At 42.4% G+C, this 70887-nt stretch overlaps 4 protein-coding genes and 1 long non-coding RNA gene across 13 annotated transcripts; 2 read left to right on the top strand and 3 right to left on the bottom strand.

Annotated features, from left to right (window-relative positions):
- Positions 1-23865: 23865 nt before the first annotated feature.
- LOC145657373 (uncharacterized) lies at positions 23866-27584 on the bottom strand. Of its 2 annotated transcripts, XR_014122997.1 has the most exons (4): positions 25330-27584; positions 25130-25212; positions 24109-24637; positions 23866-24003 (listed from the first exon to the last, which is right to left on the bottom strand). It is a non-coding gene; the product is annotated as an uncharacterized LOC145657373 (long non-coding RNA). The 2 variants fall into 2 exon arrangements; XR_014122996.1 differs by having other exon boundaries at positions 24109-25212.
- Positions 27585-27713: 129 nt separating this feature from the next.
- Positions 27714-33199, top strand: glmp (glycosylated lysosomal membrane protein). Its single transcript, XM_027020397.3, has 6 exons — positions 27714-27883; positions 28477-28749; positions 29453-29647; positions 29851-30069; positions 31587-31855; positions 32093-33199. Exons 1-6 carry the CDS (start codon positions 27791-27793, stop codon positions 32262-32264), a joined length of 1221 nt encoding a protein of 406 aa, XP_026876198.1. The 5' UTR covers positions 27714-27790; the 3' UTR covers positions 32265-33199.
- tmem79a (transmembrane protein 79a) lies at positions 32872-37316 on the bottom strand. 3 transcript variants are annotated; one of them, XM_081711749.1, is made up of 6 exons: positions 37209-37316; positions 36822-37103; positions 35308-36166; positions 34704-34898; positions 34306-34528; positions 32872-33022 (listed from the first exon to the last, which is right to left on the bottom strand). In XM_081711749.1, exons 3-6 carry the CDS (start codon positions 35870-35872, stop codon positions 32872-32874), a joined length of 1134 nt encoding a protein of 377 aa, XP_081567875.1. In that variant the 5' UTR covers positions 35873-36166; positions 36822-37103; positions 37209-37316. The 3 variants fall into 3 exon arrangements, with proteins under 3 accessions (XP_081567875.1, XP_026876199.3, XP_081567874.1); XM_027020398.3 differs by lacking the exon at positions 32872-33022 and adding an exon at positions 33292-33937; XM_081711748.1 differs by lacking the exon at positions 32872-33022 and adding an exon at positions 33292-33937 and having other exon boundaries at positions 35308-36162.
- Positions 37317-37462: 146 nt separating this feature from the next.
- msto1 (misato mitochondrial distribution and morphology regulator 1) lies at positions 37463-44993 on the top strand. Of its 6 annotated transcripts, none has more exons than XR_014122995.1 (14): positions 37463-37667; positions 38375-38504; positions 39045-39114; positions 39442-39517; positions 39655-39718; positions 39912-40065; positions 40207-40321; positions 41569-41703; positions 41879-42031; positions 42187-42417; positions 42593-42772; positions 43273-43377; positions 43598-43707; positions 43990-44129. XR_014122995.1 is itself a non-coding variant. In XM_081711747.1 (14 exons), the coding sequence occupies exons 1-14, from the start codon at positions 37587-37589 to the stop codon at positions 44256-44258; spliced, it is 1878 nt and encodes a 625-aa protein (XP_081567873.1). In that variant the 5' UTR covers positions 37463-37586; the 3' UTR covers positions 44259-44993. The 6 variants fall into 6 exon arrangements, 4 of the variants coding, with proteins under 4 accessions (XP_081567873.1, XP_081567872.1, XP_026876236.1 ...); XR_014122994.1 differs by having other exon boundaries at positions 43987-44126; XM_081711747.1 differs by having other exon boundaries at positions 42593-42777; positions 43990-44993.
- A 2840-nt stretch (positions 44994-47833) lies between these two features.
- Positions 47834-60565, bottom strand: LOC113583857 (4-galactosyl-N-acetylglucosaminide 3-alpha-L-fucosyltransferase 9-like). The gene is made up of 2 exons (XM_027020436.3): positions 60183-60565; positions 47834-49762 (listed from the first exon to the last, which is right to left on the bottom strand). The coding sequence occupies exon 2, from the start codon at positions 49752-49754 to the stop codon at positions 48633-48635; it is 1122 nt and encodes a 373-aa protein (XP_026876237.1). The 5' UTR covers positions 49755-49762; positions 60183-60565; the 3' UTR covers positions 47834-48632.
- Positions 60566-70887: the final 10322 nt, after the last annotated feature.

Below are 70887 nucleotides of genomic sequence, written 5' to 3'. Positions count from 1 at the left end.
TACTGCTGGAACACCTGGCTGTCATTTCAGATAACGACCTACCAGATAACATCCAGTGTGATTTTGATGAAAATCTGTAGCCAAATGCAGTGGACAGGATGGATGGACCAGGACAACTGTAGACTTCACGTACTGAGAGGCAGACAAATATGTGTGAATTACTGTATATAGTGAAAATATTAATTTGGTATCACTATAATGTATTTGCTATTGTTTATATATATATATATATATATATATTCTGACCTACAGTATTGTACTGAAAACACATGTTAAAATACAGTAAACCCCCTGAAGAATACTGTTTTTTTAATTTGTTTCTTTATCATATATTATTTTATGTTATACAGTAAATATTGTTTTGTCTGGGTTTCTGATACAGGAAAAGATTCATTTATTTACAGATTAATGTAAATTGAATACAGTCATGACATCTATTGTGAGAGGTAAGCCAACAGATCAAAAGTTTCTGTGGCTGGCTTGAAATTATTTTTGTGGAGGTAAAATAAAGGAAAGGCAAACACTTAGTATATGTATTTGCAGTGTTACAAGCTGTTTGTGTTTTGAAGTTCATTGCTCACTGAGTGACACAGCAGTCTTGTGGGAGAAAGCAAATGTTACACTAACCCTTTCTCTCTCAGCAACTCCGTAGTGGAGCTCTGCGTTATGTTTGATGGAATAAAGGAAACCAGGGAACTACTGCATTAGCTGGTGGCGCTGATTTATTGGCAAGCTTCTCTCGCTCTCTCAGTCCTTAACAGTCAGCAGTTTCTCTCTTGAAAAAATAAAAACTGCAATGAACTTACGGAAGCAATGTCACAGCAAAGAATATGCGTTCGCCACCTAGCGGCTATAACTGTTAATAACACTACCGTACAGTACTAATGCTAACCCTAACCCTAGCATTGCAGTTACAAGGTCAGTGATATAAACATTTAAAATTATGATGTAAATCGTTTGTGAGCTTTTATCAATTCTACATTGCACTTAATGTCAATTAATTTATTCTAATTCTACTCTAATTATAATGAAAACACAGATTGTAATATGAGGGTCATGTTACCTGGTGCTGGAGTCAAGGAGTGAGGTGTGAGTGGAGCAGCAGGCAGTAGTTTATTTAACAAAACAAAAGCAGGTAAATACAAAGCAAAGAATCTAACAGGAACCAGGACAACACTGGAGGTGAGAAGCAGAATACAGGCTTGGAGACATGATGAGCTCAGATTGGAGCAGGACAGACCCTGGTAGAGAATAATGGAAAGTTGATAGTGGACAGTACCTGTGGATTATAATAACTCAAAAGAAAACAAGAGACAGGTAAACACAATGGAGTAATAAGTGTGTGATTGGGATAACGAAATGATTGGGACTGTTGATTGGCATGTGCAGGGTGGTTGTAACGGTGAGAGGTAAGGAGGCGGACGCATGTACGGAGAAGAGTGAGCTTTATTAAGGGCAAATTGAGAGTCATAATCAGTTTAGTACAGGGTCATAGAACCAATACGGAGAGTTTTAGAATACATAACAAAAACAAGGGCTAGGATTAACGAACCAAAGGCACACGAAGGCAAACTGGGGAAGCAGGCTATAACAAAAGATGCTAGGAAGAACTAAGAATAAACATGAAGGCTAGAAGAAACACATAGGCATGGAGTACAAACCTTATAAACAGGCAAATACAGGCTCTCAGGTATTAAGACATTCACATTCAGACATGCACAACCAATGAACAGCAAAAATACAGGAAACATGACCGGGTTTAAATACATGAACTTAATAAGGCTAGAAAGGAGGGACAGGTGTGGAAAATCAAATGAGGGGCAGAGAAAACAAAACTTTGGCATGGAACTAAAATACACAAGACAGGGAAAACATGGAACATGGAACCTGGGAGGGACTAATCGTGACAGTGGTGATCAGTGTGTGCAGTGTGTGAGGTAGGCTGGATGCCAACCGGAGTGTGACATTACCCCCCCCCCCCCCACACACAAAGGATCTACCTAAGACCAGGAGCAGGAGTGACCCAGATGATGAGGGGTGGGTCCAGAGGGGTGAGTGTGATGGAAGGACCTGACTAGCTCTGGGTCTGAAATCAAGCTGGCCAGCACCCAGTTCCTCTCCTCAACTCCACTCTCCTCCTAGTGCACTAGGTAATGGAGCAAGAGTCTGCACCCCTGGAGGGCAGCAGCGTGTTGACATGGTAGGCAGCATCTCCTTCAGCATCCAGGGACATTTTAGTTTACTAGTCGCTTGACTCTCAGGTTCAGTCTAGCCTAGTTGTAATAATTAGCAATTGTTTGGTCTAGGATCACTTTGAAATTAAGAGCATCACTGTGTGAGTAGGATAATGTCTTGTACATCGAAGGCAAATTTTGTACTTAGTAAGTCCTAGTGAGTCAAAGTGAAATGCAATGTATTCTCACTGTATCAGTGCAAAAACATATTTTTATTTATATAGTGCTTTATACAATAGTCACTGTCACAATGCAGCTTTACATGTCTGAGTCCAAGCCCCCAGTGAACAAGCCAAGGGTGACAGTGGCAAGGAAAAACTCCCTAGAGCATGAGGAAGAAACCTTGAGAGGAACCAAGACTCAAAGTGGGGGCCATCTTCCTCTGGCTGACAACAAACACTAAAGTAGCAACAATATAAACAATAAGGATCAGAATAAGTAGTGATAGAATAAATAATAATAAACATTTTTAAAATGAGCGATGAATGTCTATTCCAGTTTTCTAGCCCTAGTCTGGGTTAGAAGGTGTATGTGTGTCCAAAAGCCATCTGTCAGGGGCGTCAGAGAAGTAGTTGTTTGGGGTAGAACTGTGGTGGGCTACAGCAAGGGGGTATCGGGGGTAGTGGGAGGAGCCATGCCCGCTGAAATGGGTTGAGGCTCAGTAACATCATGACATCATGGGTAGGTGAACCTTGGCAGAAAGACAGACTAGATTATTAGGCATTCCAGATATGAGGGTGTAAAAAATGGGGAACTATGATATACAAAGATAGACTCCAGCAGATCTAGCTATGGCAGCACAGCTAAAAGGAAAGAGCCAGAAAGAACCACAGGCATGAGCGCACCCTGGAACATCAGCACTCCACCACTCTCAGTCAACAAACTTGAGTGACTAAAGAGAGGTGAAGTGACAGCATCATAACATCCCAGTTTACCATAACTCTCAATGCCCATGGACCCCAGATTGGTTTTCAGCCTAGCCTTAAATATTGAGACTTTGTCTGAGTCTGTAACATTTACTGGAAAGTTATTCCATGTTGTGGAATCTTTATAGGAAAAGGCTCTGCCCCCTGCAATAGATTTTCTTGTTACTAGTAAAGAGCCAGCACCTTTTGGCTAAGCAGACATGGTGGGTCTTAATGCACTATGTATTCTCTTAGGTACTGTGGGGCCAGACCATTCAGTGCTTTGTAGGTCATAAGAAGTATTTTATAATCAATACAAAAATGGAATGGAAAAACTCCGGCTGCTGCATTGTGAACTAGCTGGAGCTTGTTTAGACACTTAGTGGTACAGCCAGATGTCACGCTTGGCTGGTCTCCCAGCAGGAGGGACATGCCCAGTCTGATTGGAATCATAACAAACACCTGCCTCACTCCAAATCACCCATGTACTGATTATACTCACCTGTTCCTTGTGTGTTTCCCACTATTTCAACACAGAGAACTCTGTGGACAGTGCTGTGCATTAGTGGACTAAACCTGAACATATTGTTATGGAATACCATGATACATCCTACTATCTTTATTGTTTTCATTTCTGCATCATGTGAGGAGAACATGTTCCTAATATTTGCAATGTTCCTGAGGTAGAGAAAAGTGGTCCTAGAAATAATATTTACATGAGTATTTCATGAGAGACTGGGATCCGTAATCATGCCAAGATCTTTAACTGTTAAGGAAGATGTGATTAGAAGACCACTGAGGTTCATTAAGTTATTAGAAAGTGAGCTCTTAGCTGTCTGTGGGACTAATAGAAGACCTTCTGTTTTGTCAAGATTAAGTGAGAAAAAATTTCTTAACATCTGGTGTCTGATGTCCTTTATGTATTCCTCAATAATATTAAGCAGATATATGTCCTCTGGTTTTGCTGAGACATATAACTGGCTATCATCAATGTAGCAGTGGAAACTATGACAGTGTTTATGTATAATTCCACCTAGAGATAGCCTATATAAAGAAAAAGGCAGAGGCCCTAGAACAGATCCTTGTGGGACACCCTAGCTAATCTTGTTGTATGCTGAAAAGTCTCCATTTATGTTGACAAACTAGTAGTGATATCTTATAAGATTGAAACCAGGAAAGGGCAATTCACATAATCCCAACAACAGCCTAAACCCTGACTGAAAGACTTCATGTATCTGGTTCTGATTCAGATATGATCTAAACTGCTGAGCTACATCTTTTTCTAGGATCTTGGAATTAAATGGAAGGTTTGAGATCGGCCTGTAGTTGACAGCTGACATGGGTTGAGGTTAGATTTTTTGATGTGTTCTAATTACTGCTAATTTGAATGATTTAGGTAGCTAACCAATGTTCAAGAAGGGGTTTATTAAATTTAGTAAATGTTCAATTACTTCTTGTAGGATTTCCTTAAGAAAGTGTGTGGGCAGTGAATCTAGTAAGCAAGTGGAGGCTTTTCAGTGTGAGATCAGAGATGTAAGTTCGGACTCTTGGATAGGTGTAAAGGATTCTAGAGTCGTTTTTGGCTTGGTTGTTCAGATCTCTATGTAGCTGCCTGATGTCACGTTAATATTCTGAATTATGTATAATGTGCTTAATTTTCTCATTGTAGAAATTCATGAACTCATTACTGCTGTGTGATGTAATCTGAGTATTGGTGTCAGTTTCATTCCTAGTTAGATGTGCAATTGTACTAAATGGAAATTTAGGATTATTTTTGTTATTTTCTATTAGGGTCAAGAGATAAGATGAGATACTTAAGAAGGCATGCCTTCCATGCAAGATGGAAAACTACAAATTTAGTGTGGCACCATTTATATTTTTGAGTGTTCTGTTTTAAATGTCAAATGTGGCCATTATACCAAGGTACAAATTTTTGCCCCTAATTTCTTTTTATTCTTAAGTAGCACAGCATCACTGAGTGTGCAGCGGAATACTGATTCTAAGCATTCAGTCATTTGATCAAGTTTGAGGGTATCCCAGTCACACAAGTCTGGAAGATTCACACTAAATCTAGATGCAATGGCTGACGTGATCATGTGTCTGGTGTGGTTGCAAGGCAAGGTTACTATATTGAAGCCCATATGTTGTTCACATGAAATGAGGGTAGTATGACTATGTTCTTTATGTCTAGAGATTTCCTTCTTGGACAAGAAAGAATGTCAATGATCAGATTGAAACTCTTCCAGAAAATTAATAAATGATTTATGTAATAATTTTTAGATATGATATAACCATCAGTATGAAACACTGTTATAATGTAGTTGAACTTGAAGGAGTTTCCATGGTTACAATGATGGCTTTTCCAGAGGAGTAATTTTTTTGTGTATCAAATTTGTATGATGATGTTACGAGGTTATGGTTCTTAAACAGTAGTGAGTGAGTGTGGTGTTTCCTCTCCTCCACAGAGTGTGTTATTGTGCTGTATCACATCCTCCCCCTCAACACCTGCAGTAGGTCCCAGCTGCAGCAGTGCAGTCTCTGTGCAGTCTGACTGAGGGAGGTTTTTGTACGACTCTCTAACACTGTGTGAACACCCAGCTACTACTAATGATGTGTGCACTCTGACAGTAATAATCTCCTGCATCTTCAGTCTGGACTCCTCTGATGGTCAGAGTGAAGTCAGATCCAGATCCACTACCACTGAAACGAGCTGGAATGCCTGACTGTAAGCTAGTAGCCCTGTAGATCAGGAGTTTAGGAGCTTTGCCAGGTTTCTGTAGGTACCAGGATACACAAGGTGGGGAACAGTCTGTGGGTGCAGGACTGATTCTACAGTTGATTGTGACAGAGTTTGCTGGAAGAACAGATTTCACTGCAGGAGTCTGAGTCACAATCACCTGACCTCTAGAACCTGAAAATAATAGACCAAAACATCATGGTGATTTAATTCAGATTCATTTATTATTAAGATATGGTGATGTGATATTTGATATAAATGACCACAGACTGACATTAGCTAGATCAGTTGTTCAATATGGAGCAGTGAGTTACCTTGAGTCCAGAGGAGCAGTGTGCAGATGAAGATGGGGATCAAAGTCATGGTTGCTGTGGGTGAAGTTGCTGGGGCAGGCAGCTCTCAGTCATGAAGTGTTAAACTCACAGGACTATAAACACTCCCAGAGCACTGAAGCAGGTGCTGCACATGCAAAGTGACCTCTCTCTATGGAAATAACTCTAATACCTCCTCTCTTAGCTGACATGACAATATGTGTTTGTGTTTGTGTTTGTTTGTGTGTGTGTGTGTGTGTGTGTGTGTGTGTGTGTGTGTGTGTGTGTGTGTGTGTGTGTGTGTGTGTGTGTGTGTGTGTGTGTGTGTGTGTGTGTGTGTGTGTGTGTTTTTATTACATGGTGGGGGCCATAACACGTTAGCACACTCATGCAGTGGGGACTGAAAACACTGTGGGGACCGGTTTGCTGGTCCCCACGATGTTGTGTGTGTGTACATGTGTGTGTGCCTGAGAGTGTGTGCATATTTAATCGTATCTGTCTGCTGTGTCTCCTCTCCAGACAGTCCCACGGTGAAGCCCTCCATCCTCTCTGCAGCTGTCTGAGGGATCAGCCTTGCTGCTCTGCCTGCTGTCTGTCTACTCTCCACAGGGGGCACTGGTGAGCTGGACAGTGGATGGCTCAGAGGTGAAGGAGGGGGATCTGACCAGTGTAGAAGAAGAGAAGAACGGCCGTTACAGCCACAGCAGCACCCTGACCCTCAGCAAAGCACTCTGGGAAAATGGGGAGGAGTCTGACTGTACAGTCTCCCATGACAACGACAATCATCCGGTCACATTCCCAAAGAGCCACTGTGAAATCCAACAGCTCCAAGATAGAACTTAACATAGAGCTGCTTACACAGACATCTAAAATGGAGTTTAAATTCTACATTGTCTTAGATTACCTTTCCTCTATTCAATGTCCTGTTGATATGCCTTTGTCTTTATTGCAGTGAAATAAAGCTTAATTTTGGACATTGTCTGTTTTATTATAGTTAATTGCTATTGTCAGTATTATGAGAGAGTTTCTTTAGTTGTAGATTCAGTGCAGTTTTGTTGTGGATTAGTGAGTTTGCCTGAAGAAGCTAAACATCTGCTGCTCTATTCTGGGAGAAAGAGAACCACTCAACCCTGTTCATGTAAATCTGAATTCCACCTTCTCTCGCTGCCTGGTTTACTGGTTCAGACTGGCTGTTTGTGTAGTAGGTTGAAGGTGCTGGTTTCACTTCATGTTTTACTCAGGTCAGAATTTATTCAATAATAAAAGACAGGAGTGATAACAACTGTAATATTATATATAATATTATATACAGTTTTTTTTACAGTTGTTTCAGACTCGTCTCTGTACCATGTCCAAGTTTTCAAAACATAATACATTTACAATATCAATAGACTGTGTCAACTATACTGTCTGTACCTTTGCAGTGCTTTGATACAAAAGGCCTTCAATCAGCACTTCTTCCAACATTAATGAATCTCAGTCAGTGTTCACCACCAACATAAGTCTGTACAACTACAGCAAATTTTGCAGACATTTAGATTCTCTTGTTCAGAACAGTTCATTTTCAGTTCAAAGCCCAATAAAATTCTGATCACTGATTTTAGCAGAAAGATAATTCCCTTTATTCAGTTTTTTGTTTGCATCCTTGTTACTGTCACGGTAGGCCAGTCATCTAGCAGGAGGGACACACCCACTGCTGCACAGAACCACACCAAGCACCTGCCTCTGTCCCAATCACCTGTTTATTAATCATTCTCTCCTGTTCCTTGTTTCCTCTGTCTTGTTGAAGGCTACAGGTTCCTGAAGTCTTTCTCGCTGCACTGCAGCTTGTTACTCTGTTTTTTGATATGGAAGTTAAAGTCTCCTCCATCTTATCCCCTCCCTCCCTCTGTGTGTCCCCTGTCAAAGCTATTATACTGTAAATACAGAAGCCAGTACTATCTATAATATCAATGCTTGCATTGAAATGTGCATGTATGTAGGGAAAAGGTGGAGATGTAGTTGTCACTGAAGAGATGTTTCCACTATTGGAGTACAATTGTGGTCAAAATGTTTGAGAATGACACACATTTTGGTTTTCACAAAGTTTACTGCCTCCGTTTTTTTAGATCCCTTTATCAGATGTTTATATGGTATAGTGAAGTACAATTAATTATGAGCATGTTTTTGTTTGTCCACCCTCTTTTTGAGGATTGACTACAGGTTCTCAATGGGATTGAGTTTCCTGGCCATGGACCCAAAATTTTAATGTTTTGTTCACTGCACCAGTGACATAGTGCTCTGTCATGCTGGAAAAAGGATTGTTCATCACCAAACTGCTCCTGGATTCAAGTATTTAACTTGGCCTGTTCCAAGACATCTTGTCTCAAGATAGATTTTTTTAGCTTTGCTCGAATCTAAACAATGCTAACAGGTCTCCAGAAATCAAAGGTGTGTCATATAAAGTTAGATGTCAGAAGGACTGCCCAGAAGCAGGATTTTTCAGAATCCATTGAAGCATTGATGAACAAATTGTACAATTCAGAAGGAATCTTTGATGGCCCAGCACAATGGGCCATCAAACTATGCTTTCTTTGAGGAAGACCTGGCCCAGCAGGTTCTCTTATATATCAAGGTGACATCACAGAGCTCTCTGAGAGAGTAAAGGCCATCTTAGTCCATGGAGCACTGCACAGCCCAAATAAGCTGGATCAATTGATAAATCTGAACAGGACAGACATCAAGTCCAGAAAATAGACCCTTAGAATGATTACACATGTCTTTGACCAGATACTTTGATTCACTACTGCGAACACCTGGCTTGAACACAGAAGAGATAAAGAACATCAGGGCGTTCCCCAGCAGTGCATACTGGATATCCTGCACTTCAGACTGAATATAGCAGAAGCCCATGAGTGAGCAGGGAAACCACAATCATTCAGAAACAGAGGAAGACCAAGGTCATCACAAAGCCCAGAAATGTGAAAGCAACCATTATGGAAAGCCTCTGAATGATGGTCAACTGAAGAGGTCCACAATGACCCTCCTGGCTTCCATGTTTCCATGGTCTGTTTTCCTTGCCTACTTGTTGTTCCTTTCTTTAGTTTCCTTTTCTCCGCCCCTTGTCTGGTTTTCTGCAGCTGTCATTGCTTTCTCCTGTTACCCTTTCCAATCCTTGTTTTGGTTTTTGCTGTTCACCTATGTCAGGTTATTCTTTAATTATCTTGGTTATTTAAGCTCTGTGTTTTGTTCACCAGCTTGTCGGTTATTTTGGTAAGTTAGGTTTGTTCCGTCGTGTTTAGATTATGCTCATTATACTGTCATTGTTGCCCATGCCTTTCCATTTGCTTAATTCATATGTTATTTTGCCTCAGTGTTTTCCTCTTGTCTTTGTTTATTTGCCTTATGTAACATTGAGCGTTAAGGAGGCGGACGCATGTGCAGAGAAGAGCGAGATTTATTATGGGCAAATCCAAAATCAGAGTTGTTTAGGCAGTCCAGGGTCATAGAGCCAACATGGAGAGTATGAGGATACATGACTTAACAAAACACACACACACACACACACAGGCAAATGGGGAAGCAGGCTATAACTAAGGCTAGGAAACACAAAGGCACAGAGTACAAAGAAACAACCATAACAAAACCCAGTCAAACAATGAAAAGCCACGTACAAGGCACACAACAGGGTTTAAATACATGAACTAGAAACAAGGGACAGCTGTACGCAATCAAAAGATGTGAGGACAAAACGAAACTATGTACCGGAACTAAACACATGACATGGAAAACACGGAACATGGAAGGGACTGATCGTGACACCTTACTTGTTTTTGTTGCCCTCACTCATTAAATAGCCTCCTGTAATTGCATTTTGCCTCTTGTCTCTTTCCTGCTGGAAATGTAAAACACATGTACTGTGAAAACATGTAAAAACAAGTGGAAACAAGTGTACTATGATAACGTGAAAACACGTATACTGTGATAACATGTTAAAACAACAATTAATAACTAATAATTAAACAATTAATGAACACATTAATTAATATTTGCTGCTCAGTTTGTTACTTAACTCACAATGTCACTTCATTGAGAGAAAGAAATACATTAAAGTCTAAGAGTACACATGTGAAATGTTGCACAGTGAGTGTTCTAGTCCTGCTGTAGCTCTATTCTTCTGGACTTTTTTCCAAATTCCAGTAGTATTATTAAGCACACTCAAATAGAAAAATAAAGATGCAAACTCAAGAATTAATTGAAGAGGGAGGGACTTTCTTCAAGGACAGTTATATAACCACTTTCTGTTTTTACAAAGTTACTTTTCAAGGTTTCCATCATGTCCAAATTATGCATTATTTAACATGTAATCTTCAGAGTGTTCTAGTCCTGTTATCAGTGGGATATGACTACATAAAGAAAAAGTTCTTCACACAAAGAACATTTGTGAGCTTTCTCCACTGAAATTGGCTTGTCCGGACAATTGATGTTTGGTTTCTCCGGACGACTGATGTATGTCAGCACAGAGGAACTTCCACTATGTGGCAAAGTAATGTCATCATCATAATTTTTACTAACACAAGAACTTTGAGTTTTAAAGGACACTCAGCTAATCTGCTGCTTTACATGTATAGCATGTAAAACATGCAGTGGGAGTTGGGGTATATATTACATTTCTTTAAAGAATTTACAGTTGTGACCAAAATATATTTTTAGATCATTTTGTCAGATGTTGTGACGGTAGCGACGGCACTGAGGAAGTGAGAGGCAAGATTGAGTACTTGATTAAAACTCCGGTGATTGAGAACAAGGCAGGGGTATAGGACGGACCCTGTCTAAAGTGGTTGTGTCCTTTCTGGTGGATGACCAGCCAACCATGACAGATATTTAAATGGTTTAGTGCAAGTACAATTATAAGCATTTCATAAATTTTTAAAACTTTTTATTGACAAATACATCCAGTTTAAACAAAAACATTATATTTACAGTGTCCTTGGTATCACCATCCGAAGCTGCCTGTAGCCTGAGCATAAATTTGGATAACCAGTTGTTATTCTCAAATCATGTTTCAAATCTAACCCGGTCTTGCAGATTTTTCCTTTGTAGAACATAGAAAGGATTCAGCCCATTCTCTCGCAGGAAACTGCCCAGGTGCTTGTGCAGTCTTTTGTGATCTCAAAGCTAGCCTACTGCTCGCCACTTGCTGGTCTTCCTCTAAGAGCCATCAGACCTCTACAACTTGTCCAGAATGCAGCAGCATGACTGGTCTTGAATCTTCCAAAGTTCACACATGTTACTCCACTGCTGCATACCTTCATTGGCTTCCAGTAGCAGCATGCATCAGATTTAAAATCTTGATGCTTGCCTACAAAGCCAAAAATGGACCAGCCCCTGCATATATGCGGTCAAAGGTCAAAGACTGAGCCATACCTCGAGTACTTTGAACCGCAAGTATGGCTTGAAATAACATGCTTCAAGTCTCATGGAAAACAAGAATGGAGACTATTCTCTGTCCTGACCCTCCTCATCATATGCTGACTCCCGACCATCCCTCATCATGTACTGACTCCCGACCATCCCTCATCATGTACTGACTCCCGACCATCCCTCATCATGTACTGACTCCCGACCATCCCTCATCATGTACTGACTCCCGACCATCCCTCATCATGTACTGACTCCCGACCATCCCTCATCATGTACTGACTCCTGAGCATCCCTCATCATGTAATGACTCCTGACCCTCCCTCATCAGGTACTGACTCCTGACCCTTCCTCATAATGTACTGACTCCTGAACCACCCTTATCATGTACTGACGCCTGACCCTTCCTATTCATGTATTGACTCCTGACCCTTCTTCATCATGTACTGACATCTGATTCTTCCTCATCATGTACTGTCTCAACAACAACCTCTTGCTCTATCAATTATACTTCCTCATCCCTCATATCTGGAATTGATATTGGCTATATATCTATAATTTTATTTTACAAAATATTTAAGGTCAAACTTAATAATCTTTCACAGATGGGTATACTAGCCTACTCTTGAGAGTCCAGCACTCTACAACTTCATCACTGGACAAGATTTCATTTTCTGAGAAGCTACAATTGTCAATTAACTGAAGCACTTCAAGTGCTGTGTACTCTGTAGAATAAATATTTTTCATCTTACTATGCACCATAATTAATTGATTGTTTATCTCTATACACTGTAATCTGGCAGAGTTGCTTTTTTGAGTGGATTTTAGCTACCGGATTCATGTTTTTTTAATGACTGAATATACCACTGTTGTTTTAGGGGTCTCAGATTGTAGTAGACGGTAGTAGTAGGAGTTCTCAGCTGTAAGTAATGAATGAATGTATTTGGTAGTATATAAAGGCTAGTGGGCTGTGCTTGGTTCGAGTTTCTCTTTCAGCTGTTCACATTTAATCAGCTCCTGTTGTGTCTTGCTGATGGTGAATTGCTGGGCAGTATGAGCACTGGACTTGTGTAAAAGATGGATGCTGGTGGATGAGTTTCGTGATCAGTATCTGGTGGAAAAGGCCAAGTGTGAGTCCTGACAGAGGTTGATCAGAGTTGGCGCTAGTGTTTTTCGGCTTTATTTACTTTTTTGTTTTACTGTTTTGAATGTTTTTGTTCCCCTTGTGGGTTTTGTGGGTTTTGTTACATATGCAGAAGTTGTACTGACTAGTTTTAATTTTGAATGTTTGCATAATTCAGTTTTAATCTTTTGACAGATGTACTGGCCAGGATGAGGTAATCTGTTCCACACCATTGTTTGGCTGTTGGTCACAAGGGATTTGTCCTCGTATGGTAGGAGAAACTCCTATTTTATGGTTTGCTTGATGTTTATTGAAGGTGACTAATCATTTGTCCCATTCTTTTTCATGTTTATCAGGTGTGTAGAGTGCAGTGATTGACAGCCATGTCCCAATATTGTGGCGATATTATATCAGTAAACTCCTGGTTCTTATTAGTTCTTTCAAATTTAATGGGAAAACAATTAAATATTTTATATCCAAGGTGAAGTATATACATGAGCCTCTATTACACATTTGTTCTGAGGGGTTTACATTTCTCTAACTTTATGTGTCTGGTTGGTGTTGCTAAATTAAACTCCAGGGAAAACAAACAATTTTATGTCCTAGGATGTAAAGTCCTAGGTGGTGTTGTCAACTTACTCACTGGTACCAACAAATTAAAATTGTGTTCAACCACTACAAACACAAAGTAATATTTTAGTAGCAGCACTAAAATATTTAGCCTGAAAAATACACATCAAGATCCACTGTAATACGTAATAAGATTTAGAAAAATCTTGTATATAACATTGTTTTATGATTGATATTGAACTTATTATTTCACAACCCAACACTTAACATATTCTCTGTGTTGATTTGTGTTTTAGGATGCATATCCTAAACATGATTACCACTACCCAGAATGCAATGCACCATTATGTAGGTGCTTATTCTCTATAGGAGGTGTTAAACTTCTTTTGATTGGCTGGTAAACGTCTATTCTGATAGACAACAAGTCCCGATGTTAAGTATAACAAACCATTAAAAAAAGTAAACAATTGATGTCCATTGCAATAGATGCAGTCTGAAAGGGTTAATATAGTTATCTAATGAAAGAAAGTCAATAACTGGAACATTCATTACTATAAACCCTATAACAGGAACCTTCTTGTGTGTGTCCCTGTTCAGTTTAATCAGTGTTTCATTCTTCAGGTTAATTGGTATGTGTACTTGTTCAGGTTAGTCAGGGTGTGTGCCTGTTTAACTTGGTTGGTGTGTATCTATGCGTATGTGTTCTATTTCTATTTTTTGGAACTACTGTACAGTTCTTCCTAATCAGTGTCCCTGTTCAGGTTAATCAGGGTGCGTGTGTTTGGTAAGGTTAGTTGGTGTGGCCCTGTCAGTGTCCAGGTTCCTCAGTGGTCTACAGTAGCACCATTAGCTGTCTGAATAACATTTACATTTATGTCATTTAGCTGATGCTTTTATCCAAAACAACTTAGAATTATGACTGAGTACAACTTGAGGGTTAAGGGTCTTGCTCAGGGGCCCAACAGTGGCAACTTGGTAGTTGTGGGGACTGAACCAGCAACCTTCTCACTACTAGTCCAGTACCTTAACCATTAAGCTCACCTGCATCTGTGCTCTTACTGCCTCTGCGCTACATCTGATTGACATCACGGTCTCTCTGTCCTTGTTACTTCACACACACTCACACACACACTTTTAGAGCTCTTTAACCAGGTGCTGTACACACACACTGAAGGATCAAACTGACTACAGTGTAATCATGGGGTCTCCTGTGTCTCCTGCTCTCATTTAGAACAGACATGTTACTGTCACCTCTTAGGCCATTCCAGCACAGTGGACAGAGAGAAGCTCTACTGCACAGATCTTGGACTGGGCCACAGTGTTAAGACACTGGTGGTGTTAATAGTGTGACTCTTGGACTGGACCAGAGTGTTCAGACACTGGGGGTGATGTTAGAGGGACTCTAGTGTTGGCTATGAACTGCTGGAGGAGACAGTTACTGTGTATTTCTGAGATGAGGAGAGCTGATGTGCTGATGTGTCTTCCTCCTGTGGTCAGAGTGTGTAATGACAGGCTAGACCAGTGTTGTTCACTGCTGGAGTTCCAGCATGACATAGTTTAGTGTTTTCAGTCTTCCAGGACATGGAATGAGGAACACTGCACTAAGGAAAGAGGAAACACACACACCCACACACTCTTACGCACTCATCTCTACTTACATATGCACACTTCATTAATACCTACACTTAGAATAACTGTACAAATACACATTAACATAACAATATGTTACCAATAAACCTTGCTCTTATCTTACAATAGAGCACAGCTCTTCTCACAGAAGTGGACCTGCAGTTCTGTGTGTTTTGTCTTTATGGTTGTTCATAGACGTGTGTGTTCAATAGTGTGTGAGTGTGTTGTGGTTCCTCTCCTCCACAGAGTGTGTAATTGTTCTGTATCACATCCTCCCCCTCCACACCTGCAGTAGGTCCCAGCTGCAGCAGTGCAGTCTCTGTGCAGTCTAACTGAGGGAGGTTTTTGTACGACTCTCTAACACTGTGTGAACACAGGACCACTATGGTAACTCTGACAGTAATAATCTCCTGCATCTTCAGTCTGGACTCCTCTGATGGTCAGAGTGAAGTCAGATCCAGATCCACTACCACTGAAACGAGCTGGAGTTCCTGACTGTAAGCTAGTAGCCCTGTAGATCAGGAGTTTAGGAGCTTTGCCAGGTTTCTGTAGGTACCAGGATACACAAGGTGGGGAACAGTCTGTGGGTGCAGGACTGATTCTACAGTTGATTGTGACAGAGTTTGCTGGAAGAACAGATTTCACTGCAGGAGTCTGAGTCACAATCACCTGACCTCTAGAACCTGAAAATAATAGACCAAAACATCATGGTGATTTAATTCAGATTCATTTATTATTAAGATATGGTGATGTGATATTTGATATAAATGACCACAGACTGACATTAGCTAGATCAGTTGTTCAATATGGAGCAGTGAGTTACCTTGAGTCCAGAGGAGCAGTGTGCAGATGAAGATGGGGATCAAAGTCATGGTTGCTGTGGGTGAAGTTGCTGGGGCAGGCAGCTCTCAGTCATGAAGTGTTAAACTCACAGGACTATAAACACTCCCAGAGCACTGAAGCAGGTGCTGCACATGCAAAGTGACCTCTCTCTATGGAAATAACTCTAATACCTCCTCTCTTAGCTGACATGACAATATGTGTTTGTGTTTGTGTGTGTGTGTGTGTGTGTGTGTGTGTGTGTGTGTGTGTGTGTGTGTGTGTGTGTGTGTGTGTGTGTGTGAGTGTGTGTTTGTTTTTATTACATGGTGGGGGCCATAACACGTTAGCACACTCATGCAGTGGGGACTGAAAACACTGTGGGGACCGGTTTGCTGGTCCCCACGATGTTGTGTGTGTGTACATGTGTGTGTGCCTGAGAGTGTGTGCATATTTAATGCTCTCAGTCATAAAGTGTTAAACTCACAGAACTATAAACACTCCCAGAGCACTGAAGCAGGTGCTGACAATGCAAAGTGGCCTCTCTCTATGTAAATAATCTAATATCTCTGCTGTGTGTGTGTGTGTGTGTGTGTGTGTGTTTAATCGTATCTGTCTGGTGTGTCTCCTCTCCAGACGGTGAAGCCCTCCATGTCTCTGCTCCCTCCCTCCTCTCTGCAGCTGTTTGAGGGATCGGCCTCGCTGCTCTGCCTGCTGTCTGTCAACTCTCCGCAGGGGGCGCTGGTGAGCTGGACAGTAGATGGCTCAGAGGTGAAGGAGGGGGTTCTGACCATTGTAGAAGAAGAGAAGAACGGCAGTTACAGCCACAGTAGCACCTTGACCCTCAGCAAAGCACTCTGGGAAAAGGTGGAGGAGTTTCGCTGTACGGTCTCCCATGACAACGACAATCATCCAGTCACATTCCAAAAGAGCCACTGTGAAATCTAGCAGCTCCAAGATAGAATTTAATATAGAGCTGCTTACATAGACATCTACAATGGAGTTTAAATTCTATATAATCTTAGATTACTAGACAGTGTCCTGTTGATGTACCTTTGTTTTTATTGTACTAAAATACAGCTTAATTTTGGACATTGTTTTATTAAAGTTAATTACCATTGTCAGTATTATGAGAGAGTTTCTTTAGTTGTAGATTCAGTGCAGTTTTGTTGTGGATGAGTGAATTTGGCTATAGAAGTTAAACATCTGCTGCTCTATTCTGAGAGAAAGAGAACCACTCAGCTCTCTTCATGTAAATCTGAGTTTCACTCACCTTGTCTTTCTGACTGGTTTACTGGTTCAGACTGACTGATTTTGTAGTAAGTGGAAGGTGCTGGTTTCACTTCATTTTTTGCAAAAATTTACCCAGTAAAGAAAGACAAGTGCTATCAAATGCTATTTTTAATATTGTAATTGTAATTAAATAATTTAAGTATTACATATTCTACAGTTACAAGGTCAATGAAATAAACATTTAAACAAATTATGATATAAAATATTTTTATGAGCTTTTATCAGTTATACATTGCACTTAATGTCAATAAATATATTCTATTTCTGTTCTAATGAAAACCAAACAGATTGTACTTTGAGGGTCATGTGACCTGGTGCTGGAGTCAGTGAGGTGTTAGTGGAGTAGCAGGCAGTTGTTTATTTAACAACAAAATAATTTATTAATAAGTTATTTTTTAGCAAAAGCAGCTCAACTGGGAGATGAGCGGCAGAACACAGGCTTGGAGACACGATGAGCTCAGAATGGAGCAGCACAGACTCTGGTAGAGGAAAATGGAAAGCTGATAGTGGACAATACAGTCATGGCCAAAAGTTTGAGACTGACACACATTTTGGTTTTCACAAAGTTTACTGCTGCCGTTTTTTTTAGATCCTTTTGTCAGATATTTATATGGCATAGTGAAGTACAATTCTAACAAATACATCGAGTTTAATGCGGACGCATGGGCGGAGATGAGCGAGATTTGTTAGGGGCAAATCCATAATCAGAGTCGGTATAACGGTCCAGGGTCAAATTACCAATGCGGAGAGTACGGGGATACATGACTAACAAACAAAACACACGAAGGCAAATGGGAAGCAGCCTATAAAAAAGACTAGGGAATACTCGGGGCTAGGATAACATGGAGCACAAACCAACATTCAATTAAACACAAAAATGCAACCATCAAATAAACATGCAATGAACAGCAACCACACGGAGCTGAAGACAGGGTTTAAATACATAAACTTAACAACGAGGGACAGGTGTGCAAAATCAAACGAGGGTTGGAGAAAACGAAACTACGGAATGGAACTAAGGTACACAAAACAGGGAAAACACAGAACACGGAAGATGGGAGGAACTAATCATGACATTGAGTTTCAGCCCACAAAAATTAACTACAGAAATAACAGCAAAAACAAATACACACAACCCCTAACCCTCACTCATGAATGAGAAAACAAATAGGTTTGTGAATAAACAGCTGAAAATATGAATGAATATTATCATAATGGTCATTTCATAGCTAAATGTTGTGTTCTCAAATTCCCAGTGTAATGCTAGAACTTACATCATGTGGTTGAATTGATGACTTATTAATTTCACTGTAATAATACAAGGATACTTTGTTTGGTAGATGAGCAACACTATAATAATAAAATTAAAATATAATAGATATAGAAACAGATAAAGATACATGTCTATACAGTATACTTGGATAGTGCAAACAATGGTCAATGGCTGTACATGGGTATTTCACATTACTCAGTAACATTAGGTATTGCCCATGTAGTAACACTTGTATTTACAGTCCTGGGAGTAAAGTGTTCAGTGTGTTAGCCAGTAAGGGGGTACGGTGAGACAGGCTGGTTTGTTTCTTGTCATCAATATTTAGGAGCTTTGTGTGTATCTGGTGTGTGGACACATAATCTGGATTTGGGTGCTTGGTTCCCACAATTCTCTATGCAGTCTTAACAAGTCTCTCTGGTTTTGTACAGTGCAGCTGGTGTAATGCATTGTGACACGGTAGCTGAGAATTCTCTGTATTGTGCTCCTGTAGAAATTCTCAAAGAGCTGAGATGGGAGTCTGGCTTTTAGAAGGTTCCTCAAGAAGAAAAGTCTCTGCTGAGCTTTCTTCACCAGGAGATTTTAATGGTCCATGTAAGATCCTTTATGATGTGGATTCCCAGGAATCTTATGTTGTTCACTCACTGTATCGCCCCACCATTAATGTGGAGGGGGATATGTAATTTTCCTGGTTTTCCACAACGATCTCTGTTTTAGTGGTGTTTAGGACCACGTTACTGTCCAAATACAACCCGGTGAACCTCCTCAGTTTAATTAACAATACCCTACAATAAGTACTAGTTTTTTTAGTCAGTATAGGAGAATGGTCTGGGGTCATTTAAGTATTCCACGAATTGATGGGCCTTCAGTCTGCAAGGGACTCTGCTGTCCTGACAGCAATTAGAAGTTCATTCCACCATCTGGGAGCGAGGACAGAAAATGCTCCCTGCTTATCTTTCATGAGACCTGAAGCATGGTATTTCAAGTCAAGCCATACTTGAAGTACTCGAGGTACGGATCAGGCTTTGACCATTGACATTCCATTCATGTATGAATTCATCCATTTTTAAATCTGATGCATGCAACTACTGGAAGCCAATGAAGGAATTGCAGCAGCGGAATAACATGTGAACTTTGGAAGATTAAAGACCAGTCGTGCTGCTGCACCAGTTGTAGAGGTCTGATGGCTCTTATAGGAAGACCAGCAAGTAGAGAGCTGCAGTAGTCTAGCTTTGAGATCACAAGAGACTGCACAAGCACCTGGATATATTCCTGCGAGAGAAAGAGCCAACTCCTTCGTATGTTACAAAGGAGAAATCTGCAAGACCGGATTAGATTTGAAACATGCGTTGAGACGACAACTGGTTGTCCTGGCTACAGGCAGCTTCAGGTGGTGATACTAGGGAGTTCTTGAAGGAAACTGTGAGGTCATGGTAATGGATGGGAGTACCTGTAGTCTGGAGACCTGTGTGTCAGAGGGTGGAAAAGAAAGAAATAATTGAGTGTCATCAGCATAGCAGTGGTAGGAGAAACCATGAGAAGATATTACATCACAAAGAGAATGAGTATACAAAGAGAAGAGAAGGGGACATAATACTGAGCCTTGTGGAACTCCAGTGGAGAGTCTATATGGTTTGGATGTGGATCCTCTCCATGTCACCTGATAGGACTGTCCCTCCAGATAGGATTGAAACCATTTCCATGCTGAGGCAGTTACACCAAGCCTGAAGAGAACAGAGAAGAGAATGTTGTGGTTTACTTTGTCAAAGGCTGCTGATAGGTCTAAAAGAATCAAAACAGTTTGACAGCTTTAGAAAATTCTCTGTCACTGCTATGAGGGCTGTTTCTGTAGAATGTGCTGCTTTGTAGTGAGACTGATTGGGATCATGCAGCTGGTTCTGGGTGATGAAAAAAGAGACAATTGATTGTAAACTGCTCGTTCGAGGGCTTTTGAGAGGAGAGAGCAATGATACCAGTCTGTAGTTGGTAACGGAGCCATAGAGTGTGGCCTTCTTGAAGATTGGTACCACCCTGGTGGTTTTGAATGCAGTTGGCACATATCCAGAAGATAAGGAGTTGTTGATGATGACAGAGATGAAAGGAAATAAATCTCTTGAGATTTTCTGGAACAGAGTGGAAGGAATTGGATCCAGGGGACAATAATCGGATTGCTGGAAGTCAGGAGCTGAAGAATTTTGTCTGAGGTGAGAGGAGAAAAAGAAGTCAGATTTGGGAGCTGGGGAATGCATACTGGTTGGAAGAGTGATAACAGAGGAAAAGGATTGGCAGACTGCTGCAACCTTCTCTTCAAAGAAGGTGATGAAATCCTCAGGAGTAAGAGAAGGAAGGAGGAAGGAGGGGTCGGATTGCACAGACAAGAAAAAATAGTGAAGATCTTGCATGGATCAGATGCTAATGATTCGAATTTTGCTCTGTAGAAGGATCACTCCGTAGATGTTACTTCCAGTGTGAACTTAGAAAGGAGAGACTGGTATGAGCTGAGGTCTGAATCTAGGTGAGTATTCCTCCACCACCTCTCTGCAGTCCTTAGTTCTCTCCTGTGGCAGTGGAGGGTTTCTGTTAGCCAGGGGGCAGGTGGGGAGGACTTTGTAGGTCTACAGGAGAGGGGGCACAAAAGATTCTTTGTTGAGGAGAGTGTAGAAGTGAAATAATTTGTAACTGTATCCAAAGAGAGAGAAGACAGAGAGTCAGGGTGAGGAAGGGTGGACAAAATAGTAGAAGTAAAGGAAGAGGGAGTGATGGCGTACAGATTGTGATGGAAGGAGGAGGAACACATTGGGGAGGACTGGATAGAAAGAGAAGGAAGGGAGAGAGAGAAGGATAGAAGGAAGGGAGAGAGAGAAGAATCGGCCTCGCTGCTCTGTGTGCTGTCTGGCTACTCTCCCCAGGGGGGCGCTGGTGAGCTGGACAGTGGATGGCTCAGAGGTGAAGGAGGGGGTCTGACCAGTGTAGAAGAAGAAGAGAAGAACGGCTATTTCGGCCGCAGCAGCACCCTGACCCTCAGCAAAGCACTCTGGGAAAATGGGGAGGAGTTTGGCAGAGTTCGGTCTCCCATGACAACGACAATCATCCAGTCACATTGCCAAAGAGCCACTGTGAAATTTAGCAGCTCCAAGACATCTACAATTAAAGTTTAAATTCTACAGAAAGCTTGGTGTGTTATATTAGTGTTCACTTTGTAATAATGGAGTGCTTAGTGTCTCAGTGGAACACAAGCAGACAAGGTGTACTAGGAACAAGCAAGGGTATACTGGGACAAGCGGAGGTATACTGGGAAGAGAAAAAATATAAAGCATGTGACATTATGCTGTATCACATCCTCCCCCTCAATAGCTGCAGTAGGTCCCAGCTGCAGCAGTGCAGTCTCTGTGCAGTCTGACTGAGGGAGGTTTTTGTACGGCTCTCTAACACTGTGTGGACACCCCACAGAGAGGGCAGAGAGGGCAGGCCTCCAGGAGCCACTGAGCAGGTCAGGTTCAGCGTGTCCTCAACACTGTAGGTCATACTCTTCTGCAGAGTAACCATCAGAGACTGGGCTGAAGTAGAGGAGAGAGGCCATTAGACACAGCCAAGATAAAGATGAGAATAACAGAACCACATGGATGAGACCTGAACCCTGAGCTCCTGTTAGAACATCAGCGATATCTCAGAGAGCCCTGGACTATGGTCTTAACTCCCACCTAAACTGAGCAGAAGTCATTAACCTACCTAAGAGAGCACAGTATGGAGAACATCTACACAGGGGTGATTTAAGAAGATACCACAAAAAAGGACACAGCACAACGTAGTGTTCCAGCGCACCTAGCTATCATTGTTCTTGGTGCTTCATCATTACAGATAGGATTTACAGAGAACTCATTTCCTGCTCTCTTTTGTATATTGATCATTTTCTCTTCTCATAAGCTCTCTTTCAGCAAGCATCCCAGCTTTCATCATAAGGGGATTTGTACACCATAAAAAAAATAAACAATTAGTTACCTATAAAAGGATCTGTTCATGCACATTACTGAATTAAAAACCAGTGCCAGTTGGTATGATTTAATTTAAATCATAGTATCTAAATTCTGCTGGTCTCTGCTCATGATAAGCATTTTTGCTCTTTTAATAAGAAGCAACTCCTGAATGTCTTCAGATTTACAGTTATCCAGCTTCATTCTTTGTAGAGTGATTCAGTTTCTGTGGTTAATATGTGTAACAATTCCTATAGGAACAGGCGAGAAGCAGAATGCATATGCAGGGAGGCAGTTTATTAAATGAGGGAATTACAAACACGGTGGTTAGAACAAACCAAGGCGAGGAGAAGACACTGAAAATGATACACAAACTAAGTAAACAGAAAAGCAACGGCGATCCAACGAGCATAATTTAAACATGATAGAACTAATGTAGCTTACCAAAATAACCAATGAACTAGAAGACAAAACACAGGGTACAAATAACCAAGACAATTAGGCAGTAAAACAGGGAGAACCAAAACACGGACCGAAACAAAAGATCAGACGAGGGGCAGCAAAAACAAAACCAAGGAACAGAGCAGGGATGCAAAGGAAAACAGACACGACCGGGAAACTATGTAAACAGGGACGCCAGGATGGTAGCCATTCCTGACAATACCAAAAGCACTTATACTACAAGTGTTATTGTCATGGAACGCTCCTCTTCCCACTGTTCATGTGGTACGGCCCACCACGTGCAGTGGGAGATCACAGACTGTCTCATTTGTAACCATGCCTATGGTGTTTGCAGACACCCGTTTGTTTCACCCTGCATGTTATACGTGAGTGGCATTATGTTTACCGTCTGTGTTGTTAATAAACATCTGTCCATGTCAAGGGAGTCTCTGCGTCCTGCTCCTTGCCCTGAGGCACTCAGGCCATTACAGTTATAGTCCATCTACTAATGAAAATACTTCTTCCACTGTGGGAAAAACTCTTGGAAGAAAGAGAAATGTTCATTACTGCAGTGTTTAAGAGTTTACCAGCTTTACCAGCTCTGCAGCTGATCTCAGATCAGTCTGTGTTTCTGAGTCAGTTCCTCTACAGCTGAGGGAAGATAGTACTTTTGTCCGCTTTTTGATATTTCATTGCTGGGATTTGTGTGTATGACTTCAATTGACTCTTGAACACTGTGAGGACAGATGTGTGCTACTGATATAATGGTAACTCTGACAGTAGTAATCTCCTGCATCTTCAGTCTGCACTCCATTGTGTTGTTCAGTAGTAATTTAATGCAATTTGGTTCCTCTCCTCCACAGAGTGTGTAATTGTTCTGTATCACATCCTCCCCCTCCACACCTGCAGGAGGTCCCAGCTGCAGCAGTGCAGTCTCTGTGTAGTCTAACTGAGGGAGGTTTTTGTACGACTCTCTAACACTGTGTGAACACAGGACCACTATGGTAACTCTGACAGTAATAATCTCCTGCATCTTCAGTCTGGACTCCTCTGATGGTCAGAGTGAAGTCAGATCCAGATCCACTACCACTGAAACGAGCTGGAATGCCTGACTGTAAGCTAGTAGCCCTGTAGATCAGGAGTTTAAGAGCTTTGCCAGGTTTCTGTAGGTACCAGGATACACAAGGTGGGGAACAGTCTGTGGGTGCAGGACTGATTCTACAGTTGATTGTGACAGAGTTTGCTGGAAGAACAGATTTCACTGCAGGAGTCTGAGTCACAATCACCTCACCTCTAGAACCTGAAAATAATAGACCAAAACATCATGGTGATTTAATTCAGATTCATTTATTACTCAGATATGGTGATGTGATATTTGATATAAATGACCACAGACTGACATTACCTGGATCAGTTGTTCAATATAAAGCAGTGAGTTTCCTTGAGTCCAGAGGAGCAGTGTGCAGATGAAGATGGGGATCAAAGTCATGGTTGCTGTGGGTGAAGTTGCTGGGACAGGCAGCTCTCAGTCATGAAGTGTTAAACTCACAGGACTAAAAACACTCCCAGAGCACTGAAGCAGGTGCTGCACATGCAAAGTGACCTCTCTCTATGGAAATAACTCTAATACCACCTCTCTTAGCTTACATGATAACGTGTGTGTGTGTGTGTGTGTGTGTGTGTGTGTGTGTGTGTGTGTGTGTGTGTGTGTGTGTGTGTGTGTGTGTGTGTATATGTGTGTGTGTGTATGTGTAATTGTATCTGTCTGGTGTGTCTCCTCTCCAGACGGTGAAGCCCTCCATGTCTCTGCTCCCTCCCTCCTCTCTGCAGCTGTCTGAGGGATCGGCCTTGCTGCTGTGCCTGCTGTCTGTCTACTCTCCACAGGGGGCGCTGGTGAGCTGGACAGTGGATGGCTCAGAGGTGAAGGAGGGGGTCTGACCAGTGTAGAAGAAGAGAAGAACGGCCGTTACAGCCACAGCAGCACCTTGACCCTCAGCAAAGCACTCTGGGAAAAGGTGGAGGAGTTTGGCTGTACGGTCTCCCATGACAACGACAATCATCCAGTCACATTCCAAAAGAGCCACTGTGAAATCTAGCAGCTCCAAGATAGAATTTAATATAGAGCTCCTTACATAGACATCTACAATGGAGTTTAAATTCTATATAATCTTAGATTACTATACAGTGTCCTGTTGATGTACCTTTGTTTTTATTGTACTAAAATACAGCTTAATTTTGGACATTGTTTTATTATAGTTAATTACCATTGTCAGTATTATGCGAGAGTTTCTTTAGTTGTAGATTCAGTGCAGTTTTCTTGTGGATGAGTGAGTTTGTCTGTAGAAGTTAAACATCTGCTGCTCTATTCTTGGAGAAAGAACCACTCAGTCCTGTTCATTTAAATCTGAGTTTCACCCACCACTCACCTTCTCTATCTGACTGGCTTACTGGTTCAGACTGGCTGTTTGTGTAATAGGTTTAGGGTGCTGGTTTCACTTCTTGCTTTAATCTATAAACAGAATTCCCATGACAATAAAGGACATTATTAGTAATTGTATTAAAATAATTAAACCAATGATAAAACAATGAGATGCCAAAGTTAAAAAATAATTTCATAATCTTATACCTCACTGTTTGGGCTGACCTTTGACCTTCCATTTTAATCAATCTGCTTCAAAGGAGAAGTAGAACCACATGTATATTGCCCCTCATAATCTGGGTCAATATGAAACTATGAAGCCATGAGGTACCTTGAGTCCAGAGATCTAGTGTGCAGATGAAGATGGGGATCAGAGTCATGGTAAAGGTAGTCAATATCAGACCTTTTCATTATATGTATTTTTTAATTCGTTTATGAAAAACATCTGAAAAAATAATCTGTGTATTATAGACACTCCCTTTTTTTTGTGATTTAAGACTAGTCCAGTGATAAAATCAAATTTAAAAGGTAGTTCCCAAATATTTGATTTGTTGTTCGCTGTGACACAGTGTTCTTCACTCCTGTAGGGAGACCGTTACTGTGTGTTTCTGGGATGAGGAGACCTGATTTGATGATGTGTCTCCCTCCTCTGGTCAGAGTGTGTAATGACAGGCTAGACCAGTGTTGTTCACACCTGGAGTACCAGAATGACGTTTAGTGTTCCAGGACTAGGAATAAGGAACACTGCACTACACAGACACTAGAGGAAGAGGAAACACACCCACACACACACACAGTGACTGAGACCATCAGAAGATTAGTGGATGCTCTGTCTGCTGTGCCAGGGTGCTGCTCTTTATTCTGGTGGCCAGAGCTCATGTTTACCTCCTGTCAAACCTGCGTTTGAGTCCTGGGTACCGTGGCTACCTTCAGTGTTCACTGCACATGGTGTCAGAAGTGGGATTGCAGTGAGGCCATCAGTAATGTGACCCAGGTTGATGAACCCACCCCTGCTGTGAGGGGACATGTGGACAGTGTCACCTACAGGATCACTCCCTGGAGGTGAAGGTATTGTGTTGGAGACTATCACTCTCCAAAGGGAAGGATGGTATGATGGAGACTGGGAGAATGGCTCCAGCAGATCCCAGGAACAACAGACAAGATCTCCATCAAGAAGAAGCTGTTCCTGGGAACAGCTAAGATACTCATGAACCATAAGCTCCCAGGCCTCTGACCTGAGCTTGAAGGGAAAAGAGAGGGGGGGATATACAAATTAATCCAAAGAAAATTCCATCTGAGTAACTGCAGTGTACCGTAGTAACAGTTGTAAAGATATTCAAAATTGTAACGAAGCACACAAGATTTCCAGAGAGCTGAGCAAAGTATGTGCTTCTGATAACATTAATCAAATCACTCATGGGACTTTAGCTCTCCATGGAATGAAAGCTACGCTTTAAACATTTACTTTTTCCATTATTAATTGGTTACTGCTCCTCCTATATAGACTAGTATTTTTAACTTTTTTTTTTTGCGCTGGCTTTTCAAACCAAGTTTTTCTGTCTTTAAAAATCAAGTTCATTCCAGCACATTTATTTATTCTGACAGAACAGCGTCTACTTTAGTCAGCGATGTCAGCTGACTAAAATCAGATGACTTCTCTGTAGCGCCGTGAAATGAGCGACAGTTATTGAAAAGTCATATGACTGTTCCATCAAAATAAAAGACAGCATAGGAAACCTATAAATGGTTGCACATAAAAAGAAGGAAAGAAAATAAAATAAATCGAATTAAGCGCTGTGATTTTTAAGCAAGGTAAAGTATGCTGTTGTGCCATTTTACTGGAATGGACTAACTAGTTTGTTCACAGTAAACTAGTTAGTTAAAAGTAACCTATTTCTGCTAAATATGCAAAAATTGAGTTGACTATATATGATATTAATACAACATATAAGAACAACATATAAGAATTTTGACAATATAGAACCTTTACTCAAATTAGAGGGGTTTTTTTTACTTGAGGTTTTGAAGTGGAATGTTATTATCTACATAATTTTTTAAAAATACATTTAAAAATGGCTTAAAGATTGTTTGCTTGTTTTCAAACAGGCTGAGACACTGAGACATCATCAAATCTAGCAGGGTTCAGTGTGTCAAAAAGAACACCCATTTTGGGTGTTTAGTCTGTAGGTTGAACTAGTGTGGCTGGGAAATATAATTTTGTGCTGTCACTTGAAATTTAAAGAATAATGCAATTTGGAAGTCAAATATACATCTTTGGACAACTGAGGCCACATCTGGTACTAGGCGATGAGTCACAAACAAAGGACTCTCGTGACTTTTGGTATATAGCCAGTAATTCAACTAGTGTGGCTCTGAAAAACATTTGGGGCTAGAGGTTTTGATTTACACAATTCCTTCTTACTATTTAATCATGATGCATTTTTGGTCAATGTATAATTTTGTTACATTTGAAATAAATCATATTAATTATAATGCTGTTTTATTTATTTGTTTATTTATTTATTTAATGTTTCCTGTTTTTAAAATGTACTTTAAAATGTTCAACTGAGACTTTTATTTTGACAAATTGATTCGCTAACGTGGCAAGTGTTGCTAGAATCACAATGTTCAAAACAATTTTTCATTCTGCGCTTGTTTGTCGGAGGGGATGTCGACCTCTAAAGCTCGGTGTTGTGTAGCATTGTTGCTTATTTTTGGTTGTGCGAATGCATTAATGGGGAATGGAAATTTCCGTCGAAAGGTTAATTCATTGTACTCATCAAAAACTAAATGGGCTAACCCCTGAAATGTGCTCTGCTTGCAGATTTAGAGTTCGCTATCAAACTTTGTTTTAGCTAAAGGGGAAATGTCCGGATATCTAAATAGACGAATCTAAATTAATCTAAATAAATAAGAACGGGTAGAGCTGTTTTAGGTTAACTTAATGTAGCTAAGATGGCTAGATATATTTAACTTGGGATTGTTAACTACCGGATGAAAGAGTGCGTTGGTTGGTTGGTTGGTTTGTTAATCTCGTTAACTCTACCCCTATACTGTCTACATGGGCGTGTTCCTGTTCGCCTGCTTCACTTCCTCCTCCTCCTCGTACTCTTGGTTAACTGAATCTTCATGTTGCTGCAGAACTGGGATTTACTGCAGTCCGACAGTCTTACCTACTTTACATTTACTTGGTTTTTATTATTGTTGTTGTTGTTTAAGTTTAGTAATCATATGGTGAGGCACTGTGGAAATCAATAATTCCTCAGATTCAATCATGAACAGTTATCTGTTTTTTGGACTTGCTCACTCTGAAATGTCAATTTATTTTGTTTATTTGCTTATTTAATCCCTCAGGTATCCCTAGAGTTAAACCCTGGACTGAAGCCTCCCTCCACAGCGCCCCCTGGAGTCAGTCTGCTGCATGTGCGAGCGGTGGGTGGTGATGACACCCTGCACGTCCTCCTTTGCAGCCTGGAGGCTCCTGCAGTGCTGCTGGTGCACACCAACTCCACAGAGTCCTCGCTCCGGGTGGACTGGGCTGCCTTCCTCAGGGGCAATTACACGGGCAGCGTCCAGGTGGCGCCAAAGAGCAGTGTGCAGTATAGCAGTGCGCTAGTGTTCACCAGGGTACGTCTCACTTTTGTCCACTAGGGGGTGCTAGGGTTCGAAATGTTCACCATATGATAACCCAGCCTAAGAATATCGAGTCATAAGTGTTGACCATTTAAAAACACGCATCCGTGTTTATATTAATGGAACAATTTATGATGGAAAAATTTTTACGAAACTAAGTTGGAATGGAACATCCTAGGTTGTTGTTTTTTTTAATTATTGTTGTTGTTGTTGTTGTTACTATTATTGCATATAAATAGTCAATGCCTTGTGCAGCTAACGTTAACTCTTAGCCCAGAACAGATGGCTGTTTCACTTGGCTGTGGTCAGCAGTGCCATGTTCTTCTGTGTGTTTGTAACTTTATCATAAATGATGACTAACACAGCAGAGGTATTGGGAGCCGTGTAACATGTTTATGCAGTGCACTGCTGAGCCTCAGGGTCTCCACGCACTCTGTGTTCGAGTCTGCTTTAGAGTGGATCTGGAGGGAGGGGGCACAAACTCCGTTTTTGGGGTCGTCACTAGACACCACTGATGCCAACAACAGCAACAAAAGAAAGAGAACGGTGCAATGCAGAAATGTTTGAATCTGTATTTTGGAAAAGTTGACTCGGAGGTCATCCAGTCATACAGTAGTTTGAGTGCTTTTTGTAGTAACTCACTAAGTGTCTGTGAGTAGGTTTCTAAAGGTTTTGGCGTCTTTCTCCTCTTTCTCAGGTGTGGGAGTACGACGATGTAAACAACACCGCCGACATGCAGGACCTGCCTGTGTCCAGCTTCCTCCCACCCTACGAGCTGCGGGACTTCACCTGGGATAACCTGAACGAGACTGTGGACTACACACACCACACTGCCCTGCTCTGTGGGAGGCACAACACCTCAAGCTTCAGCAACGGCTCCCTCTGTCTGCGTGTGGGTGCAACTACACTCAAACATTCATTCTATCCCAAAGTTTTATATCGCATCACTTGCATGGTGTGTATGATGAGTGACTCACCAGATCATCGTGCTAACTCCCTACCACTTGGTTTCCAGCATTGCTGGTGAGCTCACCACTCGTGTACTGTTTAAGTCTTTCATTCAGTCTCTTATTGACATTTGAGATGTTCTCTCAGTTTTCAGCTTTTGACTCAGAGGGTCGTGAGGAGGAATGGCCAAGCCTTCTCCACAATGCTGACTCCTGTCAGCTGCGTCTGTGTTTGGACCGCGTGACGCCGCGGGCCAACCAGTCACGTTTCGGTCTGGAGCTCCAGGCAGTAAGTGAAGAGGGGTTCCAGGCTAGCGTAGACGTTCACAGATCCATCGATGATGAGTACACGCCCTCGATATTCCAGGTATGACAAAGCCTTCTACTGAGTGTGACAGAAGAGTGATGGGTAGCTTTGTACTAGGGAGGGGCATGTCCATCATTCAGAAGCAACAGTGACCTCGTTTGGTTGTGTGGTGATGGGATCTGTTTTCCATGCCAGTCCTGGGGGGAGGAGTCTGAGGTGATGGGCGTTGCACCCAGGAGTAACTGATTCAGGCCAGCAGCTGGGCTCTGGACAGGAGCTCAGCTGTCTGCCACTGCTCAGACCTGAGCTTGAGGGGCAGGGCTTAGGGGCAAAACATTATCGTTAATCTTAAACCCTGCCAGATCCACACAAGTATAGACCCATCTGGAGAGGTGTCCCTGTGACGGCAAAAAACCACAGAAACGTGTAATGAGATGGCCGCCATCCAGGAGATAATGACAAACTCTTCTTGTGCTGCCTGCTGGATGCCAGAATATGACTGAAGGACAAATTCATTATACTTTTTTATAGGATGCCATTGTCAAAGACAGCCTGTGAGGCAAAAAGCAGAGGGCTATGGTTGCAAGCGGTTTAAATACAGACTGATCTCTGCAGTAGCCTTACAGCAGGAAATACTGTTTATACCTGTTACCAGAAATAACCGTGTTACATACACCTTGTTGGCAGCAGCTGTATTTCTAGTGATTCATGTTGTTCTAATGTGCATTAAATTGAAAATGTTAACACTAACCCAGCTAAGGACCATTCACCAGTAGTATACACTACAGTTGTTTAATTAGTTTATAATAGACTTTGTATAGCCACGTTTTTACATGCCTGCCGCTGACTAGACAGTGTGTTAGTCCATAATATGCAAAAACCATATGACGGGTCTCTGTATTTAAAGTCCTGGATGTTACCACAAAGTACAAATTTATCAAGAGTTTTTCCTTAGATATATGGCTACTGTAAGCTACTGGTAAGCTACTGAGGTGAAAAACGCGCTGGTTGTAACAGCTCTACCCATCTATCCAGCTGACTAATAAACACGAGTGTAGAGGGACACAACTATAGTGACTGATATTTAGAACACTCATATTACTCATACAATCGACACGGGAGATCGACCTGATTGAACATCAGCAGTCGCCATCCAGACTTCTGCTAGCAAACCGGTAAAGGTTTCCATAGAAACAGGATGTTTCAGACAGAGGTCCTTGATCAGCTGTGCAAGCAAAGTGCTTCTGAAGTTCTAGGAGGAGGAACCAGCTTGTAGTAGTAAAAGATGTTTAACTCATAACATTCATTCCATTGGGTTGTTACTTTGCCAACTTCAAAAGCACTTTGCTTGCACAGGTGATGGACCTCTGTCCACATCTTCGTGTGTCACTGGTTCTTGTGAACTTCACAGTAAGGGATTCCCATGTTTGGTTGGTGAGATCAAAGGGTCTTTAAAGTAGATGAGTAGATCTTCTTATGAGCTGGTATCTCCAGGAGTCTAACTAGCTACAGAGTGGTGGAGTCACGGAGGTGTTGGCAGTGTTGACTGTGTGTGCGCGTGTCTGTCTCTCTCCCAGGTATCCCAGTGGCTGTCCCCCCCTGCCAACTCCACCCCCTCCTCCACCCAGGGCTACATTCAGTGGAAGGCTGTGGCATACCGCAAGTCCAAGCCTGTCCTGGAGGATGCTACGCCCTGCCGGCACTCCCAGCCGCTGGATCTCCCGCAGGCACCACCTTCGGGGCTTGTGCTGGCCTACTTCTCCAAGCAGGCCTCCACCCGCGGCCTGAACCTCAGCTTCAGCATGGCTGGAGACGCCTCCTACAGCTCCACCAACTTCCTCAGCTGGTGGGTGACCGGCGATGCCACGGTGGGCGGCTCCAGCAGGGGGAGCTCTAGGCTTAATGTGGTGTTACTGGACTGGCAGTAAATGTAAACGAAGTTTCTAGATAACAGTTGCTGTACTTTGTGTTATACCTGACTGTATATAGATTGTATGGGGATTTTGGTTGATAAGAACTTATGTTCATTCTCACTCTCTTCCTCACTTCCTGACTCCATTGCACACTCTCTCGCCCTCTGCAGGACGGTGCTGGTGGGAACAGGTGCCCCTCCAGCAGATTTCTTCTCACTGTTGGTGATCGCCATCATGGCTGTTGGGCTTGGCACACCTCTTGCCCTCATCCTGGTGGGAGGAGTTTATGTCTATATCCAGAAAAGAAGGCAAGACTCCTCAGCCTATGAGTCCATCAACTGAGGCCACTTAACCATTCTGCCCCACCCACACATGTGCACTAGCCAATGAGCATACGTTTCTGAAGTTACACATACCACTTAATGCAAACAGCCAATCATGACTGACTGCTGTAGTTGACTGATGGCTCAGTGTCTTCCTGATTAATGCCGTTTACCCAGTGGGAACTGAAGGGCCTTTTTAACTCTTTTCTCAATGAACACTGTGCAGAGGAACAGAATTCTTTATCTGTTCACTTAAACTAAAACATTAAACTGCACAACAGCCAGGTTGAAATACTGGAACTGTGCACATGGTTTGTCTTCCCCTTTCAATCCAGCGGAATAGAGAATGAAAGCAAAGCTGAAACTGACTGCTAAAATTGCTGTCTGTGGGCGGAGCTGGGGAGGTGCATGGCGTGTTTCATTGCTAGCGGATGGTGCCATTCACCTGCCAGCTGGAGGATCAGGGGGCCCGTACAGGGGGTGGAGCTTAAGATGGAAGGATAGAGCTGTGAGCGGGGTGTGTGGCATGGGGCAGAGCCACGATGGAGCAGTGCTGTGGAGGTTTGCACTTTTGTACTAACAGTATCTCAGGGATGTGGGTCTGGCCCAGTTGTCTTCTGGTCCTGCTAGGATGTGTTGGGATTGGTGCACTCCATGCCGGAGAAGGACTCAGAACGTGAGTGACTGGAGGAGACAAGACAGTAGGGAGTGTCGCTGGTGTCATGTTCAGTAGCCTTGTTCCCAGATGCTCGCCTCTTCCCCACAGAGAACTGAAACCTGCGGTGCGGAGATGGATGTTCCTTCAGCCCTGAGCGTTAGATTTAATGTTTTTTAACTGTTGAATTTTTGTAAATTGTAAATTAAGTGTGGCATTAAGTCTCAGGTAATCATACTTGTGCATCGTGTGTACATACTTTTAATTAACTTGGCAAAATAAAAATTAGTCATGTTTTAGTTTGTCTTCCTTGAATTTAAAAGCTTAATTTACTAGATTATCAAACTATTAATTACCTAAAGCATAAATAACAGGTTCTAAGACTGAAACATCACTTTGAAGATCTGTTTTAATGTCAAAAGGCACACTTAAGAAGCCGTGCACACATTTCTGCTGTAGGTGAGTGCAGCAGAAACCTTGCAAGACACGCAAGAGCTCCACCAAAATGCACACATTGGAGCTTCTACAGACAGATGTAGTGTACTTATGAGTTCTGTACTCTCTAATATACAACACACTAACAGGGATTGTGGGGAAAAGCACTTATAGCAAAATATACCTTTATTATAAACAAACTATGTAAACAACGTTTGGTAATAAAACACTTAGAAATAATTTAGTTACTAATTTTTTTTTTTTTATGCTGCAAATTCAGGTTTCATGAATTGTGTATTGGCTGTGAAGCACTGGCACAAACGTGAATAAAATCACTGGGAAAGCACTGGAAGGTGTGTGTTTCTCTAAACATAATCCTGTTACCAACTAAATGAATCCTCATTGGATACCGTCAGCCCCACCACCTCTCTTTTTGGAGTGGGGGTGGGGGAGGGGCCACATCAAACACCGCCTCCAGTCCAGTGGACGAGCAGACGAAGTAGAGGTTCACCCCCAGCAGAGCCAGTAGGGGGAAGAAGGACAGACCGAACCCTAGCGCCCGCACGCTGCTGCCCAGAGACACACACGTCCAGTAGATCAACCTGTGCACACACCATCACGTGTTCACTTGGACTGTTTACTGTTCACGCTCACTGTGAACACTCTGTTTACTTTGGTGTTGCAACACCTCTTTTGGGCATTTATTAGTAGAACAACTGGGAAATTTCCAGAATGCAATGAGGTTTTCTGAGATTGCTGCTAGGGATGTACTCTCTCCTACACACACACACACCCCATTATAGCCCCAATCTGTCACACATGCACGCACACAAACACACAACTGCCTCCAGCTGCTCTGGATAAGAGCACCTGCCAGATGTGTTAAAGGTATGTCAACATACAAACACATGCACCTGCCTCTACCTGTCTGTCAACACAGCACCTGTCATACACATGCCCACACACGCACCTGCCAAACACGAAGATGATCGTGAGCAAAGGAACCAGTTTGAGCATGTCCTGGTCGATGTACGTCGCCGTGACAGCAAGCTGGATGAAGTAGAGGATGTAGAGATGCAGAGAGTCTCGGACGTAGTTGCCATGGACAACGACCTCCCGTCCCATCTGCCTCACAGTATACAGAGGTCTGAGCACCCCAAACTTCAGCCGGGACACACCCTGAACCAGCATACCTGAGGCACACACACACACACACACACACACACACACACACTGCACCAAAGGTCTGAGGAACACACATGCAGCCCCAGTAGGTTTACATATAGGCTTACATCATGTGACATTTATTTTAGTGCATTTGACATTCCACAGTGAACTACATTAAAAAAAAAACAGATTCATACTCACCCAGCACAATGGGGAACGTGGCAAAGAAGGCACAGCGTAAGGTATAGACCAGCCTCAGGGCAGCAGTGCTGAGGGGGGGCGAGTCAAAGGGGAGGAGCTTAAATCCTGCCCAGACCAGGAGGGGGAAGATCACTGCAGCAGCTAACAGAGATCCAGTCAGCCTCACCGCCTCGCTGCAGCGTTGACAACAGGAACCTGGCGGAGCGAGAACAGACGTGACCTGAGGAATGTTAAACACAGACCATCATATTCTATCAAAAAAGTTTCTTCTGTTCTCTTAACACTGAAGAGTGCCTCACGTGCCTCAGCATTGTTATCCACACACAAGTTACACACATACAGCTAGCCAATATTTAGCAAAAAGATTTGTTTGGTCCATTTGCATGTTGATTAGTTTGCTCCTTGTAAGCATTACGTAGATTCCAAAACCACACAAAAATGCCAATACAAAGAAATGATCCAGAAACAAACAAAACCTTTCTAAACAGCACTTGTATTTCAGGTTTACATATGAAATCAAAAACTCAAATACCTAACTAAAGTGCTGTTAAAAAGGCAGTACTACAGTGATGGCACCGGCTAGACAGTGCGCAGTGGCACTCACGGCTGGGTTGTTGCAGGGCCTGGATCCACTGGGGTTGCTGAGGATGTGCTGGGTGAGGCTGGGGTTGCCGACGCTGTGGAAGGTTCCCGTGCGGCTGGGTCGCGGTGGGAGGTTCTGGAAGCTTCGCTGTGCTTCCTCCGTAGTGTGTGTTCTCGCTCCACCCCACCTGCTCCATGGGTGGCAGCACGATGGTCACCAGGGGGTTAAATGCATAACCTGCCTTCTCTGGCATCCAGCTCTCCTGGTCGTCATCCTCCTCCTCCTCGTCGGCCAGGGAGCCGTCACCCCTGTCCCACACTCCTCCATCACTTTCCTCATCCTCCCATTTCTCCACCTCCACCTCTCCGCTACTCCCATGTGCACCCATCTGTCTGGCACTCTCCGTGCGGCTCTCGGGGTCATCAGACCACCCCTCGTCCTCTTTCTCTGGCCACGGCAGTGTGCTGGGCTCCACCTCCACCTGCATGCCAGCTCCACCTCCCTCCTGTCCCTCTGTCAAGACTACACCTGTTGCAGGTGGGTGGGGTTCATCTGGCTTGGGGTTAAATACAAAGAGCTCTGCCATCTGTGCATGTGAGTGTGTAAACACAGTTAACCTCAAAGTCGCACTCTCTACAACTGTGTTTTGTTGTTGCTGTGGTTCTGAATCACTAATTCAGACTGATTCAGTAACAGACACACTTATTAAATGTTCCATCTCTGTGCACCTCGCTGTCTGTTTATACACACGTAGGCTGCATCTCTACACATTTGGTAGAGACACAGAAACACTGAAAACACTGTCTGTACACGCAGGTCAGGCTGTGCTGCAGAGGTTGATGAAACGTGGGCAAGAACGATGACAACACCTCCACACTTCCTAGGAACAGAGTTGTAGTTAGGGTTAGCATTCCCAAAGTCAATTACTATAAAGGCTTGTCTGAATAACTGAATATAATATAAAATAATAGCATGTAATATAATAATATAAAATCATAAAGCATAATGTACAAAATAATGTTTAACGTAACAAGTTAACCAATTTGGAGATATTTCACATTAGACTTCCCAATTTTTACACTCATTTTCTTTCCCTCTCTCTCACACACTCACACCAGACAGCAAAATTATTCTGCTCCAAAAACAATCCTGCCCTTCCTAGATCAAGTGCGTTCCCGGGGGATTAGGGGGGGGTGGGGGTAGGTGAAAAAACAAATTTGTGGTTAGCCCTTCCAAAGTCCACTGACTGCGGATAACAGGCTGAATAACCGACCAACAATATGTAACGTAAAACGTAAGTCACATGAGTCAGAAAGATCGGGTTAAAATAAACGTTCTCTTCCTCTACCTGCCGTTTCCTACCACGAAATTAAAAATTATTGTCCAAGAGCTGTCCATACTGAAGAAAAAAAAAAAAAGAAGAATCCATCTAGATAAAACATAATTCAAACAATTTAGATAAAAATAATTGAAAATATGTTTTTAAAAAGACCCCGAACACCACACACTAGGTTTTTTCTGAAGGTATTACCTACCGCGAATAGCCAACAGCGACGTAAAGGCACCTAATCCGCCGGGCTACTGTAAGCAGTCGGTAAAACATCGCCGTGTCTTATCCCACGGTCCATTCCGTTCCGATCGTCCTTTGTGAAACATAATGAATAAAGTCATTTAAAAACCCAAACAGATGTGCAAGGCGGGGCCAGAAGTGGCAGTGAAGGACAGGTGTGGCAGGTGACGGGTTTACAGGTTGCTTCCCTTCCTTCTCCTGAATGCCGTGTGGTCGGTTTTGTTCACAGCTTAATGCGCGCGCATCACTGAAGAAAAAGAATAATTAACCGAAAATCAGTAAATAAAATATTTTAAGACAAAGTTTCTTGAATTAAAAATTATCTTAGTTTATACCAGAATGTATTTCCTACTTGTTTATGAGGTTATTTTTTTGAAGACTTTGTGAAGTGACCATTAGTGAAGTTAATTAGCTTCCAGTGTTGCTCACGAGCAGTCAAATGCAGCGGACACACGTGACCACTCGCTGCACGTGTCCTCGCGAGGCACCGTGCAACCAAACTATCGATTGTGACGCAGCCACGCTGTTGCCCAATCAGCGAACTGTTTCAATAACGACGACCAATCAACAACGATCAGCGTCATCGGTGACCGTTACTTTGTAGCCAAATACGGAAGTTAATTTGATTCCCAACGACGTTGACTATTTCTTTTAGGGCTTCAGAGCGCTAAACAGCGTCCCAGTGAACATGTTTTTACGGTTAAATGTGTTGTGATAATCCGAAACCGTAATGAGTCTGTGCCGAGAGGTTGTTACCCTTCAGCTCGGGCATTACTCCAACTTTGTGGGGACTCACTGGTGGAATTTGCAGGTTAGTCTGCTTCCCAGATGATGAGCTCCGTCTTTCTGTATATTTCTATCTATAACTAGATCTGTTAAATCTGTTAGATCTGTTTTTTAATGAAAAAGAAAACGTTATTTGAATGCTTCGTAGATCTACCGGACAGGTATAACTTGTGGCTAGCTATCTAACGACTGGTAGCTAAACACAGGGGCTTGTGTGTTTCTGACATTCAGATGATGGATTTTGCAGTGCTAATAAAACCTCCTCCTAGCTGTGATTAATCGTTTTACAGGCAGTTGTTTGACTAGCTAGCTAAAGGCAGTCTTTAAAGGTGAAAGCTAAAATCAGGCAGTCAGTGGAGTCCAGAGCTATCTGTTTCTAGTCCAAGAACAAGCTGGTTATTTAAAAGGCCCATTAATTCTTGCTACGATCCTACTCCGTTTATTGCTCACTTGCTTATTTTATTAACACGTGCAGTCCTCGCAAACATCGTAGGCTTTTTAAATGTATTTGTATGTGCAGGGTTTGTGGCGTCTCTCTCTCTCTCTCTCTCACTCTCTCACACACACCTTTCTCTCACACACATCTTTTTCTTTCGTTCTCTCTCCTCTTGCTCTCTCACCTGTTCTGGCTCTTGCCCTGTGTACCACGATTATGGCCTACAGATGGAGACACCCCATCATTCCTCTCACCATCTGTTTCACACTGGTCTTTTTTGATCTTCTATGTATTAGGATGCATCATTGTGTTATGACCCCGACATGCCACCAGGGGAGCTGCAGAGTGATGTTCTGTTCCGAGAGGGTCTTACCCGGGGGGGACACGTAACCTACACGCCCCGCCTCATCACCTTGGACCTTAAAGGTACCCCAGCAGCCATTGTGCTGAACAGCTTTGACTACTCCTGATTGGGCTCCAGGACCTATGTACCTCATGAATGTGACTGAGTAAACCTGCTCATGTCGCATAGGGAAAAGGAACATGGTTTCCAGATTTCATAACAATGTATTTTTAGAAATCTTTGTAATGCTTTTATCCTAAAAGTCTGAAGTGGTAGTAATGTCATCCTGCTAGTCACGCCCGTCATGTCCTGCTAGTCATGCCGCTCTCGCGATGAACTGGAGTGCTAAGCAGCTAATGGATGAACTAGAGTGTGTATGCGCACATGGTCTACTCGCAGATTCAAAAGTCACACTCTGGGCAGGAGCTGATTGTGTTATGGTTATGATTTGTGTTAGGTTGTGTGATTATTGCTGGTTTGTTATAATAGTGTTCTGTATTGCAGTATGTGTATGGTAATGGATGGGATGGAGTTGGATGAGTATTCCATTTAGAACTTTGTGCTGGTCTGTTTAACTGTGTTGTTGTTGTGTTTAATGATGATGTGTGTGTGCTGTTCCTCAGGGAGTCTCCGCACTCTGAAACAGGAAGGCAGTCTGTACTCCACAGGACAGGAGCCCAGCACCATAACATGGTGTGTATGTGCTTTGTGTTAGTCTCATGTTTTTACTGCTGTGTGTCTGTATTTGTATATCCTGTGTGTGTGTGTGTCTCTGAGATCATGTGTGTGTTTTGTGTAACTGTGTATTTGTTTGTTGTTTTGAGGGTGTGTAATTTGTTTTGTGTTGTTTGTATCTGTATCCACACTGCATCTATGTTGTGAAAGTGTGTATGCATGTTTGTGCACGTGTGTGTTTTTGTGTGTGTATGTTATGTACATGCGTGTGCATTTGTGTTTGTGTGACTTTGTGCACGTTATGTGATGAAGAATCAAAGGGTTCCATGTGCTTTGTGTTTTCAGGGAAGGTCAGATAATGACTCACAAAGAAAGTCCTCCAGCAAAGAACTCCTTTCTGCAGGACCTGGACAAACTTGACGTGCGTACCGCAACCTGTTACTCCCAGAATGACACAGAACATTTATCTGTATTTATCCTGATACAGACACCATTCTCTGCTGGGTTTGTTTTAAAAGCTGATGTTGATAAACTGTGTGTGTGTGTGTGTGTGTTTAGAAGGGAGGGTTGTTAGTAGAGCCAGACTTCAACACCCCTTCAGTTCCAGCCACTCATTCCCCAGGTAAGATTGTGTCTGTCTGTGTGTGCATGTGTGCTGCTGCTATCGTTAGCTGATTCTCGGCAGCTGATTCTCTCTCGTACGTCTTCCAGTTAAATCCTTTTAACACGCAACCAGAGTTTCCATTAAGGTTCATCCTACTGCGAAGATGTTTAGTAGTAACCGGTTATGTTGTTTTTGTTCACACTAAAACCAGGGGGGATGGTTGCCATGGACACAGTGAACAGTAATCTGGAGCGTGTGCATAAGTTCTATAAGATGGAGGGCAGTGTGATGGTGTGGTCCGACTTCCTGAGGCTCCACCTCCACCCTCGCACTGTATCCGTCATTAACCAGTACAACCACGAGGGGTGAGTACCCTGCACATCAGGACACATCACAGTGCAGCACGACAGAACGCGACACAGCGCAGCACGACACGACTCGACCAGAAGTCAATTGCTGGTACAGAGATAACAACTATCTGTGTGTCTGTGCATGCATTTTACCAGTGAAGCAGCGCGCTTGGAAGCATTCAGCCAGGGGGAGACGCTGTTGCAGGGCTCTGTGCTCGAGGACCTGGAGGACAGACTGCACTTCTTCGTAGAAGAGTGTGACTATCTGCAGGTAGGTAACCATGACAACAAGAAGGCAACTTGGAGAGCAAAGGTTTTGCCGAGATTAGGGGTGTTGTGACGTAAACCGATAACCGTGATTTTTTTTTTTTAAAGTGAAATATTGATATTGCATGTGTATTAACATGATAATATAAATATTCCAGCACCAGTAACTGGTTGGGCAGGTGTTGGGCTTTAGGGATTTTTTGTTTATCTGTTCATCTGGTGACCTTTTCTATCCATTTGCCTTAACTATCAGTTCATTCCTATAATTTTGTAATGTGTATAATTATATAGTTTAGAACTGGGTAGCATTTCATCTGTGGACATCATTAGCTTTGCATAGTATTGGTAGCCTGTTAATTAGCTTAACATCTAATATCAGCAAAGAGTATTACTCAACGGTTATTTATGAACAAATTAAATTTACATTTATTTATTTTAATAAATTAATTAATAATATATTAATAATACTAAACAATCTGTACATGGAAATACTACCAGAAACACTGAGATGAGTAATAAACCTTCAATACCAGATCAGCACCACAGGCTGATAAACACTTAACCCTAGTGACGTCCAGTGGTATTTAACTAGTATACATTACCTAGACAAACGGCAGATACTTTAGGACAGGAACATGCAACACAAAAGTCTGGAACACGAACGCAGCCGTAACTCACACGAAACTCTGCGAGTCCAACAACAGTCAGCCGTACTGTCTGGGCATGATCGTTATGGCCAACACCCTGAACATATTTTGTTCGGATAGTTTCTCTAAATATCACAATAATATCATTATTTTGAATTCTTTTGGCCACGATGATCCTGTCATGAAAATCTGTTGTCATGACAGTCCTATGAGAGATATAACTTGAGGTGTGTGATGGAAGCAGGTACCTCTAAACAGTGGGAGGGTGTACCTGGCTGTGGCCCCTCCTATAAAGTTCAGTTCCAACACACCTGCCTCTGCTACTCAGCAACTGCTGAAGCCCCAGGTGATTTGGGTCAGGTGGAACAGGTGTGATTTGGGTGCACTGATAGTTTGAAGTCAGTATTAGGTGAAGTGAAGAGACACTGTAAAGCCTGTGGGAGGTGTTTAGCAGACACGGGACAGAACAGTTTAGGAGTGTCTGCTGGCTTTATGCTGAAGCACTACAGGGCTTTAACATTCTGTTCCATCTGTCTGTTTGCCTGCCTGTCTGTCTCTCTGTTGGTTGGTTGGTTGGTTGGTTGGTCGGTCTGTCTGCCTACAGGGCTTCCAAGTGCTGTGTGACTTGGCTGATGGTTTCTCAGGCTTGGGATCAAAGGTCACAGAGCTGCTGCAGGACTCCTATGGAGGGCGGGGCATCTTGACTTGGGGTGTGGCTCCTGTCAATCATCCAGACTCGGTGAGCGGTTGCAAATTTACATGATTGTGTTTATTTCATATTCCACATTATATCAGCACCGTGCGCGTGTGTGGCGGCAGCACTGCTCTGTGTATGTGTTTCTAAAGTAGCAGCTGAGGACACTGCTGTCAGCTTCTCCTCACAGCATACTTTGTGTGCATTGTCTCCATAACAGAGCCCGATTAAGGAACTATATCACATGATGAATTTTGCCCTGGGAACTGTCAACCTGGCCAATCACAGTTCTTTCTTCTGCCCTTTGACCCTGCGGGGTAGTTTGGGGAGACGACCCAGTCCATCCACGGTGTTTCCTCTGGTTAACTATGATGTGAGCTGTTTCTGGTTTCAGGGTGTTTAAAGTCATGCACTTCCTCTCCACCACTGCTTGATTTTACACTCCTCTTTCTAAATTATAAGAGTGTGGGTGTGGTTTGGATATAACTTTGGATATAATCTAATTTATTTTCCCCTCTCTCCCCCCAGTCCTCACTGTGGTACCATTCCAGCTCTATTTTGGCTCTTGCTCTGGATTCTATGACTGTGTCCTATAGACTGAGATACAACAGTGCCCCCATGTGGCAGCTGGCTGATGCACTGACTGTCTCCGGGAGGAAGGTGATGAGTGGAGACTTACTGTGTCCTCTTCTCCCTCCATCTCTTTGTCTGCCCATAGAGATCACCTGTAACAGTGCTTATATAATTTTATGTATTTGTGTGAGTGTACAAATATTTGTTTAATATTTTTGTGGTGTTTTGTTTTTTTTTTCATTAACCTAATTTACTGTATGATGACATGCTTTGATTGTCTGTTTAATATCAGATTCTTTGTGCACATATTAACTAAATGTCAGTTAAATAATATTTTTATTTTTTATTTTTCTTAAAACAGGTTGTTTGTGCTTATGGATCGGTTCCATTTCCCATAATGCAAGGCACCTGCCTTCCTGATGCTCTGAGTGCTTGTGGTGATGTGTTGCCATGGAAACCTCTGTCGGCTTGCCCTGAGCTTGCTGATGGACGCTGCTTCGGCCAATCAGTGACGCTCAAAGGCCTAGACCGGCAGAGACTGGTGAGGTGAGAGGTTTTGTTGAACACATTAATTTCCCACCAAATGTCCCTCTCTCCTGTTTGCAGTCTGACTGATCTCAGGAACGACGAGTCCTCTGAGGCACCGCTTGGTGATTCATGACCGACCCGAACACACAGGCTGTTCTTTAATTTTGTTAAGTGACCAGGGTTTTGAACCATGGCTGTACATGAGTGTTGGATGATATATCACAGATAGAGACAGATATCCAGGGGAAGGAGACTGGATGCACGTGACAGTCTTACCTACGCACAGTTTGTCTGTAATTAGAGTGGGGATAAATGGAACATTTGCATTCGTTATATCTACAGCTCTCTCTCATTCATATATATCTCTATCTTGACTATACAGTGGTTTATGCGTGTGGGGGGGTGGGGGTGACGTAGGGGGACGTACTGTTGTGATGTACTCCACATTGTGGCAGCATTATTTTAATATGATGTGAATGTTATTGTAACGTTGTGACACTGTTTTCACTGCAGTCCACTGGCTCCTGGCATACAGCCATCCAGCACTCTGCACTGCGCCCGAACAGGAGAGGAAGTTCTGGACACCTACATCAGATCCCACTACCCATCTGCACCACTGTGAGAGACACACACACACACCCCTACATCAGAGCCCACTACCCATCTGCACCACTGTGACACACACACACACACATATATATGCCTGGACTACTTTATTCATTAACGCTACTCTTAGACAGACAGACAGACACATTCACAAGACATGACACTACTGAAACCACTCTAGTAAGACTGTGTGTGTGTGTGTGTGTGTGTGTGTGTCTCGCTCTCTCTGCAGGGTGGTTCAGCTGGTGTCCACCCCTAGTAAATTGACCCCTCCATTCCCCCAGATGTTCAGCTCACTCCTGGATCCTCAGGGCCTGATTCAGAGACACCCCCCAACTACTGGCAAGTGGAACTGTCCAGTTTTACATCATTACACGCATGTGGGGTTTCTGACAACATACTTTCATGTGTGTAAAAAAAAAAAAAGAGAACAATCATTGTGATTTTGTAGACAACACTACAGTGTTGTATGAGGATACTACACATAACTTTGCCATGGATAAAACGACACACTCCCCCTCTTAGCCCCGTCCCCTCCTGGCCATTAGCCATATTTTAGAACTGATTTGAATCATTTGTCACTGATTGGCCCACTCGATTGTGGTCCTGCCCCGTCCCCAGCAGCAGGACCGGCAGCGGTGTTGGCTGCGCCCGTGCTGACCAGCGTTCAGTCCAGCTCAGCGGTAGGGCAGATGCTGGCGGAGCTGCAGAAGGCCTGTGTCTCTGTGGAGATGCGCCGCTCCGCACCCAGCTTCCTGTGCCAGGGCCTGGAGGCTGGTGACCTCGCGGAGAATCTGGAGCAGCTCCGCGTCCTCGCATACCACTACCGCGACGACAGTGGGGGCACCCTGCGCTCTTCATCCGAGGAAGAGGATGATGACGACGTTGATTAGTTCTGGTGCGAGGCAACCCTGACGGCAGTAAGACGAAGTTCACCCACTAAGGCAGTGGTGGACAGATGGGTTGATGATGGAGAGAGAGGTGGATGGTTGGAAGGATGGACAGAGACACACTCATGAGTATTTCTGTGTGTCTGGCATCAGTGTCTCCATAAAGGAAAGGAAAATGGTGTGGAAGGTAATGGAGAACACACAGAAGCTGCTGTTCATCTTTTATGACATTGGGGGGGTGTAACATGCAAAAGCCACTGACTTCCTACTACTAGAGAGCACTGTTTCTCATCCACTGCAGAAGGACAGGATGAGAAGGGTCTGGGTTTAGCAGCTGTCCAATAATTGGACTTCAGGGTTGTAACAGTCCCTCATTAAAGGATGGATTCTGGTCAAGGAAGGAACAGAATAGTGGCCAGGATACTTCTGCCAAAACTGTTGCTGAAAGTGTTTTTTATGGAATAAGGTCTGATGACACAGATGATATCACTGTTTATTTCAATGTCTGTAGTGTGTGTGTGTGTGTGTGTGTGTGTGTGTGTGTGTGTGTGTGTGTGTGTGGTTTGTTTTTTTTGGAAACTAATGTTTGAATGAAGGCTGACTAAATATTTACAAAAAGGTTTTGGTTATGAACTGATAACCCTATTTAAAAATGATTGATTTTTTTTTTGTGTAAATGTAACAGCATCAAACAAATGTGACTGAAAACATTTGAAAATTAAAAATGTTTAATTTTAATTTAAAAATCACTGTTTTTATATGTTAGGTAGATTATAACAAGGTTACAAAAGAGCAGGTCGTCAGAAATATGACACAATGCATTATAATGATGTTTATTCCTGCTCAATTAGATATACAAAGTACCAAGTGGGCAGGAAATAAGATTTGATCTCTCCCTGTGGGTTTGGCATCAAGTTTGGAACAAGTGTTTGTTACACAGAATGACACCCATCAACTGTGAAGTGCTTTGAGATTGCCACCCTTATCAATTCTGCAGTAGTTCTTTAACCTCTCATTCATAAAGTGTTAAAAATATTTAGATAATTGTTTTTATTGTGCAGATTGACAATTACTTGATCATTGTTATTGATATGTCACAGTGTAGCTCATCATTATAATGTGACTGAAGCTACTCCAGAAGGGAGAGGATCGGAGTGAAATGACTAGCACTATGACCCTGGGAAGGGGGAGTTCAGCTCCAGGCTCTAACATGGACACAGAGAACAGTGACACAAGTAATAACGGGGGTGAAACCGATCATAGCCAAACACAGCAGCATGTTAGAAACAGACATCACACCTGGAGATGCAAGAATAAAATGTCCAAGGGGTCCTGCCTCTGTTTATGGGGAACTGTGAAGTAAAGAACCCATAGGATAATTCTACAGCCTGTGTGCAGACACACTGAGATAATCTTGTGCACCAAATGAACATACACGCAGTACAAAAAAGACAAAAAAAAGTCTTAACCATACAAGATGAGAACTGAAAGTTAACACTCAAGAGACCATACCCACTAAGCACTGTACACAAGCGTGAGGCCACGCCGAAAATCCAAAGTACACACCTGAGGCATGCACCTATCACATCGCATTTTAAGTATCAGGTACAGCTACACACCTTGCTGCTTGTCAGGTTGGAGCTGTTCATACAGGGGGGCCAGTAGTGAAAGAACTGAGGCACATGACCTGGTCGAGACTGCTAGACCTCACCTCTGTGACGACATCAGTAACACGTGTCACAAAATTGGGCTTTTCTAACACTGAGATCAGGGAACTGAGGCTGTAGGCGTTTGCAGAGTCAGCCTTCTAAAAGGAGCTTGACCCCTCAGCGTTACGGTGAGGGACCACATGTTGTAGCAGAACATTTAACCACAAGCTTAATAAGCCTTTGATACATCTTCTGTTTATTAGAATTTTGTGCTGCCGTGATGTTTGTAGCTAAGAACACTTGTTTTGTGTCGAAGATATTAATGAAGGGTATATTAGAGGCAGGATTTGCTTTACTTGTATTTGACTGGTCGGTGAGCATTCGCATTTACAGTTTTGGAAAGATTCATTTTTCAGGCCACTGAAACTTGATGTTTGGATAGTTTTCTTGTGTTTTATGAAAGCCTTGGTCAGTTGTTGCACAGCCGTATACATGATTCTTCATGCCTTGAATGGTTCTGGCAGCTAGTTGGTATCACTTCTCCGCCCTTTGGCTAAGCTCGAATACGCAAGGAAGTTTGTATTGGAGTTCATTTTCTCACCCGGAAAAATCACTTCTTATCAGTTTAAAATCGCCTATGCGGGGAGAACATATTAGATATATTTTTGGAGCAGGGAGATGGAATAGGGCCTTATTCCGTCCTCTCGATGTTGCAGTATTTCAGGAACGGTTCACACCCTTGTGGGGATGGAACTGGGTGGAAGACAGGCTGGTGTTGGCTGTGTTTGTTACGAACATGCTTCCATTTGCATTAGATTTGTAGGATCTCATTGACGGACTGGTTATAATAATTTAAAACAGCTTTTACTCTGATAGATAACGTTCTCTTGAAATGAGCAAATGCAATATTGAAATATTTACTGTGCTTGTTCATGTTACTTTTGCTCAGGGTCTTTAGTTATAGACGCCTCATGCAATAAAATGTTCCTAACATAGCACGTGTCACCTATGTCTTACACCAGAAGTATTGTTATACAGATGGCCTGTGTAAACATCATGTTCTGGGGGGTTTGTTTAGTAGGAGTAATCAAATCAAATCAAAATGTATTTATACAGCACTTTTTACATCAGATCACAAAGCAGCTTTACAAATGTCCAAGTCCACGCCCCCAGTGAGCAAGCCAAGGGTGACCGTGGCAAGGAAAAACTCCCTAGAGCATGAGGAAGAAACCTTGAGAGGAGCCAAGACTCAAATGAGAGTCCATCCTCCTATGGCTGACAATGGCCACCACAATAATAATTTTAAGAGAGAAAATAAATAAAAAATGAAATAATAATAAATTAATGTCTAGGCCAACTTTCTAGAGGTACTAGTCATGTCCTGCTGGGATGCATGTGTCCGAGACCCATCCCGCAAGAGAACGTCCATTAAGGGCAGTGGAGAAGTAGTTGACTGGGTGGAGGTGTGGTGGGCGACAGCAGGTGACATCGGGGGACATCAAGGGTGGTGAGTAGTCCACTACTTTGTTCTGTAGCTCGTGTAAAAAAAAAATTATTTTTTTTTAAAAACGAAAAATTCAGCATGGACTTACACTGAAAGTGACTCTCCCTGAACTGTAACCCATTAATGTGTATAATTCACCTGCCGCTATTTAAAAATTACATTAAGATTTTTATTTATTTATAAGTTAATAAATAATACTAAGATATTTAATCTTGTCATTAACTGATCATGGCATTAAAAATAAACTCTCCAAGCCCTTTCATACTTTTGAATCTCAATCATGGCCTTCTTTAAAATAAAACCACCAGCTAGAGTAAATACCGCAGAGGAATCTCCAAAATAAAAAGAAGAAACACTGTTTTGTTTCCAGTAGTTTAATAACTAAATGAATATTTAAATATTAAATATCTATACTATTAACACATACAAAAACAAACAAATTCATAACTGAATAAATAGAGTAAAATTATAAAGTATGATCAGTTAGCCTCAGCAGACACACATCAGTTCTTCTATGTTTGAAAAACAGCCATAAAATATTTGAATTAATAATTGTTCTATATTAAACTGTATGCATTCATTAAACTAACCTAACCCTGGATTTGTCTATATGGTATTTTCTGCATTATTGATTACAGACAAAACAAAACTATTACATGATCTGAAAATTTTCATAACTTAATTCTAACAATCTTTCTGAAAATCTCTTAATAAAACACATCAGTACAGTGATGGTAGTCTTTGGTGTGGACTGGAGTACCTGGAACAAACCTGGGCAGGCACTGGGATAACAGAAAAACATCAGATGGGAATATCAAACTGCATATGTAAAAGGTTCACCTCAGCTACATTTTGTTTAACTGACAAAGGCTTTGTGAACAATAATTACTGTGATTTTGGCTTTTATTTTTCAAAACATTTCTGAAGTTGCCTTTTGATGAATTGATGGATTGATTGGTTGATTTAAACATTTTTATCCAAATAGGAAAATCAGTTCATCAATGGTACCAACACACATCTCCCATCCCACTCCTTACACCAACCAATCCACAAAATATACAGAAATATTTCTACTACATGTACATGTCAAATACAGCATTCATGCTTTGAATCTCTTTGCACAAATTGATGAACATACACTTTTATTAATCGGCATTTCTTAACGTTCCAGTATTTAAGTTTTGCCTATAAGCTGAATTCAGAATTCATGTTGCTTCAACTCGGCTAACCCCAATACCATTTGTTAATATTCTTAAATACTCTGAAGTTCTTGTTCTTTTTTAAATGCTCACAAATACGACAAGCGTGCTCCAGACCAAACACAGAGCCCTTGACAGTGAAATATTTTCTCCAGGTGAAGTATTGTTCATACATCTCCTGGTTCTGGTCCAGTAATTTGAGATGATCTGCCAGTTCTTGAGGGGATCCGAAATCATCCACATGGATGAAGGAATTCCCAGGTACAAATTCCTCATAGTTCTCTCTGGGTGGGCCAAGAACCACAGGTACCGTGCCATATCTCATTGGATGATACAGCTTATCTGACATGTAGTCTTTATAGATTGAGTTCTCAAAGGCTAAGTAGAATTTACAGCTGGACATAATTTTAACATAATCTTCATCGTTAATATACTTACCAAAGTGTCGCCCATATGCCTCAATGTTAATATATTTGCTCAGTTCATTAAAGTAATTTACTCGCTGGTAATTGTTGTTCCAGTTACTGACTATCCAGCAGACCAGTTTATCCTTCATTGGTATTTGAAAAGCCTTGTCTTCTTCAGACGCTTCTACGAGTTGTCCGTAAGGCACCCAGATATCTGAGTCTCTTCGATAGTTTGATGTCAGATTGAATAGATCATCTGCACCAGGCAACTGTGGTGAATTGGCTGGAGACTCCATGTTCATCCAGACCCATTTCTGTAGTGGAGGTCGTGACAACGTCAACAGGTATGACAATTCACCACCGATGTCTCTAAGATGAAACATGACCCCATGTGCTTTATTCAGCTGATTTCTGTCAGCTGTTAGATGACAACCTGTGATGCCAAACTCTGAACCACAGGATTCCAGATTGAATTGGAAACCAAAAGGCCATGACCAGATTAAAACCACCATGTCTTTGACATTGTGTGTGTTGTCTTTTCCAACCTGAGCAGCCTTCTCACCTTTAAGAACTTTAAGGCATGCGTCTTTGCAGGTGTCTGGTGTGGGCTCTGATCTAGAACATGGCAGCCAGCTGATGGCTGGTTTGTAGTATATGAAGAATACAGCAGAGAAACACACCAACAGAACAAGCCCTACAATGATGTGCTGGCGATGTCCAGAGGGCATCTTTGGTGTCATCGCTCAACCTTTAGGAGGGAGACAAATAAGATACGTTAAGTGTTTCTCTAGTTTGGGAAACCACCAAATGTTTAAAGCATGTTTTAATTTATTGGTGGAAAAATCAACTGATTTTTCAGTGTTGGGGAGAGACCATGCATAGATTTTAAAGGGTTTGAGTGTAATTATCTTCTTCAAAGAAGAAAGGTATGAAGGGTGAATGAATACACATGAAGGAGGAACTCTCAGTACAGCTCTACTGTCCTGATCATGACTATCACATACATTTGCAGTCAAAATTATTCAAACCCCACTGCAAAGTAGGTTTATTAGCAAAATTTACAAACTTTCACCTGTTTGAAATAAACCAATCAAACAATGATAATTTAAATAGCTCAAGAAAACTAATATTTTAATAAAAATATGGTTTGGCGAGTGTGGTCTTATGGGCCCATCATTGTGATTGGCATGTGATTGGTATGACTGGCCTCCCTCTCCTGAAGATCATGCTACAGTTAATGCTGCTCTTTCTGAGTCTCTCCGTAACTTAGTGTAACCCTACTGTGGTGCGGATGGGAGTTACATCAACCAAGATGAGTAATCCTCAACAGGCCTTTCCTAGGTTTGGTGGGAGGGTTTAAACAGCAAAGAAGCAAGTCTGGATTTAGAAGATGTATTAAGACAACAATAATAGCTGTACAATTCTGGAAAAAAAAGAACAAAAGAAATGAAAGTTGCTACCCAGGTAGTCTTATCCTTTCTTCTGTAAAAATTTCAAGTACAGTCCCTTTTAACTGCAGTCTCCCTTATATGTGTGTGTGTGTGTGTCCAGAAAAAAAAAAACACTTGTAAGATCGTCAATGCCTGTCTCTTTCTTTAGACTCCTACAGTCTATGGAGCTAGATAGCGCAAGGACCAACAAGTTCACGGCTTCACTGGCTCTCCATATCTCTCTTGATCTGAATCCGAATTCAAATCTCCCAAACGAAGTCTGTCCAAAAAAACATTCTGCATAGTGCAGAAGGAAATGTTACATATCATCCTCAAAGTGCAAAAATAAAACAATCAGTGCAGCTAAAATTCTGTAACATTCTCAGCAAGGCACTAACATGACAAAAAGGATTTCTGTAAAAAAAAAAAAAAAAAAAAGACTCTGTGAGCAAATTAGCCAACATGTAAGCTACACTGAACAAACTAATTTCTGCAAATTTCCATACACAGACATTACACAGATCTTTTTTCATAATTCTCCCCACTGGTTTTACATTTCAGTGTTTGAAAGTCACATATGAAACGGTAGACTCACCATCATTAGCAAAAAGTATCTGCTTAGCTATCGAACTTTACTTAACATAAAAATAAAAGTAATAAGAACAAATAACCCCCCCCCCCCCCCCCCCGACTGGGTTTTATTACCTACAAAAATACTCAACCCAATATACCAGGAGTAATTAGCTTATTATCTGTATTTCTGTATTGTAACCACATCCAAATAAATCAACTGCGTCACAGGGTAGTGAAAAGGCTAACAAACTTACCTGGGCTAAACGCATTAATGGCTGTATACCATTTAAACAAGCTGATAACTTTTGGTAAGAGCTCTGAGCACTTTTCTGATCCTTTGATACACTTTGCTCTAAAGCAACTCTTTAGTGCACTCTCAAAAGAAAAATATCAATGTGGAGTTTCCCTGCGCTCTCATCCACGAGCAGAAGAAATGACAACGTGGTGAGGAAAACTTTCACTCACTGAACAGTGGGGGCACTAATCAATAAATCAATAAATTTAACCCTTACCTCACATGACATTTAGGGGGGGTTACATCCTCCCCCCTAAATCTGCATGCGCCCTTACAGGTAGGAAACTCATCTTAAATTGTTTAAAAAGGTATTAAATAACTAATATTTGGCCCCAGGTCATAGTCAAGAGCATGGGAGAATGCCTTATGACAAGTATAACTAGGACCAAGGGATTTCCTAAGGGTTCGTAAGACAGTCTGTCTGGAGCCATTCTCGATCATGTGGACCTCCTAGGTTCCAAACCTCCTCCTAGTAACTGAGTGGCTGTAGGTTCAGGTTCCTTTTCCACTTTGTAGCCGAGCTCATCAAGATCCGTAGTTTCTGCCTTGCTTTCTATGTCTTGACTAACTCTCTGTGCTGATGGGGCTACGATACTGGTTGTGTCATCGACTGACTGTTGAACCAGACTGCCCAGTTGATCATCCTTTATAGGTTATACTTGAGGATGATATGCATGTGCTTCTGGGTTTAAGTCAGACTTTACGAATTTCTCATCCCTTGGGAAGGACTCTTCCTTCCACCCAACCTCCATGGCAGACTAAACATCTGATGTTTGATTCGCCCTCTGAATTGGGATAATCCTCAATGGTGGGAAGTACTTGGTCTCTTCCCAGAGGAATTTCAATGGTCTCTACCCAGGATGTAGTACGGGGGGAATGGTACTCAACTGTCTCACATACAGGAACTGGGTGTCTCCCTCTTATCTCTTCCAGATGTTGATTTGGTGGATCAGTCCCCTCTTCTGTCTCAAGTGTCGGAGGACACGCCATACTCCTCGGGGTCTTGGCTGAGTAGGTTCTACAGTTTGGTTTATTTGTCACATACATACACAGTATAACTCGCAGTGAAATGGTTTGAGAGTGCTCTGTCCAAACTGAGGAGAAAAAAACAGGGGTGTATAGGGAAATATATATCTATCTATATATAATATATATATAAAATATTAACAATGTATGTACAATATATGTATAATATGTTTATATACACAATGTACATATGGATATGTATAAATGTATGTACACAATGTACAGTTCCAGCTTACAATTGAATATTTAGTTACATGGTGGTGGTGGTGGTCCCCACAGTTTATCAGTTTCCCTCATTCAGGGCCCGAATGGCCTGTGGGAAGAAGCTCCTCTTTAGTCTCTCTGTCTTGGTCTTCAGGGAGCGAAAGCACTTCCCTGACATCAACATAGAGAAGAGCCTATTGTTGGGATGGGTGGGGTCCTTCACAATCCTCCTGGCCTTGGTCTGGTACCGCTTGTAATAGATGCTCTGCAAGTCAGGTAATTCCGTATGAGTGATGTGCTCTGCTGAATGCACTACCCTTTGAAGTGCTTGTCTGTCCTGCTTGGTGCTGTTCTCAAACCAGACTGTGTTGTTCCCCGTGAGGATGCTCTCGATAGTGCAAGTGTAGAAGTTCCGTAGTACCTTGGAGGGCAGTCTGAAGTCTCTTAGGCATCTGAGGTGGTAAAAACGCTGACGATCCTTCTTTGCCAGGGAGTTGGTGTGGCGGGACCAGGACAGGTCCTGCAAGATGTGAACAGCAAGGTACCTGAAACTATCTACTCTCTCCACCGTGGTTCCACTGATCTTCACAGGTTGGCAATCCATGATCAGCTCGTTTGTCTTGCTGATGTTTAGGAGGAGATTATTTTCCTGGCACCAGTTTTCCAGGTGTTTAATCTCCTCCAGGTAGGCCCTCTAATCGTTGTCCGAGATCAGGCCCATGACGATGGTATCGTCAGCAAACTTGACAATGATGGTGGAGCTGGAAGTGGCTGTGCAGTTGTAGGTGTACAGTGAGTAGAGCAGGGGGCTTAGGACACAACCCTGAGGAGCCCCAGTTCTGAGGGTGAGGGTGGATGAGACACAGTTGCCCACCCGTATTGATTGTGGTCTGTCTGTTAGGAAGTTGGAGATCCAGACGCACAGGGATGTATGCAGTCCTAGATCCTCTTAGTAGTGAGTAGGGAGGGGATGATGGTGTTAAATGCCGAACTGTAGTCGACAAACAGCATTTTAACATAATTGCCCCTCCCTTTGTCCAGGTGGGTCAGTGTGGTGTGGAGCAGATGTGCAATTGCATCATCAGTGGAGCGGTTGTGGCTGTATGCAAACTGCAGTGGGTCCATGGAGGCTGGCAGTGAAGATGTGATGAAATCTCTGACTAGCTTCTCAAAGCACTTCATCACGACTGATGTGAGGGCAACAGGGTGGTAGTCATTGAGGCCGGAGGGTCGAGGTTTCTTCAGGACAGGAACGATGGTGGAACACTTGAAGCTGGATGGGACGATACCGAGCGTAAGGGAGAGATTGAAGATGTCGGTGAATGCCGAGGCTAGCTGGTCTGCGCAGGCTTTGAGGACTCTCCTGCAGATACCATCTGGTCCTGCCACCCTCCTGGTATTCACCCTTTTAAACACTCCTCACGTCACTCTCCGTGATGATGAGGGGGCGCTGTTCTATGGTGGGCTCTGCGCATGCGCTGCTGGCTGTGCCTATAGCACCATTTGCGTTGTTAGCGTCAGCGCTGTTAGCATTAGCACTGCTAGATGTAGCCTCGAAGCGAGCGAAGAATGTGTTCAGCTTGTTCGCCAGAGACTCATCCGCACTCATCAGTCCGGAGAGTGGGCTCCTGTAGTCCGTGATCTTCCGTAGTTCCTGCCACAGGGATCTAGAGCCACTCTGCTGGAACTGTGTCTCTAGTTTCCTCCCATAGCACCACTTCGCCTCCCTCACCGCCCTGCGCACTCCGTATGCCGCAGACTTGTACTCGTCCATGTTCCCGCTGATGATGCCCGCGTTGTAGGCAGCAGTGTGAGAGTTCAGAGCCTCGTGGATGGTTTTGTCCACCCGGGGCTTCTGGTTGTGAAACTTCTTGATGGTGGTTCTTGGAATCGTGTTGTCCACCAGTTTCCCAATAAACCCTACTACTGCCTCCGTAAACTCGCTGACATCATCAGTGCTGCGCCGGAACATGTCCCAGACTGCATCATCCAGAGCGTCCACCAATTGGTCTGTCCAGCGCGCAACCTCCCTCTGAACTGGAGCTTCCCGTTTCAGCCTTTGTTTATATTTTGGTAGGAGGAAGATGGGGGTGTGGTCCGACTTATCAAACGGTGGATGAGCTAGTGCCTTGTAGCTGTCCTTGTATGGGGTGTAGCAGTGGTCGAGTGTCCCATTTCCCCTGGTGGGGAAGGTTACGTGCTGGTAAAGGTTTGGCACTGCACGCTTGAGGTTAACGCTGTTGAAATCCCCAACCACGATAAGTGCAGCGTCCCGATGTTGTGCCTGAAACTGTGTGAGCCCAATTAAATTCCCCCAGTGCAGTGTCTATGCTGGCCTGAGGTGGGATGTACACGGTGTTGATGATGACCGAAGTGAACTCCCAAGGAAGGTAGAAAGGACGAAACTTGAGGGCGAGCAGCTCCAGGTTGGGTGAGCAGGAGCGGGTGAGAGTAACAATATTGGCATTGTTGCACCATCTGTTGTTTACCATCATACACACTCCACCTCCTCTAGACTTCCCCGAATCTGCCGTCCTGTCCATGCGGTGAACCGAGAAGAACTCGGCCGGCTGGATGGCGTGGCTCGGTACCGCTGGGTTCAGCCACAACTCGGTGTAGCAGAGGAGGTTGCAGTCCCGAATGTCCCTCTGGAACTTTATCCTGGCCCGGAAGTCGTCGAGCTTGTTGACCAGAGACTGGACATTGGCTAGCAGGATGCTAGGTAAGGGAGCTCGGTGTGCGCAAGCCCTCAGCCTATTCCTGACGCTGGCTCGCTTCCCTCGAGGCCTTTTCCTCGCGTCGCGTCCTCTGTTCTCCCTTAGGATCTCTGTTGGCTGGCTTGGGTCAGGGATTAGAGACGGCTTGAGGTGAATGTTTATGTAGACAAAGAGAAATAAGAATATCTCTGCTGTATGAAATGCACATCGTGGTGCTGAGAGAAGGGTTTTAAAGGAAGAAGAGATGGCGAAAATAGTGTAGTGTAAAGAGCTTAAAAAAAAGCAAAAAAAAGTGAAAAAAGTGCAGTGTGGTCGGAGCAGTTGTGACAGCAGCCAACCTCACCAGCGCCATCTTGATGATCCAAATCATGAACAAAGAAACAGTCCAAGTCAAAAGCCAGAAGAGCAATACAAAAACCAGGCAGATAAATCCAAAAGGGGCAGGCAAAAATCAGAGATGAGAAACACGAAAACTAGAGTCGATACACAGAAAGGTAATCAAGGAATAAATGCTCGGTATGCTCAGACTAATACTGGTGGCAATACTTCACAATGTAATGTAGCTTTAGACAGGCTTATATACAGAATCCTAAGTGAACACAGGCGATTTCCATACTCTGGTGATGAGGATCTAATTGGACGTTCATGGTTGGATGAGTTGTTAGCCAGACGACGAACAGCCTGCCGGGTCGTGTAGTCTATCAGGGGGTTGGGTGGTATGACAGGTATCATGAAGACCCTTAAGAGCCACATCCCTGAACTTCTTGGGAAGGACAAGTTGGAAGCTGCGTTCTCCTCTGATGGTCCACTTACAGTATAGGACTTCATCACTCAGGACGAGTCGGTCCACTACCCTCAGCATTAGCTGGACTTCCCTATCTTCTCGTTGCCTTGCCCTGTATGAAGGAACCCTTTGTGATTTAGCTATATCCATAACTCTACCTACTACAGGATCATTCCATTGTTCAAGAGGCCAATCCTGTTGAGACATTCGTGGTGTTTGAACCAGGAAACAGATCAGAGTGGACAAACTCAACCTATATAGCATTTTCATCCATCGCAAGACATTCAACAGTAACAGGTGCATCACAGACATTGTCACTATTGCATGCCTGGAATCTCTCTCAGACAGCTTTCACAGCAGCTTCAGGATATATTGGCTCAGCTCCTGCTTCCACAAATCAGGCAGCAAATCATTTGACACGATCGTCACCATCAGTTGCACTACTGTCTTGAGCATCAGGTGCATGTAGCCTCCTAAAAAGACCATCAGCATCCTGGTTTTTCTTTCCTGCCCTATACCGGATGGTAAAATCAAAACTGGAAAGGACTGCAAGACATCTGTGTCCTGCAGCATCCAGCTTTGCAGATGTCAAAACAGGTTAGGGGTTTTTGTCTGTCATGACAGCAAACTTTGCACTGTTAATGTAGTCAAACTACTTGTCAGTCACTGCCCACTTGAGAGCTAGGAACTCAAGTTTGTATACAGGATATCTTCTTTCAAATATTGACAGCCCTTGGGTTGTATAAGCAATAACTCGAAGCTGACCATCATGTTCCTGATCTAATGCTGCACCAAGAACATGTAAACTTGCATCTGTGTGGAAGATGTCTGGCTTCTCTGGATTTGCAAAGCCTAAAACAAGAGCAGAAGTCAGCATTTCAATCAGAGTTCGAAATGCACTCTCACATTCAACAGTCCACCTCTTATTAAAAGGTTGCTTCCAGTTGAAAGAAGACTGTACTTTAGACTTAATACATTTTGAGTTGGGGGATTTCTTTGGGGGAAGTTAATCTGCAGTGAGGCCATTTAGAGGTTTGGAGATCTTCAAATAGTCATTCACAAACCTCCCCACAAATCCTAGGAAGGACTTTAGCTCTTTAAGGTTGTTTGATCTCGGCCAGGTAGTAAGGGCAGTGATCTTGCAAGGGTCAGTCTCAACTCCAATTTCAGACACAACATGGGATAGGGTGGGACTCTTATTTGAAGTCTGGGTCTCAATATGTCCCTCTATTGCCACCAGGCCCAATTAAAATGCTGGACATGTATCATTTTTCATTCCTCTTGTCTGACTGTTAGTTTGGAGAGTTCTCACTTTCTTGCTATGTGACCATCATCACTGCACTTAAACCAAGCTTTAGGCTGTGGCTGAGATTTAATTGCTGTCTGATGCACTTGGATGTCTGCATTCGCTGTCTGTTCTGCACTTATTCTAGCTTTACTGGATGCACACCTTGACTCCTCCTTAGACTTTTTGGAACTCAGCTTCATCTTCAAATCAGTGACTTGTTTTCTCAATTCATCTGTTTCTGCCATGTAAACCTGCAGAATTCTAGCAAGCATGTTGGGATGTGAGGTGAATTCCTTCACCGAATGGACATTCAAGATCGTCTTGACTTTTGAGCTACCCATGTGTCCCTGTAATCTGTCAAGTTTGACAGTTTCTATCTTCTTCTGTATGCAGCTTTAGCAGAAGCTCTACAAAATCAGGGGATCATCAGTTCTTGACTCAAGGTGTAAGCCTAAAAGCAGTGACTGGTCTCAACAACCACATACAAATTGCCTAAGCAACTGTCTGTTTATATCTGCTGCTTTTATGCCATTTCTTTTTACAGCAGAACTGAGAAGCATTTGGAGTCTCAGGTGAAAAAGCATCTGATTTTCTTCAAAGTTTTGATGAGTGAAATCTGACATATTTAATCTCCATCCTCCACAAGGCCATAGCGTGAATCCAGAAGTTTCACATACTCATGAGGACATGCATGTAAACCCCAGCTATTTCACATCTGAAGCTGGAGGAAGAAGACTCTCCAAAATCTTTCTGCAGTATATGCCCTTAGGCAGGCAATCCTGAAACATCAACTCAACATGGAGACGCCAAGTTTCAAAATCTGCTTCTCCTGGGAGTTTTGGGACACACCCTGAGAATGACTTTAACCATTTGGACCCTTGGTTATTTGCCAAAGCCTCATTTTTGATCACATGTTCCACTACTATGCGTTGTACTTCAGGTGGCATGAGGACATGGGTTGAGACAGGAGGAACAGTGTTCCTGGTGGCTTTGGTCTGTTTTGGCAATTTAGGGCAGATGGCAGCAGTATCAATAACTGCTTGATTTCAGGGAAGCCAGTCTACAGCAAGGAAAGTTAGGCTGTAAGAATGCTATGGGCTCCTCAGTATCAATATTCCCTGAACCTGCTTTTCCCACCCTTCCTATTTTTATCACTGTCCCATACTTAGCAAAAGAGACAAGTATGTCATCAATATCAGTCAATGTCACATACACACAGACTTTTTTGCACATACCCCAAACTTCATCCTTCAAACTAAATCCTTCAAAATCCTGTTAATGGACCAAGAAGTTCATGGCTTCACTGGCTCGCCATATCTCTCTCGATCACTAGATCTGCATCCAAATTTGACTCTCCCAAACAAAATCTCTCCAAAAAAAACCCAGTCTGCATAGTGCAGAAGGAAATGTTACATATCACTCTCAAAGCACAAAAATAAAACAATCATCAGTGCAGCTAAAGTGCAGCTTCTGTAACTTTCTCAGCAAGGCACTAACATGACACAAAGGATTTCTGTAAAAAAAAAAAATAATAATAATAATAATAAAATTAAAAAAAACATGACTCTGAGCATATTAGCCAACACGTAAGCTACAACAAACAAACTCACTTTGGTAAATTTCCATACACAGACATTACACAGATCTTTTTTCACAATTCTCCGAACTGGTTTTACATTTCAGTGTTTGAAAGTCACATATGAAACTGTAGACTCACCATCATTAGCAAAAAGTATCTGCTTAGCTATCGAACTTTACTAAAAATAAAAGTAATAAGAACAAATAACCACCCCACCCCACCCCCGACTGGGTTTTATTACCTACAAAAATACTCAACCCAATATACCAGGGGTAATTAGCTTATTATCTGTATTTCTGTATTGTAACCACATCCAAATAAACCAACTGCGTCACAGGGTAGTGAAAAGGCTAACAAACTTACCTGGGCTAAACGCATTAATGGCTGTATACCATTTAAACAAGCTGATAACTTTTGGTAAGAGCTCTGAGCACTCTTCTGATCATTTGATGCACTTTGCTCTAAAGCAACTCTTTAGTGCACTCTCAAAAGAAAAATATCAATGTGGAGTTTCCCTGCGCTCTCATCCACGAGCGGAAGAAATGACAACGTGGTGAGGAAAACTTTCACTCACTGAACAGTGGGGGCACTAATCAATACATTTAACCCTTAACTCACATGACATTTAGGGGGGGTTACATTAGCTCTGGTGATAACTAAATCTGTCTCACTAGTTCCTCGTACTAATGAATTACATGCTGTGAAGCAGGTTGGTTGTCAAATGAAACATCTGTCCAATAAATCTAAACATGTATCTGCCTATAGTATGCACTGCTAAGGTAATCTCTCTCTTGTCAAGGCTGGACTGGTTCATCTGACAGAAAGCAGTTTATCATTCTATCTGAACACACCTCCTCCACCTCTGTTGCCACTTGAAGGGTTGCACAAGGATCAGTCCTGGGCTCCCTCCTGTTTAATATCTAAATTCTCCCCCTTCAGTTTCAAATTGGATTTCCATTACTATGCAGAAAACAAGCAGATCTATCTCAGGACTAAATCAATTAAATATTCACTAATTCATTTACAAGCGTGCCTTTCAAAAAGTAAAGCAGACCTGTTGTTTGTTTTTTCCTTTACTTTTAGATATTTAGCTTTTTGTGAATATCAATGGTCTCACAGTTAACCAATCAGAACATAGTGGGTGAGCTGACCAGTGAGGTAATTTTTACCTAAATCCTATTGCCTGCAAGATATACACTAAAATAAACTAAAAATCTTTAGCTACTTTGAATTAAATAGATTACACCAGAAGAATAACACTTGTGAACTTACTGACAGCTTGAATAGAAAGTCCTTGGATGCTTTCCGTCTTTTTGTTGTTACTAGATATTAAGAAATGTATGTAGTTCCTGGTTTGAAGAGTTTTCTTGACCCATAAGTTTACAAAACAACCAAGCTATAAAACACAAAAGAAAATCAGGAAGGGTGTGTGTGTAACAAGATCTAGATTGCAGTCCTTGCCAAAATATTTGTCCCTGCATCAGATTTAAAACCCTAATAGAAATGGCCCTTCCCCCTCTTACCTGAACGATTTCTCACCTGTACCATCCCTCACATCCTTTGTACATCCTGGTACATCACAACTTCAGCCACCATTCTGTAAGAGACAGATATACCCCAAACCTCACTCGTATAATGACCAAGCCTCAAAAAGGTTTTTAAAAGCCTTCAGGACTGTATGAAATTAGTAAAAAAGTCAGATATAATGCATGACTTATACATGATGGATAAATGATTATGAAATGCAGTGAGTCAGGTGTGTGTAAACAAGGAAGAACGAGTGGGTTACACATGGATGAATGAAGTCCTTCATCCACACACTGTTAACAGGAGTCTGCTGAAATGTGGCTTAGACTGGGCTTACACCAGGTTTACACTGGACTTAGACTGGGTGTAGACCAGGTTTACACTGGACTTAGACTGGGTTTAGACCAAATTCAGACTGGACTTGGATCATGTTTAGACCAGATTGACACTGGGCTTGGCATGAAAAAAATCACAGCTTGCAAGCATTTTATATCAGGGTCAAACACTGAACCAGGAGTTTGTTTTTGTCATGATCCTCTAAGGAGGACCAATGAGTAAACAAACAGTGCTGCAGTATCAGTGTATTACACGAGGAGAGCTGGACGGGCTGTAGAAGGCCATCAACCCAGCAGCAGGACCAGAATCTGCTCCTGTGTCTGAGGAGGAACAGGAGGAGAACTTCCAGACCCCAACAAAATGACGTCCAGCAGACTACTGTGTGGATATTTCTGTTCAAACTGTTAGAAACAGACTCCATGAGGGAGTAATGTGGTTTAGTGCGTATGTGTTTATAATGTTATATTCTGTACTGTGGTTTAGTGTGTTTGTGTTTGTAATGTTATAATGTTATAGTCTATAATGAGGTTTAATGTGTTTGTATTTATAATGTGGTTTAATGTGTATGTGTTTATAAGGTTATAGTCTATAATATGGTTTCATGTTTTTGTGTTTATAATGTTATAGTCTATAATGTTGTCACGGAACACTCCTTCCCCCATGAGTCACGTGATATGGCCCACCATGTGCAGAGGGATTCACATGCATTTTGTAACCATGCCTGCTGGGATTGCACACACCTGCACAAGGTTTACTGTTGTTTGTTTGTCTATTTAAACCCCTGTCAGTGTATGCACTGGTGTTGGTCATTGTTGCTGTGTGTTAATTCTGATCATTATAGCCATAACGTTGTATTGTGTATTATTATTACTGTTATTAATGTATAGGTGTTCTACGTTTAACATTAAGTGTCCAGTCATGTTTTCCATCAGTGTTATGCATGAGTGCCACCCTTGTTGTATGTTTAATGTCATTAAATGTTTCACAACGTTAAGGGAGACTGTGCGTCCTGCCCCGCGCCCTGCGGCACTCAGGTCAAATGAGGTTTAATGTGTTTGTGTTTATAATGTTATAGTCTATAATATGGTTTCATGTGGTTGTGTTTATAAAGTTAATCTATAATGTGGTTTAATGTTTGTGTTTATAATGTTAATCTATAATGTGGTTTCATGTGGTTGTGTTTATAATGTTACAGTCTATAATGTGGTTTCATGTGGTTGTGTTGTTGGGTTTTTCCATCAGCATCTTTTATTTATTAATGTATTGAAATACCAAGAATATAAATATACTGTATTTATATTGTTTTATATTTTGTCACTTGTTTCTTTAATACTGTTTTTACTGTTTTGCTATTTAATGCCATTTTTTTGTTTGTTTCTATCATACTGTGCAGTGTCTGTCTGGGTGTATCAACACGATGATTGATGAATGAATGATGCAAAGATGAAGCAGCCAATATCTTGGTTAAGGCACCACACTGGTTAAGGCCTGCTTTGCCTAGAAGGCACAAAGTGCTGTGTCATATTACTGTGTGACAATTGTTAATTTGCCTCTTTGTGAAATAACAGAGACTATCTTAATTCCATTTGTATTGTGGGATCTTCCCATTTAATTATGGTCCACAAAGTAATTTTAATATATAACACACTAGAATCATTTGGCGGGCCACATTAGAACAGTAATCTGGCTGAGTCCAGCCATGGGGGATATGTTTGACACTCCTGATCTAGCTACCACTGGAATAGAACAAGAATGTCATTGAAATCTGGTATGTTAAACCTCAAAACGTAACACGTATCCCTCTAAAGCTAACTTATGCCTGTGGTCTTTGCTAAGTAACCAGTTATACTACATAAATAACACAAATGGTGAGGTAAAAGGTGTGAGGTATGTTTTCAAATTAACACGCAAGGTAACTTTTGTTGGACCCCTGAGCAAGGCCCTTAACCCTCAGTTGCTGAAGTTGTACTCAGTCTTAATTGTAAGTCACTTTGGATAAAAATGTCAGCTAAATGCCATAAATGTAAACTTGAATTGGATTGTTAATGTTGCTTAAACATTAGTTGTTATTTTATGTTTATTTCTGAGCCAAAAAAGTGACAATCATTTTGTATTTTAAATACATAATTGGATACAAGTATACAATTCTTGAAATAAATGTCTTATATACATTATATGGACAAAAGTATGGGGACACACCCCTTAGTTATTCATTCAGTCCCATTGCAACAGGTGTATAAAATCTGACACCTGGTCATACAGTCTGCCTTTACAAACAATTGTGAAAGAACTTCTAAAGAGCTCGCTGAATTCAAGCACCACACTGTAATAGGATGCTACCAATGCAACAAGTCCATTGGGAAGTTTCTACTCTTCTAGACATTCCTCAATCAACAGTGAGTGGTATTATTTGAAAGTGGACACATATAGAAACCACAGCAACTGACTTAGTGGTGCTTGAAAATTTGTGAAACCTTTAGAAGTTTCAACATATCTGCATTAATTTGACCTAAAACTTCATCACATTGTCACACAAGTCCTAAAAGTAGATAAAGAGAACCAAATCAAAAAATGAGACAAAAATATTATTCTGTCTCATTTATTGAGGAAAATGATGAATACTACACATCTGTGAGTGGCAAAAGTATGTGAACCTTTAGGATTAGCAGGTAATTTGAAAATGAAATGTGAGTCAGGTGTTGTCAGTGAACGGGATGACAATCAGATGTGAGTGGACACCCTGTTTGATTTAAAGAACAGAGCCCTAGCACAGTCTGATTTTCACAGAACATGTTTGTGAAAGTGTAGCATGGTATAAATAAAGGAGATTTCTGATGTTGATGCGCCTCAGTTGGATTGCTATACTGTAGGGTTTGCATACTTGGCTTCTTGTAACTCCTTCTTCATATCATTTCTTTATGGGATGTAACACATTCTTTGCCTTATATTCTTAATTTGAGAAATGAAGGAGCTGTTTCCCGCGCCCTTCCCCCTGCGCCCTTCGTCCCTCCCCGTCCCGGGGCAAGATCGCAGCACGTGACCAAGAGACTAATGAGAGTGCAGGTCAATGAGATGTGCTGAATTCTGCATCACAGACTGAGGCAGAAGAAACCTGAGCTTCACCTTTTGTGAATCTCAGTAACAAAGTAGGTCATCAAATAATACAAACGATGTGAGAAGACAGTGATGGCAGAATTCCTTTGAACTGTTGTGTAAATCCCCATGTTCTTTCTGTGTGTTTCTCCACTGTGACCACAAGCCTTTAGTCATCTGAATTGTTCTATTTATTGGAACATTTGTTTATTCTCTTTGCTTTGTTTGCCCTCTTGGATGCTGGACTTTGTACTTTTTTCTGTTTAATTAAATTGCTTTTACTTTTTTTTACATTTTAGATAAAGTGGGCAACACAATGACTCCACATAGTAGGCTGTTTTACCTAATCATTTTATTTTTGTTTTGTCTCAGAGTGGTGTAATGAAAATAACTCTGGTCTTGTTTTGACTTGGCAGATAGACTCATTAGCTGCTTCTGGGTGCGTGTCATAAGTCTAAATGTACAAAGTGTAACCCATCTGCTGGTATGGGCAGTTAACGAACCTCTGCCCCATTGGCCAGTGATCGGTTTGTAAGCACAGGACCACTGCTGGCACGTGCAGTGATGACAGTATTCGTGAGTGGCACCATTCTCAAGTCTTGCTGTGATAGTTGGACCACAGACCACTAAGAAAGTGTTTGTTGCTCAGATAAACTGCAATGCTGATCACATACTGTCATAGGAGAGTGTGATTCAGCTACAAGGAACGTGTTCTTGTAATGACCCAAAACCTGTTTCTAAAAACCAGTATACTGTCAGTTTAACACTACAGAGTGAGTTTAACGCTACATTTGTAAAGCTTTTTCACCTCTGTCCCATTTCTCCTTTAATATGCAGGCATATGCAGCAGCCGATAATAGGTGTCATTATTGGAGATACGAATCCCATTCACAGCTGCTTCTTTTAGCTCGTTAACTATAGGCTACATTATGTAAAACATTAGCTAGCCAGCTGGCCAAATTTAAAAATGCAATTTTCAAATTTCTTGAGTAAAGGTCCACAAAAAAAATTATTTAAGGACAAATACTTCAAAATTGTATTTAAGTACAGTATGGAAGTACTTACTCTCCAGCAATGATCAGATTTCAGATGAGTGCCATCTGAAACTTACAGATACCTACTGTCAAAAAAGATAAGAATATGAATGTGAATTGTGTATGGATATAGATATAGATGTGTGTGTGTGTGGCTGTGTATGTCAGTGATGTTTGGTGGTCTATGTGTTTGTCCAGTGATGGTTGGTGCTCTGTGTGTGTGTGTGTGTGTGTGTGTCTGTGTGTCTGTGTGTCTGTGTCCAGTGATGGTTGGTGCTCTGTCCTGGTCTTAACCTCCTCCCCTGAGGTTTCTGATTGAGAGTACGCTGTGCGCAAGTTGGCTGCTGCTTCTCATTGTGGTGTGAACTGATTTCTGTCTGTAAAGCATTCACTATATAAATGTAACTAATAATAAGAAATAAGAATATGAAAATAAGAATGCTGAACTTTTAAATTTGTTAATTGTTAAATAAAACATCTGTAGTGGTTATCAACACCTGTAGAAGACTTTTCATTGTGCTTGTATACTAGTTCCTCATCTACACTGAGGCTGGACCTCTCACACCCATCCAAGTATCACTTTTTTTCTCACACTTTCTCAAACTTTCATCACATACGTCCACAAACCTAAACATCTTTCTGATCTGACATGTCTCACAATTCTTGTCTACATATCCCACAGATTTCCTAGATACTATCATCATCAGAGATAGCACAATCCGAGCAACCTCATTTACTCCCAACGTTCGGCACATTCACAGATCATGGTGGCAGGAGAGCTCTGGAATTGCCAGTCTGCTGTTCAGAAGAGTGACTTCATCTCAGCCCTCCACTCGCTACACCTCCTGGATCACCCCTGAGAACTTGGCGACTCCAGCTGCCCTGTCCTGTGCCTTTTCATTCACACATTCCCTGAGGCGTCTCAGCAGGGGTGGTGGCACAGATTTACGAGTGTCTCAAGAGTGGCATTTCTCCCCACTTTCCTTCTCTTCTCTTTCAATCTCTTATGAATTTCATGCCATTACCGTGTCGTTCCTCACCAAACTTCACATTGGTTTCATCTCAGCCATCCAGTTTCTATAGATCACTTATTTGATGAGCTTGATTGCCTCCTGAGTCAAGTCCCCATTGAAGAAAATCCACTCATTCTCTTTGGTGACTTCAACCTTCCATCAGACAACCTACATTCCTCCTGCATCCTTCTGCTGTTGTTGTCATTTGACCTCATCCTCAACCACTCTCCTCTGACTGAGAGTTTGCAATGTTCTTGACCCCCCTCCACCTCTCAGACCATCACTGTTTATCTTTCTCTCTTGCTCGCTCTCTCTCTCTCTCTCTCTCTCTCTCTCTCTCTCTCTCTCTCTCTCTCTCTCACTGCTGTTTCCATCCATACCTCCCCCATGTGTTCTTCCATCACAATCCACACTCCATCTCTCTCTCTTCCCTTACTTCTATTATTTTGTCCACCTTTCCTCACTGGCACATTGAACAGAAACAGCCCTCATAGCAGTGAAGGAGAAACTTCATGCTGCTAAAGCTGCCATACCCATCTGTCTTGATCCTTCTGGACCTTTCAGCAGTAAACCACAACATTCTCGTCTCTGTTCTCTCTAGCCTTGGGTTGACTGGCTTTGTATGGAAATGGTTTCAGTCCTATCTGGACGGAAGGTCCAATCAGGTAACATGGAGAGGATCCACATCCAATCCATGTAGACTCTCCACAGGGATCAGTATTAGCCAAAAATTGTCCAGCCCCTCCATTGATGTCAATGGTCAAAGCCTGATCCAAAGCTCAAGTACTTTGAACCTCAAGTATGGCTTGTCACCATGAAATACCAAGTCTCATGGAAGACCAGCATCGAGACTATTTTCTGTCCTGGCTCATAGATGGTGGAATGAACTTCCACTTGCTGTCCGAACAGCAGAGTCCCTTGCAATCTTCAAACACTGATTGAAGACCCATCTATTTGTGGATTATTTAAATGACCACTGATCCTGCACCTGTGTTGAGTAATTGAAACTCTAGTACTTATTGTTTGTTGCACTTATTATTTTCTGTAATAGAGCTTATATGCATTTTGCACTGATCCCTGTATTTCAGCAGCATTTTAATTCAATGGTGTCTTGAACTCTAACCTATTGTACTGTATTGAACCTATTGTATTGTACCTGGAAGCGAGACGAGTAGCCCTGACTGGGTGCACCTGCTAGCTGTACAGATGGCGGCACTGGATCAGCAGAGGTAGGAAATTGGAGAGATTCGCTCTCTTTTTCAGAATCTCGGGGCATGTGTGGATCGCCTCACCTTGAACCCCTGAGAACCATCATCCATCTCCTGCTGCACCATCGGTGCCAGAATGGGTAAGGAGTCTCATAGGTACCCCTGAAGTAAATAGAGGAGACCCAGAGGGCTGCGAAGGATTTATAATCCAGTGCGAGTTTTTCTTGGTTACCAACCCCGCTTTCCCGAACATGCCAAGGTTGCTTTCCTAATCTCTAGGCTTACCGGGAAGGCTCTCATTAGAGGAACTGCGTTGATGGTGAACGCATCCACACTTTTGAACGATTATTGCACTTTTATCCATCAGTTGAAAGCCGTCTTCTATGATCCGCGACAAGGGAGACTATGCGGGCAAGCCTTTCTGCATTTGAAACGAGCTAAATCGGTGGTGGATTTCGCTATGGAGTTCTGAACCCTTGCGGCGGGCTCAAAATAGAATGAATCGGCACTCGTGGATGTATTCTTAGGCGGTCTGAGGGCGGAGCTACACATAGAAATAGTCTGTAAACAGGAGGTGGCCACACTGAATGAAGCAGTGCAATTGGCCATCACCTACGATTGCCTGCTGCAAGAAGGAAGCCCTATCGGGAGGACACTCTGTCAAGGGGACTGCTGAATACTGCTCCTGGGAGACGGCTGACCAGCTCTTCCACCATATATTTCGTCCAGAGTCTGGAAGGAGCTGCTGGGAAAGTTGAACATCATGGTGAGCCTTAAATCTGGATACCACCCCCAGGCCAGTGGACAGGTGGAAAGAATTAATCAAGAACGAGACCTGGAGTACCTTTCTTCCGTGGGCTGAATATGCCCAAAATTCACTACGCCATTCTGGCACGAGGATGACACCGTTTGAGTGTGATTTAGGGTATCAGCCAATGCTTTATCCATGGAATGCGCCCATATCCGACCAGCCGGCCATAGAGGAATGGTGCCGATGCAGTGAGCAGGTATGGGAGGAAGCACATCAGAACCTACGCAAAGCAATTCCCAACTATAAAAGGAAGATATGAGATGCAGGGAAACTCTGTGATATGAACTGTGACAAGATGTGTGGGTTTCCACGAAAGACAGCCGGGCAGGCCCCTTGGGGAAGCTGGAGACAAAATATGAAGGCCCATACACCATACTAGAGCGGGTTAAGGATGTCACGTATTGTGTGGGTTTGCCAGGAAACAGTAAGGCGTCTCGGGCTTTCCACGTGTCCGCCCTGAAACTGGTGGTGGAGGGTCCCCTTGCAGAGGAGGGTCACCCCCTGGGTCCTCCACCTCCCCCCATCGACATTGATGGATCGCCGGCATACAGCTACTGGATTCATGTCGGAGTAGGATGGGACTTCAGTACCTGGTTGACTGAGAGGGGTATGGTCCAGAAGAACGTAGCTGGGTACCGGCCTCCCAGGTATTGGACCCTGATCTCACCGCCTCCTTCCACAGAAAGCATCCGGGGAAGCCTGCTCCACGAAGACCGGGCCAGCCACGTGTCAGGAGGCTGGCAGGGTCTTCAGAGGGGGGTTCTGTCATGGGAGGCTGGCCTGCCAGCAGGAAGGAGACGACCACTCGTGATAGGGATCACTCCACTTCCCAGCCTCGCTCCCCATCCCTGGAGTATTGATTGTGTGCACCCGTCCCTGCTAATTGTGTGTCTATTTAAAACCCACAGGTACACAAAGACAGTGCTGCACATTAACTGACGAGCCATCAACTTCGCTGTTGAACATCACTGCGCTGCCTTTGACCCAAGGATTACTTTGTGTGTTTTGTTTATTTAGTGTTTGTTTCTTTATTATCTATGGATAATAAACAGCACTTCCCCACAAGCCCACCCACCACTTCCTCTGAGCCCCCTGTGTCACAGCTGCTAGTAATCCCTGTGATCACCTACAACTCAGATGGATTAAGATTATTTGCTTATTTAGCTCCTAAACACTGGAATAGTGATCTAAAACTGACTGGAAGGTCTGTAGTTGTTTTTATGTGCAGATTGAAGAAGTGCTTGTTTAGCCTGGTCTGTGTATAGAAATATATATTACTAGACCTCTTTTCCATTTTTTTGTTAGGTACAGAATGTATTACACAGTTTGTAGAGGTTTTATTTAATTAATGATTTAAAAATGTATATATTACATTGTAGCAGTTTTCCTTTTTAATGTTTTGTGTAACTATTTTTTATTTTTGTATAAGGCCTTTTAAGATTTTGGACTCAAAGTTAAATACTAAAAAATACTATATAATAAAATGTTGTTACTGTTGTTGGTAATGCTGGGAGCAGAGGGCTGAGCTGGTTATGTGCGAGCTCAGTTGGCCTTCAGGACCCTGAGGGCAGACAGAGAGACTGAACAGGAAAGAACTGTGCAAAGCACTGAACACTACAGAAAGAGAAACGTGAGAATATAGAGGACACGGATTTAAAGTGTAATCTGCAGATCTGCTGTTGTCTCTGACCTTTAGTGACTGTACTCGCAGAGAAATCTGTTGGCATTCCATTTCTTTCTGGTTCTAGTTTCAGGGAGAGCCCAAAACACAAAACACTGATGTAGGAAATGCTCTACATATCCAGACTGTGGTGGTAAACCATAGTACACTATAACCGACTATAAAGCTGCTGATCTCAGATCAGTGTAAAAAAGCTGTGCAACATTAGTTTGACACGCTGGTGCCACTCTGTAGTTAAATTTATACCAATTTAGGTTCGTTTAAAAAAAAAACCTTCATAAACTGCAATTACGAAGCTAAAATAAGCCCATTAGTCAGACTGATTAGAATATGAAGAATATAATTCTTCCTGAGGAGGATGGGGGCCCCCCCCCTTTGAGTCTTGGTTCCTCTCAAGGTTTCTTCCTCAATGGCTCCTGTACAAAATGCTATATAAATAAATTTGAGTTTGAATTTCATTCAGTGAGTGCACTTAATAGTTTATAATAAACAGTCCATTCAAAATGATAACTGAAGTGTAATTTAAAACTAGCAATTAATCCTATAGTGAAATTAATACTACAATTAGTGATCTTAACCTCCTCCTCTTTCCCTGTACCTGGTGCAGTCCCCCAGCTGTGGTTTCTAATCGAGAGTTCGCTGTGTGCAAAATTAGCTGCTACTTCTCATCAGGTGTGAGTGTGAAAAAAAGTGATATTTGTAAAGCATCCTTGAGTTTGAGAAAGGCGCTATATAAATGCAACTGATAATAGGTTTAGGGTTTACTGCCTATGAAATACATCTCTAGTAAAATACATGAAACAGCTACATATGACAGTGCTGTGATTAAAAAAACATTCAGAGTGCTCTGGATTTAATACCTGCATCTTTTGCAAAGGAATGTTTGACATTGACAAAGAGATTTCTTTTAATGGTAAGAGTGGACAGCTCATTTGAAACAGGCATTTTCCTAGACAACTTCACACGTCATGTAGTTGAGACACACAAGCTAGATCCCCCGATTGTATTACTGGATACCAGTTTTTAAAATGTGCTTCTTTTCTGTGGTTTGAGATTTGCATCTGTTGTCCTGAACTTAAAAGCATGCTTACATCAAACCTGTTCAGTTCATCTAAGAGATGCTTAATTTTTTTTTACCTCTGAAGGTCAGAATACTTGCTCTGTTCCTGATCCTTTAAATTCATTCATTTAATTTAAAGTGAATTCAGCCAAAATTTGTTTCACATGTTTAATAGTCATTATGCGGTGTTTTATACTACATTTATCTTTGATCA

Source organism: Electrophorus electricus, chromosome 4 (assembly GCF_041902795.1).
Source record: "Electrophorus electricus isolate QZ-2024a chromosome 4, ASM4190279v1, whole genome shotgun sequence".
Taxonomy (NCBI): Eukaryota; Metazoa; Chordata; class Actinopteri; order Gymnotiformes; family Gymnotidae; genus Electrophorus; species Electrophorus electricus.
Note: the sequence above shows the minus strand (reverse complement) of the source record. Positions and strands in the feature narration are given on the sequence as shown.

Excerpts from the sequence above, each read along its gene's own strand:
- msto1 (XM_081711746.1), top strand. The coding sequence starts at position 37,587 with ATGAGTCTGTGCCGAGAGGTTGTTACCCTTCAGCTCGGGCATTACTCC. Across the intron at positions 42,778-43,272 it reads GACCGGCAGAGACTGGTGAG|TCCACTGGCTCCTGGCATAC; the intron begins GTGAGAGGTTTT and ends TTTTCACTGCAG. Across the intron at positions 43,378-43,597 it reads CACTACCCATCTGCACCACT|GGTGGTTCAGCTGGTGTCCA; the intron begins GTGAGAGACACA and ends CTCTCTCTGCAG.
- glmp (XM_027020397.3), top strand. The coding sequence starts at position 27,791 with ATGTCGACCTCTAAAGCTCGGTGTTGTGTAGCATTGTTGCTTATTTTT. Across the intron at positions 27,884-28,476 it reads ATGGAAATTTCCGTCGAAAG|GTATCCCTAGAGTTAAACCC; the intron begins GTTAATTCATTG and ends TTAATCCCTCAG. Across the intron at positions 30,070-31,586 it reads ACACGCCCTCGATATTCCAG|GTATCCCAGTGGCTGTCCCC; the intron begins GTATGACAAAGC and ends TCTCTCTCCCAG.
- LOC113583857 (XM_027020436.3), bottom strand. The coding sequence starts at position 49,754 with ATGACACCAAAGATGCCCTCTGGACATCGCCAGCACATCATTGTAGGG.
- tmem79a (XM_027020398.3), bottom strand. The coding sequence starts at position 35,872 with ATGGCAGAGCTCTTTGTATTTAACCCCAAGCCAGATGAACCCCACCCA. Across the intron at positions 34,899-35,307 it reads GGCCCTGCAACAACCCAGCC|GTTCCTGTTGTCAACGCTGC; the intron begins GTGAGTGCCACT and ends TCGCTCCGCCAG. Across the intron at positions 33,938-34,305 it reads ATCATCTTCGTGTTTGGCAG|GTTGATCTACTGGACGTGTG; the intron begins GTGCGTGTGTGG and ends GTGTGTGCACAG.